This window comes from Coptis chinensis, chromosome 2 (genome assembly GCF_015680905.1).
Source record: "Coptis chinensis isolate HL-2020 chromosome 2, ASM1568090v1, whole genome shotgun sequence".
Taxonomy (NCBI): domain Eukaryota; kingdom Viridiplantae; phylum Streptophyta; class Magnoliopsida; order Ranunculales; family Ranunculaceae; genus Coptis; species Coptis chinensis.
The window spans coordinates 87,554,638-87,626,726 of NC_141457.1; the positions used below are offsets into that span (position 1 = coordinate 87,554,638).

Sequence of the window (72,089 nt, forward strand, 5' to 3'; positions counted from 1 at the left end):
CAGCTACGTTAGTGGTACTTAAGTTGGGGACAATGCTAATACAAATTTGATCAATTTGGTGCGTAGGTCCAGTGATTTGCAGTGTGCAAAGCTTAACACAAATGAATATAGATAAAATTTAGAGTTCAATATAATTGAATCGAGTGACGAAGTGGACTGGTTGGTGGATACTTATTAGCAAGTCAAATAGACTGAGAGATAGAAGGAGCGCACGAGAATTTGCCACTTCGCCAGAACTAGTACCATAAGGCATAAACCACTCCAAAATAAATAAATAAATAAATAAAAAATCATCAAATCCACCAATATTAAGCCATATTTACTACAACACCCTTTCAATTCTCCATTACTACCCCGTATATGGAGTTCTGGACGTATAAAATCTAAGGATACAGTTTGTAATTTGAACAAAATAAGATAAATCTTATGTGTGGACTTGAATGCTAAGCTAGTGCTGCACCATAACCATATATTAAGCAATTAAGCCGCATTGAACCAAACTTACTACTAAGTTCGGCAAAATGAATTGCCCAAGAATTCAACCCACTCTCCTTTTCTTCTTCTTTGCTTCAATCACAAGCCTTTGTTTGTGTCTTTCAAGTGATCAGTTCTCCATACTGAATCAAGACCCGGACGATTACTTGTCAGACGACCGAGTTGTTGAGCTGTTCCAGCAATGGAGAGTGAAACATGAAAAGGTTTATAAACACGAAGAAGAAGTTCAGAAAAGGTTCGAAAGCTTTCGAACAAATTTAAGGTTTGTAGTCGAAAGAAGTTTAAAAGCACGATCATCTTCGTCGAAAACTAGTCATGTGGTTGGATTGAACAAGTTTGCTGACTTGAGTAATGAAGAATTTAAACAGGCATATTTGTCCAAAATGAAGAAACCATTTAACAAAAATAAGGTTAATGAATTGAGGGAGAAAGCGACGAACAAAGTGTCTACATGTGAAGTGCCATCTACGTTCGATTGGAGGAAGAAAGGAGTTGTAACTCCAGTTAAAGATCAAGGTCAATGTGGTGAGTATCGATCTCACTATCTCTTTTTTCGTTATCAATAATTAGTAGCTTCAGATATTACACGTACCAAGCACTTCGTTATCATACTACAAAAACTGTAGCCTGTGGGTCACTTTATTACATGAGGTCTTTGTGGGGACATATACAGCAACTTACACTTTTGAACCGAATTTGTGAACACTGATGTGGCAAGCAGAGAGACCTTGATTTTCAGTACTTCTTTGACCAATACACACACACCCCCTGCCTGATGAGTGTCAGTGTGTTAACAAATTCGGTTCAAAATATTCGGTTGCTATAGAATTTTGGTTTATTATATCTTGAGACTAATTTATTCGATCATTACAATTGGTCATCAGTCATGAGTTATCAAATGATTACAAAATGAACATGAATACATATATAAAGCAATAATAGCTATCAATGCAATATTAAATATCATCAATGAATAGAGCACCAAAAGTGGATCCAATTCATGGAGCACCAAAATGAGAAGAGAATTTTATATATTTCCTCTTCACTCTCTAAACAATGGGAGAATCCGATGCTTATTCTCCATTCTCCATCTTCTCCGTTCGTCATCGATCATTCGATCATAAAATCCAAACAATGAACTACGTTCGACTTGATTTTAGGTCGTCAGTGAACTGGATACGTGTTGGAGTTATCCCTCACATGAGGAGAGAAACCGAGCCGAACCGCAAACTCGAAACTCGAAGAGACAAGAAAGCTCGGCCAGATGAGAAGCCGCCCGTGAGTTCCAAGAATATAGAGGCGCCAACGCTTCGGCTTCCAGTCTTGGTAGCGACTTCGCCAGAGGGAGCCAGCGCCACGGCCAGCATAATTTTCGTAGGCCTTGCTACAAGATTCGCGAAATTTGGTTTTGGAGATAAAACCAAAAAATCAAGGTTTTGGAAAACCTAACAAAAACAGAACCAAAACAAGTCAGAAGGATTGGAATCCGCACTAAAACAAAGAGAGATAACCTTTACGGAGATACAACCCCAGAAAGAGATAAGAGTGATCTAAGAAGGTGAGAGACCGAAAAGGAGAGATTGTAATCTTCCTTCCCACTTTATTAAGAACTGGCTCTTGTGGAAGTAGGCATCATTAAACAAAAGAGAGATAACCTTTACAGAGATACAACCCTGTAAAGAGATAAGAGTGATCTAGTAAGGTGTGAGACCGAAAAGGAGAGATTGTAATCTTCCTTCCCACTTTATTAAGAACCGCTCTTGTGGAAGTAGGCATCATTGGCGAACCACCGGTAAATCTTTGTGTTGTGGTTTGCTTTTATCGCTTTACACTATTATCCGCTGTTAATAGTTGTTTAGCGAGTTAAGGCATGTTAAGATAAGTAGTTTGTGATATTTAGAATTTATCCGAGTTGAAGTGTGTTCATACAAGTTATCCGTGGTAGTGGGAGAACCGATTGGTATTGGTACAATCCCCAACAAGTGGTATCGAGCCTCGGTTAGAATAGCCTTTAGGTGTTATCCAAATCTTGGTCGGGCGTGTTTGATGAAATTCACGAGAGAAGATTTGAGGTTAAATAACTTGTAGAGATGGACCATTCCGTGAACACTTTCATTTGATGAGTCCGAATAGGAAGAACTACACCATCCGAAAGCCAAGATGGAAGACTTGCTATAATCGCAAAGACTTGGCACTTCCCATCGAGAATGAGGAGTAAAACCGTAAAAGATCGATGAGGCCGAAAGTGGAAAAAGCTTGACGTAAAAAGCGATTGGATACATTTGATGCCGGATTGACGACGGTGTCTTTCACCATGTGGCCCAGACTACGACGCCGATCTATGGAAGAAACTTCGAAGACCTTTATGAGAGGAAGTCCGTGGAAACAAAGTGCTAGTCGTTAAGAAGTTTGCGAACCACGAAGTACCAAGAAGGTTCTTCAATGTCCGAAAGCATCTTAATGAAGTACGTAATATCATCAATCGATGCATTTGATGAAGATCAATTTGGGAGACGAAGTTGAGGCTTTGTTTCTATTAGGCTCTAACCCGAAAGTTGGGGAGACACTAGCGGTTTCTACATGGAGCGACCAAGGATGGAATTGTTACCATGGAGATGGCTACCACGCCTTTGTTGAATGAGGAGACTAGAAGGAGTGCAAGCAGCGTTCTTCTCACTCGCAGGTCCTTTTCACGCAGAAAACGGGGAGAGGTCGGGCGAAAAACCATCTCGCTCTGTGAGGTGATGTAAAATCTAGGGGGTGAAGCTAGAACTCCTAAGCGCAGAGGCAATGTTACTATTGTGCCACCAAAGGCCACTTCGGATATGAGTCTGAGAACAATCGAAGAGGGATGAGAAGAATAACCGTACACATGAAGACATGGTGCGCAGGAACGAAACACAAAAGGAGATACTACAAAGACTAGTCGACGGCGACCTAGTGGGAATTGGTCGATCAGGTGTGTCTTTGTTTAGTACCTCATGTCGATACGAGTGGGTGATAGATACAGAGCATCCTATCACGTCACATCGCCATGTGGGATTCTTCACTACCTACGGTTGTGGTGAATATGGTGAAGTAAGGATGGGTAACAATGGAGTCTCAAGATTATAGGCATTGAGATGTTCATGTACAAACCAATGTGGGCTACACCTTGACACTCAAGGATGTAAGACATGTCCCCGACATACGGTTAAGCTAATTTCGGCCGGGAAATTAGATGACGATGGCTTTGTAAACTCGTTTGGTAACGGGGTATGGAAACCGAAAGCGAGGTTCCATCAGAGCGGCCCGAGGAAAGAAAAACTTGCTCTTTTACAAACCACGCTAGTTTGTGTAAAGCGTAATTTAACGCGCGTAAGAAGAAGCTTCATCCGAACCGTGGCACGCGAGACCGTGGTCACACGGGCATAAAAGGGATGGAAGTTCTTGCTAAGCAAAAGGCCATGCCGGACATTAAAGGTACACATTTAAATACATGTACTCATCGTTTGGTAGAAAGCAACACGGGGTGTCTTTCCAAAGATTCCCGCCTCCTGAGAAGGACACCGCCCTTGAGCTAGTGCAATACCGCACTTACGTGGTCCTATGAGAGTGAAGTCCCACCGGGAGCCGTGACTTTTGACATTCATTGATGATCGTCCAAGAAAGATATGGGCCTATAGTCCGAAGACCAAGGATGAAGTACTTGGCGTGTTTGAGAAATTCCACGGATGGTGGAAAGAGAGATCGGTAGTTGTTGAAGTGTATTCGCCGGATAATGGGGGAAAGTACATTGGGCCATTTGAAGAGTATTGCCGAGTCATGGGATTCGGCCATGAGCGCACCGCTCCCAAGACACCGCAACGAATGGAATAGCGGAGAGAATGAACCGCACCATTGTAGAGAGGATAAGATGCATGCTATCTCACTCTAAGCTACCTAGAAGCTACCGGGTAGAAGCAATGCGCATGTACCGCATGTGATCAACCCGTCACCAGAAAGAAAGCCTCGAATAGTGATTATCCGCAGAGTATGGTCGCAGAGATGTTGATTATGGATACTTGAGGTATTTGGGTGCGGGGCATTTGTGCATATTCCGAAGGATGAGAGATCCAAGCTTGATGACAAAAGCCAAGCGGTGCATTTTTCCGGGTTATGGAGATGAAAAGTTTGGTTACAAACTCTATGATCCGATTAACAAGAAAGTAATCCGAAGTCGAGATGTTGTGTTCTTAGAACCAAACCATAGCAGACTTTGAGGAGGCGAAAGCTACGTGCTTTCACCAATGATCTTGTTGATTCGTAACCGTAAGTTCCTACCGCGGAACGTCGTAAGGCATCGAGAATGCAGAGAACCATGAGTTTGAAGCTCATGATGAGAATCCTATTGCTCATGATGGGATAGAACCTATTGGTATAGAAGATGCAGATGAGATGCATGAACCACCACCGAAGCAGCGGTAAGTGCATCCTCCCCGGGCACCGCCAGATGGGCGCGGAGGTCCGACAGAGAGAGACTAGCTTCAACCAGTATCCACCACATACGCACGCTTTACTATCGGATGGTGGAGAACCTATGTACTATCAAGAGGCACTTGAAGGTACGCATAAAGAAAAGTGGTTGAAGGCCACGATGACGAGATGGATTCTTTGCATAAGAATCACACTTACGAAGTTAGTTGAGAAACCCACGGGGAGAAAAGTTCTCAAGAATAAGTGGATATACAAAGTCAAGCATGAGGAGAACAATCCTCACCCAAGGCACAAAGCTCGCTTTGTTGTGAAGGGATTCGGCCAAAGGAAAGGGATTGACTTTGATGAGATTTTCTCCTGTAGTGAAGATGACTTCTATCCCAGGGTGGTATTGGGTATGACCGCAAGTATGAACCTAGAGGTTGAAAGCAGCTAGATGTTAAGACAGCTTTTCTTCATGGAGACCTTGAAGAAGATGTCTACATGGACCCGGCCGGGGTTTGAGGTCAAAGGCAAGGAGCACCTAGTATGCAAGCCGATAAAGAGCTTGTATGGGTTGAAGCAAGCACCGAGACGGTTACATAAAGTTTGACTCCTTTATGGGAAGCAAGGATACAAGAAGTCCGCTCCGATCATTGTCGGCGTTTGTTCGAGATTTCCGGATAGGGATTTTCATAGTCTTATTCTTTGTATGTGGATGATATGTTGATAGTTGGCCCAAACATCAACAAGATATCCAAGCCGAAGAAAGACTTGAGTAAGTCCTTTGAGATGAAGGATTTGGGTCAAGCAAAGCGATACTTGGATCGCGGATCACCGTGTGACGAAAGAGTGGAAGTTGTGGCTTTCAAGAAAGCTACATCGGTAAGGTGTTGAAGAGATTCAACATGGATCAAGCGCCCGGTCGGTTAATCCGCTTGGTGGCGATTCCGCATGACCAAAGAGATATGTCTTAAGGGTGAGCATGAGCGAGTCGATGGAAAAGATTCCTTATGCATCCGCAGCAAATTTGATGTATGCGCCATGGTGTGTACTAGACCGATATTTGCTTTTCGCCGTTGGGGTTGTAAGCGATTTTCAAAACCGGTAAAGAACATTGGGAAGGGTTAAGTGGATATTGAGAGATATCTCAAAGGCACTTCCAAATCATGTTTGTGCTTTGGTGGAAGTAAGCCCTTACTTGAAGCGCTACACCGATGCGGACATGGCGGTGATGTTGACTTCGATGAAGTCCACCAGGTTATCCGGGTTACTTTGCGGGGGAGCGGTTTCTTGGCAATCTAAGTTGCAAAAGTGTGTTGCCCTCTCTACCCTTCTGAAAGTATATTGCGTTTCCAATCGAAAGGTTGCAAAAGAGTTGCTATGGATGAAGAGGTTCTTCGACGAACTAGGGCTAAGCGTAAAAAAAGGTTTGTAGTTCTACGTGATACCGTCGAGCGCATCCACTTGAGCAAGAATCCGAAGTTTTCATTCTAGATCCAAGCACATACATATGCGTTATCATCGGATTAGAGAGTACTCGAGACAAGCATTTGTGTATCGAGAAGATCCATACCGACAAGAACGGGTCGGATATGATGACCAAAGTCTTACCGAAAAAGGTAAGTTTGATGTTTGTTGTGCTATTCTTGGAATGGCGGACACCCTCCCCGCTGATTTGGCAATTGCATGGAGGTATCCCCCTCACCGCTCGGAGGAGGAGATTGTTGAGTTATCCCTCACATGAGGAGAGAAACCGAGAGTCGACGAGAAACGGGCAAACTCGACAAATAAGATAAGTCGAAGGCCCATGGCCAGATGAGAAGCCCAGAAGTTCCAGTTCCAATACATAGAGGCGACCAGCTTCAAAGTGAAGCGCCTCGCTTTCAGTGTCTTGGTAGCGACTTCGCTCGGGAAGGCGCCAGCATAATTAATTTTTCGTGGGCCTTGCTACAAGATTCGCGAAATTTGGTTTTGGAGATAAAACCAAAAATCAAGGTTTTGGAAAACCTAACAAAAACAGAACCAAAACAAGTCAGAAGGATTGGAATCCGACTAAAACAAAAAGAGAGATAACCTTTACGAGATACAACCCTCAGAAAGAGATAAAGAGTGATCTAGTAAGGTGAGAGACTGAAAAGGAGAGATTGTAATCTTCCTTCCCACTTTATTAAGAACTGGCTCTTGTGGAAGTAGGCATCATTGGCCGAACCACGGTAAATCTTTGTGTTATGGTTTGCTTTTACTGCTTTACACTATTATCTGTTGTTAATAGTTGTTTAGCGAGTTGGGCATGTTAGTATAAGTAGTTTGTGATATTTAGAATTTATCTGGAGTTGAAGTGTGTTCATACAAGTTATCTGTGTAGTGGGAGAACCGATTGGTATTGGTACAATCCCCAACAATACGTAGGCAGTTCGATCTTTTGAACTCAGTCGCAACATCGTTAAAGGAGAATCCGATGCTTCTTCTCTACTCTCTATCTTCTCCGTTCGCCATCGATCATTCGATCATAGAATCCAAACAATGAACTACGTTTGACTTGATTCCAGGTTGTCAGCGAACTAGATACGTAGGCAGTTCGATCCTTTGAACTTAGTCGGAACATCATTCTCCCTAAAAGTCCTACACACGTAAGGTTCGCCCAAAAAGAACCTTTACATTGGCGTCGTGTGTGGGGACAATTTCTTGGAAATTCATCTACTCTACTCTCAATCTTTCTAAAGATTTCAATTTCAAAGCTCATGAAACGTGTAATTGAAGTGGAAATCTACCGGAGCTCATAAAATTGCAACGCCAATCAATCGAAATAGGCAATTGGAGTAATATAATCTGTCAAATTGATGAATGGCGACCAAATCGCTGCTAACCAATAAAATAAGTACTCTTTTCAAAACTCCTCTCCAGTTAATTTTGGAATCATTTGTTTGTTTTTTTTGCCAACGAAGTGGCATCAATCTTAACTGGCGTTCATATTCCATTAGCTTCTGGTTTTGTGCACATGAATTTTTCATTGAATTTCATGAGAGGCATTAGCGAGTTTATGGCCGACGGCCGACCTTCTTAATTATAATAATTGCTCAACTTCAAAATGCTTAGGTTGGATTTCACGCACATGACCAGTGGCCTAAGCAAGGCACTAGTTACTAGAAAGTTGCCATTACAACTATTTTTCAACATTACGGCCATAGATTTGGACACTTTCATTTCTTGAATCCAGGAAGCAAAATATATATGTAGAGAATCCACTGTTACTGAATCTACGGATTTTTCTTCTGAGGAATAATTACAAGCAGTTTCTCGTTTGAGAGTACACTTGGCTGTACACGAATCTAAACATATGAGTTTTTTTGTATACATCGCAAAGCTGCACATTCTAACAGGTGGAGGAGTTACCAAAATAGACGATTAATGTCTGAACTTTTAGATGCATGTCTTGGTACATAAGCAATTGACTAAAGGAATTGTGGCTGGGAGCTTGTAAGCTTGCTGCTATTATATATCAATTATCATGCAGGCCCAATACACTTTGAAGCAGCATATCACTAAGGGTCGCTAAGATGGGAGAACGTACTGATCAATCTGGTGCAAACTCTGAAATTCGTTATAGGCGGATCCCTATAAACAGCTCGCTAATGTAGTTTCCAGGCGACACAATGGTTTATTGCTTTCTCAAAATTGAGAACGCACTTGGTGTTGACTCTTAGATCTATTGATATGTTGAACATTTAGATTAACGGCAGCAGTGGAATTTCCACCAATGTCTTATGAAGGAAGGTGCAACCTAGATAAGAAAAAGATCGGCCCCCAAATTTACAAGAGTTCGATTATCGACCTTGAATATACCACTAACGTCTACGACTACAGCTCAATCTATTGCAGGTCGATTACACGCCGAATTGGGCTCGCAACAACCATCTTCACACATGCAACCCGGCCTATTGAGCTCAATACTCATTTTATATATGAAATTATCATTTATTTTGTTCTAATTCCTTTTGGATATTAGTTCAATCTAGTGCAGGTCAATAAAGCTCCAAACTGGAGGCGCTACCATCTCTGGGTTGGGACTTATTTTTACCACCTAAACATGTTCAATTATATTAGAGAGAGAGAGATTGATTGGAGAGAATATTTACTTGATTAATTTCTAAGAAGATTACAAGATGTTTATATAGAGATCAATACGAGAATCTAAAATAGGAACTAAACTAAAACAGTCGGTGGGTTTCTAAACAATACGCGGTGGGGGTCGCTTCGGTTAAGCTATGACGAACCACAAGTTGCGGTTGCTTTTCATCGGCCACAGCGCTGGTCGCTACTTTGTGTTTTTGGCAGAGCTGCAGTCGCTCTCCACTATGACTTGAAGAACGACTTCTAATACTCCCTTTCAAGTTGGAGAGTGAATATCAAGAACTCCCAACTTGCGAATTAATCTCAGAAATGTGTCATTGCCGAGAGGTTTAGTGAAGGCGTTAGCCACCTGATCTGAGGATGGAACGAACGTAGGAGATAGTGGCCTGTATCTTATCGCGTAAGAAATGACAGTCCAATTCAATGTGCTTCGTTCGTTCATGAAAAATTGGATTTTGAGAGAGATGAAGGGTTGCTTGATTGTCACAGAACATGTTCATCAGAGAAGAATGAGAGATGCCTAAGTCAGAGAGAAGATACTTCAACTATTGAAGTTCACATGCCAGAGTAGCCATGGAACGATATCCGGCTTCAGCAGAAGAATGGGATACAATGCTCTGTTTCTTTGTTTTCCAGGATATAGGGCTAGAACCAAGAAAAGTGCAATAACCACTAGTAGAATCCGACGGATGCGGCAACCCCCCCAATTAAGTCCGCGTAAACCGAGATGTGTAAAGAACTATTAGCGGATAAGAGAATCCCTTTATTGATCGAACCTTTAAGATATCGGAGTATACGATGAGCAACATCTAGATGTGGAGTCCGTGGGGACTGTATGAAACGGCTGAGATAATTAACAGAATAAGTGATATCTGGACGTGTAACTGTGAGATATAAGAGACGCCCAATCAAGCGGCGATAGACAGTAGGATCCTGAAGTAATGTGCCATTATCGGTATGGAGGTTGATGTTTTGTTCCATAGGGAACTTAGAAATACGATCACTAGTGGTACCACAATCAGACAGAATGTCCAAAAGACATTTGCACTGTGTAAGAAATAATCCTTCTTTGGAACGAGCAACCTCGATACCCAAGAAATATTTTAGACGTCCCAAGTCCTTGATATAGAACTTTGCTTCTAAAAATTTCTTTAAGTTCTGAATGAGAGATGGATTGTTGCTTGTGATCAGAATGTCATCCACATATACAAGGACAAATGTAGAATCAGAACCACAAATATTAGTGAATAGAGAATAGTTAGACTTAGAATGAGTGAAGCCGGCAGTGATAAGAGTGGTAGATAGTTTGGCAAACCATTGCCGAGAAGCCTGCTTGAGTCCATATAAGGACTTATTGAGGCGACATATCCCGTTTCTCCCCGTTTGGCTTAATCCGTGAGGTAAGGTCATATAAACAATTTCATCCAAATCTCCTTGGAGAAAGGCATTATGGACATCCAGCTGATGAAGAGTCCAATGTCTGATAACAGCAATGGAGAGAAGTAATCGAACAGTTACTAGTTTTGCAACGGGTGCAAAAGTGTCATGATAGTTTTGGCTTTCAATCTGATTGTAACCCTTGGCAACAAGACGAGCTTTGTAACGTTCAATAGAACCATCTGAATGATATTTAATCTTAAAAACCCATTTACAACCAATAGGCTTATAATGAAAAGATGACGGAACAAGAGTACAAGTGTTATTTTGTTCCAAAGCTGCAATTTTAGCAGCCATAGCAGCTCTCAATTCTGGAATTTTGATAGCTTGAGAAAAGGATGTAGGAACAACTGAAGAAGACATTTTAGACAAAAAAGCTTTATGATAAGGAGAAAAGTTAGTGTCAGAAACATAAAAGGCCATAGGGTATGGAGTGGAAGACCGTATTACCTTAGAGTCCGATTGGAGGAGGTTGGCCGAACAAGGGACTGTAGTTGCCTTGGTGAGAGTAGGACAATGATAATCTTGGATGAGGAGTGGTGGGGGTTGTCGATTCGGTAGATCGAAGTTGAGGGGAGGATTGAGGTGGGATGGCCGAGGATCTTCCAAAAGGGGGGGACGAAGGCGGAGGAGTGGGAATATTGTCAGGAAGAAGAGAGCGTGGGTCGCGCTTGATTTGGGCTGGAGCAGGTCGCGCTCCATCCATTGGAATTATATGAGATGATTGAATGTCGAAGGTTTCATTATTTGGGATGGGTAAGGGAGAAACAGGCAGATGTGATGGGGAGATAAATGTTGATAGGGGAATACAGTCTCATGGAAAATCACGTCACGGGAAGTATACATTTTCTTGGAAGATAAATCATAAATGCGATAGCCTTTTTGAGTATAAGGATAACCAAAGAATATGCCAGGTTTCCCGCGGTGATCAAACTTATTTTTAATGGAAGTGTTGTAAGCAAAACATAAACAACCAAAAACACGAAGATGGGCAAGAGTGGGAGGTGTTGTAAATAGAAGCTCATGAGGTGATTTGTCTTTTAACAAGGTGCTAGGAATTTTGTTAATGAGATAGCCTGCGGTGAGAATGCATTCACCCCAGAATGATAATGGGAGGTGAGCTTGAAAACGTAATGCTCGTGCAACGTTGAGTAAGTGACGATGTTTTCTTTCAACAACAGCGTTTTGTTGGGGAGTAGCAAGACAACTACGTTGGTGGATTACCCCATGTTTTGAAAAGAATTGTTGCATGTTATGGGATATAAATTCAGAGCCATTGTCGGATCGAAGGACTTGGATTTCATGAAAATGGTCATCAATGTTGCTATGACTAGATATGAGTGAATGTATTGTAGAATGAAATTGAGTATGAACCATGGCAAAAAAAGATTGTAAATGCATTGTAGTTTCAGATTTGACAGTCATAAGATAAATCCATGTAGCACAACTAAAATCATCGACAATAGTTAAGAAAAAATGAGCATTGTAATATGATGGTAAATGAAAAGGACCCCAAATGTCACAATGAATTATTTGAAAAGGTCTAATAGTTTTTATTGAACTATGAGAAAAAGATAAACGAGTTTGCTTAGCTTGCGGACATACAGTGTAAGTAGCATTATTTGAACTAGAAATGAAAGGAAACTGCTTAGCTAAAATCTGCAAATGTGTGGAAGATAAATGTCCTAGGCGATAATGCCATAAATTATTTGTGGTGGAGTTGTGGGATGAGCAAACGGAAGCTAGTTGGAGATGGTAGAGTCCTCCATTAAGCCGTCCCAATCCAATCTTCTTCTTCGTTAACTGGTTCTGAAAAAGGCAAGAATTATTAGTGAACGTGACAGAGATAGGGTGAGACTTGACTAGTTCACTAATGGAAAGCAAATTAAAATGAAAGGTGGGAACAAACAGAACGTTGTCAAGACGCAAAAGGGGAGAGAGAATGACACTACCAACATGAGTAATTAAATGGTCTGTTCCATCCGGAAGTTTAAGAGTGGAATGTGTTAAACAAGTATGATAATGAGAAAACAGATGTAATGAAGAACAGACATGATTGGTAGCACCAGAGTCAATGATCCATATGGATTTAGAAAAACACGAGAGATATACCCGCCGTTTGCTTGTGAAGCGGTACTACCCCGAATCGCATAAACCGAGAAGTTGGTTGTATTGTTCTATGGAGAAAACAGAGAATTGAGTCCAGAGTAACCGAATTAGCCCGAAAGGGCTTGGGTGGATAACCGTGCAGTTTGTAGCATGTACCAATGTGATGTCTAACTCGGTTACAATGGTTGTAGAATGGACGAGCGTGTGCTCGCTCTAGTAGCCCCAGATCCGGTGGGCTGCTGCTCGTTCGAGGTCGTGGGCGAAACCACCAAGCCGCGGGAGGAGGTTTAGGCGTGCGATTTCAAGAAGAAGCCTAGTTGGTCTTCTGAAAATGAGTACTCAGGGCAGTAGCATCTGGAGTAGAAGGAAGAGAGAGTGCATGAATCTCTTGTTGCTTCTCCTCTTGTTGGATTAAAGAATAAATCTTGGACATACGAGGAAAGGGATCCATCAAGAGAATTTGACTGCGGATGGATTGAAAACGGGCATCTAGGCCTTGCATGAATTTCATAGAACGGCCGTCTTCAACCTCTTTGGCAAAAATAGATGCATGACCACAAGTACAAGCAGACATAGTAGATAAAGAACTTAATTTATCCTAGAAAGATTTAAGTAAAGTGAAATAAACAGATACCGGATGATTGTCTTACTTGAGAAGAGTGACAGAATCCTTCAGTTGAAAAACCTTGGGTGCATTCGTTTGTGAAAAACGATCACCTTGATCTTTCTAAATTTCGGATGCAGAGTCGACATAGAGGATGCTGCCATGGATATCTGGAGTAACAGAATTGAGAATCCATGAAGCAACAAGGTCATCACATCGCGATCACTTGGATTTTTCTTTGGGAGTGCTGGGAGGAGTTACAGAGCCATCGACAAAACCAAACTTATTCTTTACTCGAAGGGCTCTAGAGATAGACCGTAACCAAGTTGGATAATTGTCCCCTGATAACAGAGGAGATACGAGGATAGCCGTGGGACTATCTGAGTGGTAGACATAGAAATGATCATCAGAATCTGGAGTAGAGTCATTATTGGGAGTGGAGGCGTCGGCCATTGAGAATTGAGAGGAGGTGAAAGCTGATAGAGTTTAGGATTAGGGTTTGGATCAATATTAAGCTGATACCATGATAAATTAGAGAGAGAGAGAGATTGATTAGAGAGAATATTTACTTGATTAATTTTTAAGAAGATTACAAGATGTTTATATAGAGATCAATACAAGAATCTAAAATAGGAACTAAACTAAAACAGTCAGTGGGTTTCTAAACAATACGCTGGTCGGCCTTCGGGTTATGACAGAGCGCATGTCGCTACAGTATTCATCGGCCCACAAAGCCGGTCACGCTTCTACTTGTGCTTTGGCGCAGGCAGTCGCTCTCCACTATGACTTGAAGAACGATTTCTAATAAATTATGTTATTATGCATCTCGAGAATTACTACGTACTGTTAGTTCATACTAACTCTTTGGTGCTAGCTCGCATTTTTTACAGGTTAATCAAGCTTCAAAATTGGGGCTAACTACAGTCACGCCAATTCAAGGCCAACTGTCAACCATACTAGCTATCAACCAATCAACTTGATGTCCTGCTAAGGATCAAGTTTGGTTCAACTATAGTCACGCCAATTCAAGGCTAGCTATCAATTGTGATCTCCAAATCACACACTCCATCGAGCTTAAACGCTACATAGCACCACCACTTCTCACTAGTTGGGGACCTATACTTCTGGGACTGATTCAGTATAGAACGCTTTCTAAGAGCACCAGGCTCCCATGGGCCACATCGCTCACTTGAGCAAAATGCTCACTCGAGCTTGAATGCTACATAGCGCTAACATTTCTCACTAGTTGGGAACCTATACGTCAAGGGCCAGCCCAGTGCAGAATGCTCAATAAAGCAATACGCTCACTCGAGCTCAAATGCTCCCTAGAGCAGAACCCTCACATGAGCACTTATGGTCCCTTGACCTATGCTCACTAGAGCAGAACGCTTACATGAGCACTCCTGGTCCCTTGACCTACGCTTACTCGAGTAGAACGCTTACTTAAGCACTAAGGGTCCCTCGACCTACGCTCACTTGAGTAGAATGCTTACTTAAGCACTAAGGGTCCCTCGACCTATGCTTACTCGAGTAGAACGCTTACTTAAGCACTAAGGGCCCTTGACCTATGCTCACTAGAGCAGAACGCTCACATGAGCACTCCTGGTCCCTTGACCTACGCTCACTCGAGCTCAAATGCTACATAGCGTCACCACTTCTCACTAGTTGAAACCCACAACTTCTAGGATCAACTCAGTGTAGAACGCTTCCATAAGCACTAAAAGGTCCCTTGACCTACTGGAGAAGAACGCTTACATAAGTGCTAAAGGGTCCTAGACCTATGCTCACACGAGCTCCAACATGCTCACTGTTCCACTTGGACACATGTCAAATTATTTCTCTCGACAGATCGTTCTTAAGAAAGCACGACCTAACAAGAGAGGGCTCTGTGGGGGACATATATTGTCATCAATAAATTCCCAACACGTGTCATTGCCATTTATTATATCTTGAGACTAACTTATTGGATCATTACAATTGGTCATCCCAAGAGTCATGAGTTACCAAATGGTTACAAAATGAACATGAATACATGCATAGAGTAATAATAGCTATCAATGCATTATTAAATATCATCAATGAATAGAGCACCAAAAGTAGATCTCATTCAAGTCATGGAGCACCAAAGGGGGAGGAAATTCTATATATTTTCTCTCCACTCTCTAAACAATGGGAGAATCCGATGCTTATTCTCCACTCTCCATCTTCTTCGTTCGCCATCGATTATTCGATCATAGAATCCAAACAATGAACTACGTTTGACTTGATTTCAGGTCATCAACGAATTGGATACGTAGGCAGTTCGATCCTTCGAACTCAGTCGTAACATCATTAAAAGAGAATCTGATGCTTTTTCTCCACTCTCCATCTTCTCCATTCGCCATCGATCATTTGATCATAGAATCCAAATAATGAACTACGTTCGACTTGATTCCAGGTCGTCAGCGAACTGGATACGTAGGTAGTTCAATCCTTCGAACTTAGTCGCAACATCATTCTCCCCAAAATTCCTACACATGTAAGGTTCACCCAAAAAGAACCTTTATAGTCTCTTATTATTACATATAATAATTTATTTGGGAATTGTGACCAACATGTGCATCTAGATATTTTAGGTGTACAATTTGGTCTTCTTACATACGGAATTGTTCGAGTACTTCAGTTAAACTGGCTTTAGTATGAGCCAATGGTTCTCGCGACCAACTGAATTTGAATATATATAACACATTAACCACAGGTGACCATTGGTCCCATAAGCTTGGAAATTTGATTAGAAAAGACAATCAAGTCATTCTGTTTATTTTGATAATTTATGAAGTTTAACTTGAACTTGACACGGATCACTATATATATATATATATATATATATATATATATATATATATATATATATATATATATATATATGAGGTAGTATTTGTTCGATTGAACTTGGTTATGTCGAGCTGTCTACGTATCGAGTTCTTTAGTGAACTCGAATAAAGTCGGACATAGTTCAAGCTTTTGATTGGTTGATTGGAGGGGAGATGAAGATATATGATCGAGAGGATGGAGAGTTGGCCTCCCCTGAGAATGGAGAAGACGTCTTCTTTTATAGGCGTAGATCCCCCTTTTGCGCTGTCTTGATGATTTCTTTTACTCTTTCCGTTATGAAGTAATGATCTCTCTTTAATGATGCTGTTGACTAGCTTGCAGCGGTTACGTTTCCTAGGTTGTTTTAATGACCTGACCTTAGGTCGTATGCATGATCTACTTGTACTTTGGACATGTGGTCTACCACGAGTGTTTGAGAGTGGAGGGTAGTGACACAACCCCCTTTCTTTATATCATTGTTTGTAGAATAGTGGTATAAAGAAAGATAATAAAGGAGACCGCATGTTTTACTTGGTTGAAAATTGAGATTGTTGCGAATTGAATTTTCTGTGTTTGTAGGCTGGATGTCGTTTGTTGCTTAGAACTTTGTTGTGAGTTGATGTGGTAGGTCCTACGTCGTAGTGCACAAATTGTAGCTCGTAGTGAGTATATCGTAAATCGTATGTCGTAGTGCGTAGATCGTAGTTCGTAGATTGGATTTGACTGATAATTAACCTTTGAGTGATAATTACAGTTGAATCAAGCTTAACCCTATCAGAGGCCTTTTAGGGGCGTTATTATGGTTGATAGCTAGCCTTTTAGGGGCATCACTATGGTTATTAGTCTTGAATTGATTGTATATTGCTAGGCCCAATTTTGGAGCTTTGAGTGACCAGGTCGGAGATGGTTGTAGCTAGCCTCCAATTCGTAGTAGAAGCAGCCCTTTGTGGGTATTAATGTTGTTTAACCCCAGTGTTAGAGCTTGATTGCACATGTTTTGATGACAATAACTTGTCCTAGTTCGAAGATGGCTATGGCTAGCCCCCCCAACTTGATTGGCTTGCAATAAACTGCAAGAGAGTGAACTTCCATTTTGCAATTCAAGCGACTCACTGGTTTGTAGTATATGCAAACTGTCGAGGAGGGAACTGTGTGCTTTGAATTGTTATATCTGATTCGAGAACACTTAGATGCTTCTCGGTTTGGAATTGTTGATTTCTTGATTCGACAAAGTATTGCTTTCCCTTGATTTGTTATTTCAATTGATGATGGATATTCTAGCAACCTTTTGCGTGTGGTATAACTCCATGGCGAGCGAGCTTTTTAGATTGATTGATATCATCGACGCAAGCTTTTTAGAGGATGAGCTGATCTGAGGCTGACCTAATCTGAGGGCGAACTAACTTGAGGATGAGCTGATCTGAGGATGACCTGCTGTGAACTAAGGATGACCTGAGTTGAAGATGACCTGATCAGAGGATGAGCTGATATGAGGATGACCTGACTTGAAGATGAGCTGATATGAGGATGACCTGATCTGAGGGCGACCTGATCTGAGGATGACCTGATCTGAGGACGACCTGACTTGATGATGCGCTGATTTGATGGACGACTTGGCTTAGGACGACCTGACTGAGTGATGCAGGAGGATTTGAGTCAGATGATGTTGAGTTATCAGATTGCACATTGATGGTACTAAAGTATTATGAGTTGGCGGATCAGCGCAAAGATGACAAGTAATCGTGATCTTTAGCTAATTAGAGTAAGTTTGGATGTGTTTTGGTATTTTGGCAATAACTTTGGCTACAGTTGTCAGAATCACTCGTGTGACCCCAATTCAGAAAGATCTCGGCGGCACTCACGCTGTCACTATTGAGCTCCACTCCATGGTGGCCATTTTCAAGGTCAAAATTCACTATTTTCTCTTGCAAATTCATTTTTTTTTCTATTTTTGTCCGACCTGAGCTGATGATGTGCTGATCTGATGGACGACCTGGCTGAGGACGACCTAGCGGAGGACGACCTGGCTGAGGACGACATGACTGATGACGACTTGGCTGATGGACGACCTGGTGGAGGTCTTTGCATGTGATCTGGCTGAGGTTTTGATATAGCCCTATGATGAGTTGTGCTAGTGTGCGCTTCTCCTTATTAATATAGGTCCATAGATTAGCATGCTCTAAAATTTATGTTTGAAATTGGTTAAACCAACACCTTAGTTGACCTGATAAGGAGTGATTTGTAAGCTGGATTCTTGGATCTGTATTGTCACCGATTCGCCGTAAAGGAACGTGTGACATGGTGGTAGTTGCAGCCCTCGAGTCGGTACTGGATCGACTGCAAGTGATTTGTAAGTAAGAAGTATATCTTGCAACATAGAAGTGTGCATAGATTATCCGAATTGATCCAAAGATTAAAGATTAGTATAAATGAAGGATAGTTGAATGTAGACTTATCTCTTAGAACGCTGGCTTTTCGCTTGCCGCTATTGATAATCCACACCAACGTCATGGAAACTTCAATAATGTGCTTGCCGTAAAAGAATCTTGGAGAGTTTTCATTTGATCGGCTAAAGCTTTGAGTTGTCCTTCTATGGTGGTTTTACCAAGTTTCGTAGGCTTGAGAAAATGGTTTGAATGTTTTTTCTCAAGAAGACAAACCGGGGACAGCGCCAATGAAGATGTAGTATTTGTTCGACTGAACTCGGTTATGTTGAGCTGCCTAAGTATCGAGTTCTTTAGTGAACTCGAATAAAGTCGGACGTAGTTCAAGCTTTTGATTGGTTGATTGGAGGGGAGATGGAGATAGATGATCGAGAAGATGGAGAATTGGCCTCCCCTGAGAATGGAGAAGACACCTCTTTTTATAGGCATAGATCCCCCTTTTGCGCTGTCTTGATGATTGCTTTTACTCCTTCCGTTACAAAGTAATGATCTCTCTTTAATGATGCTGTTGACTAGCTTGCAGCGGTTACGTTTCCTATGTTGTTTGGACGGCCTGACCTTAGGTCGTATGCACGACCTGCTTATAGTATGGACACGTGGTTTGCCACGAGTGTTTGAGAGTGGAGGGTACTGCTATATATAGTAGATTATATGGTAAACAACATTTTCCTATGAAACACACCAAATTATGTGAAAGTGTAAGTCCTCTCATGTAACTATTTTTCTAGTTCTCGACTTATTTAGCTGTGTTCGAAATTCATGTTTTTGTATAGATACATGAAATTGCGAAGTTATATAGATTTATGAAGATATGTGTAGATTTAATTTGATTTGCTAGAGAATAGAGTATGCTAGAGTTTAATATATAGAATAGAGTAAACTAGAGTTTAATAAAAGGGTTAACTAGTATTGCTCTATTACCCCCACTAGATGACCCAATTAGGATTTTATCCACACTAGATGGGAAATTAGGGTCTCCCTCCTAAACACACGGTCAACTTGGATTGACCGTTAACTTTCAAATCAAATAACTGAAAATGACACAAATGCTCTCATTATTTTCAAGAAAATATAGGTGGAGGCAATTGTGTTATTTTTAGTTATTTAAACTAAAAATTAACCATCAAACCAAGTTGACATGAGTTCATGACCCATTTTGGATGTATGGAAACTCAAATTACCAGATAATAATATCAGCCATTCAGGCGTGCATTGAGATTGTATAAATCGTTGTGAGGCCTCAAAATTTAAATCCACACCCCACACACAAAACCACTTATGGATCTCTGAAAACACCAAATATGTACCATCTCAAGTTCAAGTTCAAGTTCAATTCCGTATACGTGTTTCGGTCCCAATCGCAACCTTCCCAAGGGAATCCACTGTTAATTTTACTCCAACCAAAATGTCCTATTATGGGAAATGTGGAGTTAAAGAAGTTTTTAAGTTTTCGGGACCCTTAACTTTACATCAAACTTTGAAGGATTACATATTTATAGACCCCAAAAAGTTAAATTTAAAGGGAGAAAAATAAAAGAATTAGCCTATGTTATACCAATCAATTCCACGTACTGCAATATTTTATCGTACTAGGTCCTATAAAAAGTAATATCATGGTCTACTCTGTCCTAACATCTTTCAATTGATCATGATAGGGAGCTGTTGGGCTTTTTCTGCAACTGGTGCCATGGAAGGGATAAATGCTATTGTCACAGGAGGCTTGGGTAGCCTTTCAGAACAAGAACTTGTAGACTGTGATCCAACCAATGAAGGGTGCAATGGTGGTTATATGGATTCCGCATTTGCATGGGTTACTAGTAATGGAGGAATTGACACAGAATCTGACTATCCTTACACAGGAGTGGATGGAGCTTGCAGCATAGTCAAGGTTATCTTTCCATACTACTTCTATCATATTGAACCTATTTAGTGTCCATTTTCCAAAATTCTGAAGAAACATTCTTAAAATTTGTAGATGCATGCAAGATGTCCTCAAAACTCTCATAGTCCGACCTTGTTGTATTTCGTAAATCTTAGTCGCCCATTCCACCAATGCCCCATTTTTTTTCTTAAATAGTTTTTTTTTTAAAGGCTGGCTTAACTCTTTGTTGCGACATTATTTCTCTCTGTTCTGAATATAGGAGAAAAATAAAGTTGTAACTATTGATGGCTATAAAGAAATAGCTCCAGAAGAAAGTGCGCTACTCTGTGCCGTCATTGAACAACCTATTAGCGTTGGTATTGATGGCTCATCCTGGGATTTCCAACTATACACTGGGGTATGTCTAGTCCTTTGATTGTTGATTCCTCATGTTAACCAATTAAACTTAGTTCATTCACTTTCAAGAGTATTAAACATCTTATCTAAGCTATTTAATTATGCATTGAATAGGGAATCTTTCAAGGAGAATGTTCAAGCGATCCTAACGATATCGACCATGCAGTTTTAGTTGTTGGTTATGATTCTGAAAGGGATGAACAATACTGGATAGCAAAGAATTCATGGGGGACTAGTTGGGGAATGAATGGATACATTTACATAAGGAGAAACACTTCTCTAGAATATGGTGTTTGTGCTATAAATTCCATGGCTTCTTATCCAACCAAAAAATCTGGTCCGCCGTCTCCTCCATCTCCTCCACCACCACCATCACCACCTCCTCCTCCGAGCCCTTCTCCAAGTCAATGTGGAGACTTCAGTTACTGTTCAGCTGACACAACTTGTTGTTGCCTTGTTGACTTCTACGGAGCTTGCCATGTCTATGGTTGCTGTGGCTATGAGAATGCTGTATGTTGTACTGGAACCAGCTATTGTTGTCCTTCAAATTACCCCATTTGTGATGTTGAGGCAGGGCTCTGCCTTAAGGTTTGGACTTCTAACCTTTATTTAGTTTGTTTAAAACGTTAATTATCAAATATAATGAGATGGAAAACAAGTGAAATAAAATTGAGGATTTTATTATATTATATAAGCCTCACCCAAAATCTAACCTCTTTCCTTCTTGTAGTCCTATGGAGACGCGTTTGGTATAGTAGCAAAGAAGCGAGAGATGGCTAAACACAAGTTCCCCTGGACTAAGTTTGAAAGAACAGAAAATCAATTCCAACCTCTTCAATGGAAGAGAAACCACCTTGCGACACTACGCTGATGAAGTGGAGTTTGGAACAGATACAGATTTAACGTCAATTTGAATGTCTGTTCTCATCCTGATTGTATTATTAATTCTTCTTCAAACGTTTATATCATTGAAACATTGAAGTTTATATCATTGAAACATTGAAGTAATAAGTTGGGCGCAATGATAATGCTCAAAAGACGGTATGTTAACACGACACTGATAATAGAGCACACTAGCTTAGAAAGCCCGTCCCTGATGCTTGAAAACTTTGTTTTTAGCTGCAACGTAACGTCAAAATTGAAGTGGTAAACTAATTGCCAAGGAAATGGCGAATGTGCACTGAAAAAGAATGTAACTAATGTGTCACATGATAAGGTGGAGTTTTTACAAGGGGTATTTTTGTACTAACCCCTATTTGTACGGTTGCCTCACAAACCGTAACAAATATCACAAAAGACCCCCTATTTCATCTTGAAAATGCTAACAGGACCGTTGTTTTTTTGAAATATCAAATTTACCCCCAAATTACATAGTCCTCAAGATTTCATTCATATTCCTTTATTACCAATGACTTTCTTTATAACCAAAGTCAGTTTTTTCACATTGTGTTCTTCTGAAATCCTCTCATGGACGGTGGTTTTAATAAGGTAAATCCAATTAAACTTAATTCATTTCTCATTCTTCCTCCAATATTCATCTTATCTTCTTGGTTCATCTGAACTGAAAAAATGTGTATAATCAAGGGGTTTTTTGTACTAACCCCCTATTGTATGGCCGCGTTTGTGAAAACCCCTCCAAAGTAACAATCATCACAAAAGACCTTCCATTCCATCTCGAAAATACTAATAGACTGCGTTTGCTTTTTTGAAATACCAAATTTACCCCTAAATTAAATAGTCGTTAAGATTTCATTCATATTCCTTTATTACCAACGACTTTCTTCATAACCAAAGTCAGTTTTCTCACACTTGTGTTCTGAAATCTTCTCATGGGCGGTGGTTTTAATAAGGTAATTCCAATTCAACTTAATTCATCTCTCATTCTTCCTCCAATATTCATCTTATCTTTTTAGTTCATCTGAAGTGAAAAAATGTGTATATAATCAAAGTTTTTCAATAAATTTGGTATTTCAAAAAAACAAACGGTCTGTTAATAGTTTCGACACGGAATAGGGGGGGGGGGGAAGGGGGTCTTTTGTGACGATTGTTACTTTGGGAGGTTTTTTACAAACGTGACTATACAATGTGGAGTTAGTACAAAAAACCCCTTTGTTTTTTTGAAATACCAAATTTACCCCCAAATTTATTTGTGAAAAAACCCTCAAATTTATTGAAAAACTTTGATTATAGGGGTTTTTTGTACTAACCCCCCATTGTATGGCTGCGCTTGTGAAACCCCAAAGTAACAATCATCACAAAAAACCCCCCATTATGTGTCAAAACTATTAACAACCAGTTAATTTGTTTTTGTGGTTTTTTGTACTAACCCCCCATTTGTAAGGTCGCGTTTGTGAAAAACCCCCAAAAGTAACAATCATCACAAAAGACCCCCCATTCATCTCGGAAATGCTAACAAACCGTTTGTTTTTTTGAAATACCAAATTTACCCCCAAATTAAGTAGTCGTCAAGATTTCATTCATATTCCTTTATTACCAACGACTTTCTTTATAACCAAAGTCAGTTTTCTCACATTTGTGTTATGAAATCCTCTTATGGGCGGTGGTTTTAAAAAGGTAATTCCAATTCAACTTAATTCATCTCTCATTCTTCCTCCAATATTCATCTTATCTTCTTAGTTCATCTGAACTGAAAAAATGTGTGTATAATCAAAGTTTTTCAATAAATTTGGGAGTTTTTCACAAATAAATTTGGGGGTAAATTTGGTATTTCAAAAAATCAAACGGTATGTTAATAGTTTCGACACGTAATTAGAGGGAGCTTGGGGGGGGGGGGTCTTTTGTGGTGATTGTTACTTTGGGGGTTTTTTTCACAAATGCGACCATACAATGGGGGGTTAGTACAAAAAACTCCCTTTATTTGTGGCTATGCATTTGTTCTAATTGCTTGTTGCTTTTTATTTGTCTCTATGCATTTGCATCGGTAGCAAGGAAGATGTGTAGGGAAACTATGTGATAGCAAATAAAAAGCAATTAGAACAAATGCATAGCCGCATATCTCCAAATTGTAAGACTACATGATACATTTCAATTGTTTGAAACAGAACCATTAAAACAAAAAAAGTAAATTGATAAATGATAAAAACATATATAGAAGGAATCCATTACAACGTTACTATACGTAAACCAAAAGAATTAAATACTTGGCAATAATATTCAGGAAAATATAATGAAAAAAAAACAAATTAAACAATAGAGCCAGAATAAGATAATGGAAGCAACAATAGATTTAGATAAAATTTTCCAAAATTTCACCGTTTCTTTTTGCATTTTTACAGTTATAATGAGATGATTGACCCCAACAGGCACCTCATTAGATCCACAACACCCTGCTTCTTTTGTGGCCTTGGTTCTAGAAATAAGCAGATTAAGTTACTCATGCAGGCCATCTTCCTTTTTCTGGTGGGGGAGTTGCCCTCCCTTTTTCCTGTCAACTACAGCCCATGTCAACCTGTGGCAGCTATTAAGTAATATATGTAGTAATTATCAATCTATTATAATAAAACAAAATGGATAGATAAAGGGTGGTCGGGATTTCGTGGGAATCTGAAAGTTAGATTTGTGTGGGGATTTGAGTAGATCTTTGAGCTTTAAATATCCATTTGAATTTGATACTCAAATAAACGAATTTTGAAGTTACACAACAACTTTGCTGGAAAGAGTTGTTCAAGGGGACACAACTAAAGTGCCGGGCAAGGATCCTAAACGGTATAGCAACTTGCTTACTTTTTTTTATCACATCAAAACTACAATGTGATTCTAATTTTTATGACTGAAAAGTTGTATAGTTGGTTTACACTTGATTTCTATTATTCACTGTTTTCAACGTCTATTAATTACAAACGTGTAATTTCTCACTGACTAAGTTTTAAACTTATAGCACTCTCAAATCATTTTTGTAGTGTTTGTATATATTGTTGGTTTTGCTTGGGGCTTTGATTTGGTATTTCTTAACGAGGTTGTTTACCATTTGAATTAGCACATTCACGTTAAAATAATTGTATATACAAATTTCGAATAAGACATTCCTGCCGAAATAATTGTTATAGCCGCAGTTGAAAACAAGGCCTTAGAGTTCCAACATAAATCTCAGGGGGTTAAATTTTGTTTTGTGCTAACCACGTTTTTTTACAATGGCAGTTCAGAATTATTGCGTTGGTACTATTTTGCAGTAGAGCTACTAAGGGAAGTTCCAAGATACCATCCCAAACGATTGTTTTTGTGTAGTGGCACTGTAAAAGAAAATGTGTACAAATTTGCACATAGGCCACCCATTTTAAAATACTTAGATAGATGTATAACACAAGACAACAAAATAAGCATTTCATAACCAGCCGTGCCGTTGGCCCACGGGTAACATCTAGTATGAGAATAAAATTCATGATGATCTTTACTGTTTAGGATACTAACCTTATATATATAATAGGATTTTGTTTAGGATACTGTTTAGGATACGATCTTTACCATTTGCTACCAATAAAAAAAAAATCTTATAAACCAAGCAAGATATATATCCTATTTTGACATGTAATAACTACGGAACCCTAAAACAATAACATTAAAAAAAAAAAATAGAAATAATGTTGATATGATGTGAAAGAAAAATTATATCCCTCGGCTAGCAAAGAAATTGGTCACAGAAAAATTAAAAATCTAAATATTAACATCCAATAAACACAACCTAGTTACTAAAAAAAAAAAAAAAATAAAATCTAAAAAACATTACCATACAATCAGTTAATAAAACAATATATTTTTGAATATAATGAATAAAATTTGGTTTTGGTTATTCAAATTTCAACCTAGCATAAATTAAACAATATACTTTTAAATAATGAAGAAAACATACCTTAAATCGAAAATGGGAATTTGAAATTGGTGCGAAATTTGAATGGGGGCTTGAATTTGGTTTCGGTTGAATTGTTGGAAGCGATTTTGATTTTGATTTTGGTTGTTTGATTTCGGAGAAAATTTGGGAAGAAGAATAGGAGCGAAAACCCTTCGTAAGTGTTTTGTTCCTATTTCGCTAGTTTGTTTCTATTTCGAAATTTCAGTTAGATTTTGAAATTTAATGTTTGGATGGATTTGGATGATCTAACGGTTGTGGTTTGGCTGTTCGATGGCTGTTTCGGTTTTTTGGGTGTTCACCTTGCCAAACCGATATATATATACCATACTAGCTTGTAGGCCCGTGCATACGTCTTCATCGGCTCTTTTGAAAACATTTAGATTTTTTTTAGAAAATTGGGACTACTGTTTTAATTGCTAACTCGTTTTAATTTTCTAATAAATTATTTTAAATGAAATTTTAATTAAATTTTAAAACCCGCTTTTTTCAATTGGGAGAGAGATCTTGTTTTAATAGGAGAATAATTCTGTTTTAATTAGATATGCTAGATTTTCTTTTTTAAAGCATATCTAATTTGGGGGTTAGTACAAAAACTCCCTTTATTTGTGGCTATGCATTTGTTCTAATTGCTTGTTGCTTTTTATTTGTCTCTATGCATTTGCATCGGTAGCAAGGAAGATGTGTAGGGAAACTATGTGATAGCAAATAAAAAGCAATTAGAACAAATGCATAGCCGCATATCTCCAAATTGTAAGACTACATGATACATTTCAATTGTTTGAAACAGAACCATTAAAACAAAAAAAGTAAATTGATAAATGATAAAAACATATATAGAAGGAATCCATTACAACGTTACTATAAGTAAACCAAAAGAATTAAATACTTGGCAATAATATTCAGGAAAATATAATGAAAAAAAAACAAACAATTAAACAATAGAGCCGAATAAGATAATGGAAGCAACAATAGATTTAGATAAAATTTTCCAGCCTCAGCCTGTTCTTTTGCATTTTTACAGTTATAATGAGATGATTGACCCCAACAGGCACCTCATTAGATCCACAACACCCTGCTTCTTTTGTGGCCTTGGTTCTAGAAATAAGCAGATTAAGTTACTCATGCAGCCATCTTCCTTTTTCTCTCAGCGGGGAGTTGCCCTCCCTTTTTCCTCAACTACAGCCCATGTCAACCTGTGGGCAGCTATTAAGTAATATATGTAGTAATTATCAATCTATTATAATAAAACAAAATGGATAGATAAAGGGTGGTCGGGATTTCGTGGGAATCTGAGTTAGATTTGTGTGGGGATTTGAGTAGATCTTTGAGCTTTAAATATCCATTTGAATTTGATACTCAAATAAACGAATTTTGAAGTTACACAACAACTTTGCTGGAAAGAGTTGTTCAAGGGGACACAACTAAAGTGCCGGGCAAGGATCCTAAACGGTATAGCAACTTGCTTACTTTTTTATCACATCAAAAACTACAATGTGATTCTAATTTTTATGACTGAAAAGTTGTATAGTTGGTTTACACTTGATTTCTATTATTCACTGTTTTCAACGTCTATTAATTACAAACGTGTAATTTCTCACTGACTAAGTTTTAAACTTATAGCACTCTCAAATCATTTTTGTAGTGTTTGTATATATTGTTGGTTTTGCTTGGGGCTTTGATTTGGTATTTCTTAACGAGGTTGTTTACCATTTGAATTAGCACATTCACGCTAAAATAATTGTATATACAAAATCGAATAAGACATTCTGCCGAAAATAATTGTTATAGCCGCAGTTGAAAACAAGGCCTTAGAGTTCCAACATAAATCTCGGGGTTAAATTTTGTTTTGTGCTAACCACGCTTTTTTACAATGGCAGTTCGAATTATTATGTTGGTACTATTTTGCAAGAGAGCTACTAAGGGAAGTTCCAAGATACCATCCCAAACGATTGTTTTGTGTAGTGGCACTGTAAAAGAAAATGTGTACAAATTTGCACATAGGCCACCCATTTTAAAATACTTAGATAGATGTATAACACAAGACAACAAAATAAGCATTTCATAACCAGCCGTGCCGTTGGCCCACGGGTAACATCTAGTATGAGAATAAAATTCATGATGATCTTTACTGTTTAGGATACTAACCTTATATATATAATAGGATTTTGTTTAGGATACTGTTTAGGATACGATCTTTACCATTTGCTACCAATAAAAAAAAAATCTTATAAACCAAGCAAGATATATATCCTATTTTGACATGTAATAACTACGGAACCCTAAAACAATAACATTAAAAAAAAAAAATAGAAATAATGTTGATATGATGTGAAAGAAAAATTATACTGCCCCTGGCTAGCAGTAAATTGGCTGCAGAAAAATTAAAATCTAAATATTAACATCCAATAAACACAACCTAGTTACTAAAAAAAAAATTAAAATCTAAAAAACATTACCATACAATCAGTTAATAAAACAATATATTTTTGAATATAATGAATAAAATTTGGTTTTGGTTATTCAAATTTCAACCTAGCATAAATTAAACAATATACTTTTAAATAATGAAGAAAACATACCTTAAATCGAAAATGGGAATTTGAAATTGGTGCGAAATTTGAATGGGGGCTTGAATTTGGTTTCGGTTGAATTGTTGGAAGCGATTTTGATTTTGATTTTGGTTGTTTGATTTCGGAGAAAATTTGGGAAGAAGAATAGGAGCCAAAACCCTTCGTAAGTGTTTTGTTCCTATTTATTTAGTTTGTTTCTATTTCAAATTTCAGTTAGATTTTGAAATTTAATGTTTGGATGGATTTGGATGATCTAACGGTTGTGGTTTGGTCTGTTCGATGGCTGTTTCGGGTTTTGGGTGTTCACCTTGCCAAACCGATATATATATATACCATACTAGCTTGTAGGCCCGTGCATACGCATCGCTCTTTTGAAAACATTTAGATTTTTTTTTTTTAAAATTGGGACTACTGTTTTAATTGCTAACTCGCTTTTAATTTTCTAATAAATTATTTTAAATGAAATTTTAATTAAATTTTAAAAACCCGTTTTTTCAATTGGGAGAGAGATCTTGTTTTAATAGGAGAATAATTCCTGTTTTAATTAGATATGCTAGATTTTCTCTTTTCTAGCATATCTAATTTGGGGGTTAGTACAAAACTCCCTTTATTTGTGGCTATGCATTTGTTCTAATTGCTTGTTGCTTTTTATTTGTCTCTATGCATTTGCATCGGTAGCAAGGAAGATGTGTAGGGAAACTATGTGATAGCAAATAAAAAGCAATTAGAACAAATGCATAGCCGCATATCTCCAAATTGTAAGACTACATGATACATTTCAATTGTTTGAAACAGAACCATTAAAACAAAAAAAGTAAATTGATAAATGATAAAAACATATATAGAAGGAATCCATTACAACGTTACTATACGTAAACCAAAAGAATTAAATACTTGGCAATAATATTCAGGAAAATATAATGAAAAAAAAACAAATTAAACAATAGAGCCAGAATAAGATAATGGAAGCAACAATAGATTTAGATAAAATTTTCCAGCCTCAGCCTGTTCTTTGCATTTTTACAGTTATAATGAGATGATTGACCCCAACAGGCACCTCATTAGATCCACAACACCCTGCTTCTTTTGTGGCCTTGGTTCTAGAAATAAGCAGATTAAGTTACTCATGCAGGCCATCTTCCTTTTTCTGGTGGGGGAGTTGCCCTCCCTTTTTCCTGTCAACTACAGCCCATGTCAACCTGTGGCAGCTATTAAGTAATATATGTAGTAATTATCAATCTATTATAATAAAACAAAATGGATAGATAAAGGGTGGTCGGGATTTCGTGGGAATCTGAGTTAGATTTGTGTGGGGATTTGAGTAGATCTTTGAGCTTTAAATATCCATTTGAATTTGATACTCAAATAAACGAATTTTGAAGTTACACAACAACTTTGCTGGAAAGAGTTGTTCAAGGGGACACAACTAAAGTGCCGGGCAAGGATCCTAAACGGTATAGCAACTTGCTTACTTTTTTATCACATCAAAAACTACAATGTGATTCTAATTTTTATGACTGAAAAGTTGTATAGTTGGTTTACACTTGATTTCTATTATTCACTGTTTTCAACGTCTATTAATTACAAACGTGTAATTTCTCACTGACTAAGTTTTAAACTTATAGCACTCTCAAATCATTTTTGTAGTGTTTGTATATATTGTTGGTTTTGCTTGGGGCTTTGATTTGGTATTTCTTAACGAGGTTGTTTACCATTTGAATTAGCACATTCACGTTAAAATAATTGTATATACAGCTCGAATAAGACATTCCTGCCGAAATAATTGTTATAGCCGCAGTTGAAAACAAGGCCTTAGAGTTCCAACATAAATCTCAGGGGGTTAAATTTTGTTTTGTGCTAACCACGTTTTTTTACAATGGCAGTTCAGAATTATTGCGTTGGTACTATTTTGCAGTAGAGCTACTAAGGGAAGTTCCAAGATACCATCCCAAACGATTGTTTTTGTGTAGTGGCACTCAGAAAAAGAAAAATGTGTACAAATTTGCACATAGGCCACCCATTTTAAAATACTTAGATAGATGTATAACACAAGACAACAAAATAAGCATTTCATAACCAGCCGTCTTAGTTGGCCCACGGGTAACATCTAGTATGAGAATAAAATTCATGATGATCTTTACTGTTTAGGATACTAACCTTATATATATAATAGGATTTTGTTTAGGATAATTGTTTAGGATAATGATCTTTACCATTTGCTACCAATAAAAAAAAATCTTATAAACCAAGCAAGATATATATCCTATTTTGACATGTAATAACTACGGAACCCTAAAACAATAACATTAAAAAAAAAAAAAAAAAAATAGAAATAATGTTGATATGATGTGAAAGAAAAATTTATATCCGCTAGCAATAGAAATTGGCTGCAGAAAAATTAAAATCTAAATATTAACATCCAATAAACACAACCTAGTTACTAAAAAAAAAAATAAAATCTAAAAAACATTACCATACAATCAGTTAATAAAACAATATATTTTTGAATATAATGAATAAAATTTGGTTTTGGTTATTCAAATTTCAACCTAGCATAAATTAAACAATATACTTTTAAATAATGAAGAAAACATACCTTAAATCGAAAATGGGAATTTGAAATTGGTGCGAAATTTGAATGGGGGCTTGAATTTGGTTTCGGTTGAATTGTTGGAAGCGATTTTGATTTTGATTTTGGTTGTTTGATTTCGGAGAAAATTTGGGAAGAAGAATAGGAGCGAAAACCCTTCGTAAGTGTTTTGTTCCTATTTCGCTAGTTTGTTTCTATTTCGAAATTTCAGTTAGATTTTGAAATTTAATGTTTGGATGGATTTGGATGATCTAACGGTTGTGGTTTGGCTGTTCGATGGCTGTTTCGGTTTTGGGTGTTCACCTTGCCAAACCGATATATATATACCATACTAGCTTGTAGGCCCGTGCATACGTACCGGCTCTTTTGAAAACATTTAGATTTTTTTTAGAAAATTGGGACTACTGTTTTAATTGCTAACTCGTTTTAATTTTCTAATAAATTATTTTAAATGAAATTTTAATTAAATTTTAAAAACCCGTTTTTTCAATTGGGAGAGAGATCTTGTTTTAATAGGAGAATAATTCCTGTTTTAATTAGATATGCTAGATTTTCTCTTTTCTAGCATATCTAATTTGGGGGTTAGTACAAAAAACTCCCTTTATTTGTGGCTATGCATTTGTTCTAATTGCTTGTTGCTTTTTATTTGTCTCTATGCATTTGCATCGGTAGCAAGGAAGATGTGTAGGGAAACTATGTGATAGCAAATAAAAAGCAATTAGAACAAATGCATAGCCGCATATCTCCAAATTGTAAGACTACATGATACATTTCAATTGTTTGAAACAGAACCATTAAAACAAAAAAAGTAAATTGATAAATGATAAAAACATATATAGAAGGAATCCATTACAACGTTACTATACGTAAACCAAAAGAATTAAATACTTGGCAATAATATTCAGGAAAATATAATGAAAAAAAAACAAATTAAACAATAGAGCCAGAATAAGATAATGGAAGCAACAATAGATTTAGATAAAATTTTCCAGCCTCAGCCTGTTCTTTGCATTTTTACAGTTATAATGAGATGATTGACCCCAACAGCACCTCATTAGATCCACAACACCCCCTGCTTCTTTTGTGGCCTTGGTTCTAGAAATAAGCAGATTAAGTTACTCATGCAGGCCATCTTCCTTTTTCTCGTGGGGAGTTGCCCTCCCTTTTTCCCCCACAACTACAGCCCATGTCAACCTGTGGCAGCTATTAAGTAATATATGTAGTAATTATCAATCTATTATAATAAAACAAAATGGATAGATAAAGGGTGGTCGGGATTTCGGTGGGAATCGAAGTTAGATTTGTGTGGGGATTTGAGTAGATCTTTGAGCTTTAAATATCCATTTGAATTTGATACTCAAATAAACGAATTTTGAAGTTACACAACAACTTTGCTGGAAAGAGTTGTTCAAGGGGACACAACTAAAGTGCCGGGCAAGGATCCTAAACGGTATAGCAACTTGCTTACTTTTTTTTATCACATCAAAAACTACAATGTGATTCTAATTTTTATGACTGAAAAGTTGTATAGTTGGTTTACACTTGATTTCTATTATTCACTGTTTTCAACGTCTATTAATTACAAACGTGTAATTTCTCACTGACTAAGTTTTAAACTTATAGCACTCTCAAATCATTTTTGTAGTGTTTGTATATATTGTTGGTTTTGCTTGGGGCTTTGATTTGGTATTTCTTAACGAGGTTGTTTACCATTTGAATTAGCACATTCACGTTAAAATAATTGTATATACAGCTCGAATAAGACATTCCTGCCGAAATAATTGTTATAGCCGCAGTTGAAAACAAGGCCTTAGAGTTCCAACATAAATCTCAGGGGGTTAAATTTTGTTTTGTGCTAACCACGTTTTTTTACAATGGCAGTTCAGAATTATTGCGTTGGTACTATTTTGCAGTAGAGCTACTAAGGGAAGTTCCAAGATACCATCCCAAACGATTGTTTTTGTGTAGTGGCACTGTAAAAGAAAATGTGTACAAATTTGCACATAGGCCACCCATTTTAAAATACTTAGATAGATGTATAACACAAGACAACAAAATAAGCATTTCATAACCAGCCGTGCGTTGGCCCACCACGGGTAACATCTAGTATGAGAATAAAATTCATGATGATCTTTACTGTTTAGGATACTAACCTTATATATATAATAGGATTTTGTTTAGGATACTGTTTAGGATACGATCTTTACCATTTGCTACCAATAAAAAAAAAATCTTATAAACCAAGCAAGATATATATCCTATTTTGACATGTAATAACTACGGAACCCTAAAACAATAACATTAAAAAAAAAAAATAGAAATAATGTTGATATGATGTGAAAGAAAAATTATACTGCCCCTGGCTAGCAGTAAATTGGCTGCAGAAAAATTAAAATCTAAATATTAACATCCAATAAACACAACCTAGTTACTAAAAAAAAAATTAAAATCTAAAAAACATTACCATACAATCAGTTAATAAAACAATATATTTTTGAATATAATGAATAAAATTTGGTTTTGGTTATTCAAATTTCAACCTAGCATAAATTAAACAATATACTTTTAAATAATGAAGAAAACATACCTTAAATCGAAAATGGGAATTTGAAATTGGTGCGAAATTTGAATGGGGGCTTGAATTTGGTTTCGGTTGAATTGTTGGAAGCGATTTTGATTTTGATTTTGGTTGTTTGATTTCGGAGAAAATTTGGGAAGAAGAATAGGAGCGAAAACCCTTCGTAAGTGTTTTGTTCCTATTTAAGCTAGTTTGTTTCTATTTCGAAATTTCAGTTAGATTTTGAAATTTAATGTTTGGATGGATTTGGATGATCTAACGGTTGTGGTTTGGCTGTTCGATGGCTGTTTCGGTTTTGGGTGTTCACCTTGCCAAACCGATATATATATACCATACTAGCTTGTAGGCCCGTGCATACGTACCGGCTCTTTTGAAAACATTTAGATTTTTTTTAGAAAATTGGGACTACTGTTTTAATTGCTAACTCGTTTTAATTTTCTAATAAATTATTTTAAATGAAATTTTAATTAAATTTTAAAAACCCGTTTTTTCAATTGGGAGAGAGATCTTGTTTTAATAGGAGAATAATTCCTGTTTTAATTAGATATGCTAGATTTTCTCTTTTCAATAAGGGAGGAATTCCCATTTTAATAAGATAATTATTCTCGCTTTAATTAGAAGTGTTAGAATTTGTTTTAATAGGAGAGGAATTCCCGTTATAATATGAGATGAATTCCCGTTGTAAAAAAAAGATTCTCGTTTTTCAAATAGGAGAGAAATTCCCGTTTTAATAGGAGATGACGTGGAATTTTAATAAAGCTCGAAAAATACCCCTTGTGGGAGCTTTAATATTAAGACTAGAAAGTAGGCTCGTGCATATGCACCGGCTATTTTGAAAACATGTTCAACAATCATAACTATATACATATAGAAATTTTCTAACAAATCGTGATTCCCGTTTTAGTCGCCAACCTATTGTAATTTCATAACAAATCGTTTTAATTAAAATTTAAAAACCTGTTTTAATTTTCTAACAAATTGTTTTAATTAAGTTTTATAAACCCATTTTTTAACCCTATTTTAATAGTTGACTTAATTTAGAAATATGATTTCCGTTTTAATAAGAGAATGATTTTCGTTTTAATTAGATATGCTATATTTTTCCTTTTCAATAGGGAAGGAATTCCCGTTTTAATAGGAAAAAGATTCCCGTTTTAATTAGAAGTGTTAGAATTTCTTTTTTCTAATAGAGGAGGAGTTTCTGTTTTAATAGAAAATTGATTTCCGTTTTAATTAGAAGTGTCTAATAAATAAGAAAAGAATTCCCGTTTTAATAAGAAATGATGATGTGAAATTTTAATAGAGCTTGAAAAATACTCTTTGTGGGAGCTTTAATATTAAGATATAGATATATATACCATTTGCTGCCAATAAAAAAAATAAAAAATGCATGGCGCTGGTAGTGTGAGGCAGGTAAGATGTATTGGGTGGGAGAGGCATGTAAGATGTGATAGACACTTTATCCAAAAAAAAGAAGATATGATAGACCCAAATTAATGTGATAAAAAAAGAGTTAAAAATGACACAAAATATATGTATATGATGACATCCAAAACAAACCTTGCTCGATTTTGGTTCACATTATTGGAATCCTTAAAGATGTTATTCATTTAAAAAGGGCTCAATATTAAAAATGTACCGTTACACAACCAATGAATGGCTTGAAGCAAATAGCTCAGAAGGTTTAAAAAGTATTATATTGGCACACATTCTATTAGTGTAAATTCATATAATTCAGAAACCAACATTAGTCATTTGCAAATTGAAAGCAAATAATAGTACAATCTGTACAATGAGTGTAAAAATATAGAACACAAAATAAAGCTTAGAGAAATGATTTACGTTGCGGTTGCTTCATATATTTGCAATTTTCACCTCTAATACCTTCATCGTCGTGGGTGAAGCAGAACTCTGTGCAGTGTGATTGTACATGCACATTTCTTGTCAAATCAGTTCAAACAAGTGAAACCATATCCTAACTATTCCTGTAATTTCATCTACAAATTAAATAAGGTCACACAAACACTCCCAAAACAAATGATTACACTGAAGTCGGAAGTTCTTCAAAGATATCTTGGAAAATTCAAAGCAAAGAATATAAGTTGGTCCGATCCCCTAGCTTGGAGAATAAGGTTGATGTGGTTGGTACTAAATATAAGTAAGGTAGCATTATGGAGATGTCAAAGTGTGTATTCACGAAGGAGAAAATCCTTAATTTCTTACAGTGGCGTATCAAACATGAGTCATCACCTTCAAGGGAGTCTAAAAACAGTATCACTCACCAAGGATTGCAGTAAGGTCAGAGCGGGAAACCTACATTTAAGATTTTATATAGAGATATCCAATCATTCATCCTTAATTCGTGATTGAGTCAGCAAAAATCAATACGTGGTAAAGTGTTTTATTCCAATTCTTGATATCTCCGAAATAGTAGTCCCGTGTGTTCATTCAACAGTGGGAAAAAAATCAGGATCCAAAATAGTAAAATGTCCTCAAACTTCCAGTTCCTAATATGCAAAACGCAGAACCCAAGCAATATTATCAATCATGTAGCATTAACAACTAAAGAGAGTAAAAATTAATTTCTTATGCCTGATTTAATGTATATATATACTTTATGAGAGTTATTGACTTATAGCTTGATTTAAGGATGAGATCACAACACATAAAGTTCAACACAAAAAGGGAAATCTATAGATTATTGAGGCAAGTTTAATGTTGTGATGGCATGGTGCTCTAAGAAAGAACATTAAGTAATGATAATTTTTTATGCAAATTTGAAAACAACTTCATGCATAGACATATATTAGAGTCTCATTCGCATATAAAAAAATTCATAGTCTTACTTAAATGATTTTTTTGGATGGGATATCTGCTAGAACTTTGTAGTGCAACAGAGATAAAAATCACTTTGAATGATAACTTTGTAGTGCATGTAAGATATGAGTCGCAATATTTTTACATTGATATGACTATTCACAATTAGAACGTTGTTGTTTCACTACATATTAACTACACTCAATTCAAGTTAAATGCAAAATGCAAAATTCATGTTAATCGTGTACTGTGGTGGAGCAATTCAACGGAGGAAAAACAAGAGAAAATAGAAATTTAAATTGGAAGAATGTTGTTTGTACTAAATATGATAAAAAAGAACAAAAAACAAAAGATCCAAATAAGCAATTTACTTACAAATATCATCCCTCAAATTTCAGTAAGATTGATATGGATTTCAAAGGAAGAAATAGAAAAGGCTAACTTGTATATTCTAAGTTAAATTATAGAAATATTTAAACGGTTAGGCTAGAGTGACACTCTTATTATGCCACTCTTATTTCACACTTCTCCTGAACCGTCCGATCTCTCTTCAAAATCTGATGATCTAATTCACTAAAAAATCATGAAATTTCAAAATTTTGATCGAAAAAACGAAAAAACACGAAATTTGTTTTCTTCTTTATCTCGGTCTTCTTCTTCTCCAAAACCCAAACCTTTCAAACAATTTCATTTTCACTTTGGTAATTGAATATATTTATTGGGCATGACCGAAGAGTTGGGCTTGGTTTAAAAAGAGGAGTGAGAAATTAAATTTAGGGTTTTGGGTGTCTGAAAATGAGTGGTAAGAGTGAAGAAGAGCTCCTCGCGCGCTCAGCTCAAACAGCAGAAGATCGATGTAATAAGTCTCCCCCAAAACTCAATATTGACCTAATAAACATAAATAGACTAATAATCACCTTTCCTGACATTGCAGCCTGATGAGCCTGTCGTTGAAGATGACGATGACAAGGATGATGATGAGGGTCAAGGCAAGTTATCCTTTTCTAGAAATTATTTTTAGAGACCATTCCTTGTGTTGCTTTATATCATCTGTGTAGATTATTTTCCTACGATGTCATAAATAGTTCACAATTTGTGGAAGAGCCATTACATTGATACATAATAGTTGGAGGCTGTTCGTTTAAGTGTCCTTATGACCATACACAATAGAAAGCTTTTAAGGGGTTGTAGGATTTAGGAGGTTTTGATTGTGAAATTGATAAACGCACACCACAGTTTGTAATGATGATAAAAATCCAGTTTGTTCTTATAACCGTATAGTAATATTAATTGTGATGATGATTAGAATCGTCAAATTGTGATCATCGAAACTGTTAAATCTGTTGAGTGTTCATCACGAATTGAAAATGCATCAGATGGATGAGGCCAGAATCTTCATTTCTTGTATGCATAAATGTTGGATAGACTGTGTTTTGAAATGGATTCTCAGTTAAATTCCTTTCATAACAGTAGCATTCTCCACCGACTCATGGATTATGGAATAAATTTAAATCGTGAAAATAGAAGATGTATTTTTCATCGTTTATCTAAATTTACCAAATTGTTTGAAGACGTTATGGTTTGTGATGAGGTGATAAAACTTTCTTTGAAACTTTACAACGCACTATATGCAGGACATGGAGATGGCAGTGGTAGATCAAAGCAGAGCAGAAGTGAGAAAAAGAGTCGCGCAAGGCAATGTTGAAACTTGGAATGAAAGCCATCCCTGGTGTGAGCCACGTCACAGTCAAGAAGAGCAAGAATGTTGGTCACATGCCTTTAGCTTAAGCTTTTGAAAAATGTTATCAGTGAGAGTGAATTTTGGATTTTATTTTTTATTAATGCTTTCCTAAATGATTTTTCACTGCTGTCTCAGATCTTGTTTGTGATCTCAAAACCAGACGTATTTAAGAGCCCGGGTAGAGCCAAAAGACATAGAATTAGTGATGACGCAGGCTGGTGTGTCAAGATCAAAGGCGAAGTGAAGAAAACCAAGGCTGGCGATGGTGATATTGTTTCGCCATCATGGAGCTAACGAACTAAGAGAGCCTTTTTGGAGCATATTCTCCGCGGTTGAGACAAGTATAAGGTTTTATATTTGTTTTCGGAGAATTTGTTTGGTTTGAGGAATCGTTTTATCTATCGTGTTGTATTATTAGCAAATTTTCTGAGTGCAAACGTTTGCTAACGATTATGGGTTGTTTTCTAAATTGCATATTTGTGTTGGCATGTGTCAAAGTTCTGCGACTCCTGCACCCATCTGTTAGGTATCGTTGTGGTGCTGTAGCCTGTAGGCCCTCTAGTTAATTGTCTAAAAACATTGTATTTGTCACGGGAGTTTCAGTTTCCTTGCGTTTCAGTTCGCTGAGGCGGAGGCCTATTTTCATGTATGTGTTCTAAAAGATTTCTGAATAGATCTATAAATCCTAGACTTCTAGTTTGTGGTATCGTGAAAATGCTTTCTCATATGAAATATGTGACAATTTGTTTCTGTATTCCTGCTTCGGATGATGTTGACAAAATGGATACTTTGTATTACAAGATGTGTAAATTTCTCAGCAACTGTTTTCTTACATATGTATAAAATGCCTCCTACACTATAAATTAGAGAGCGCAAATGTGTGCAAAATCCTAAATAGGACCGTTCTTGGTTGATAATGTGTTATCATCACTTTCGAACTTTGAAACTAATCATTCTCAATGCCTCCATGAATTTGAAGGGAAAAGCCTTTCCGTGTTAACGTGTTATCATCACTTTCTTCCTGCAAACAGCTAGGGCCCCAAAATCTAATCTTTACAACCAAGCAATGGTGAGGGAACATCATTTTGGATCTGGCTGTGAAAGAGCACAACTGACACTTGATTCATAACCATCACAGAAGGTAGAATAAGTACCACATGAGATTGAAAACAGATAAGTTGCAGGAAAAATAAAGGGTATACAATTGTAGAAAATCAATGCCAGAAGGACCCTTTGAGACTTGTGCTCTTTCAAAACTGATAAGTGGCAGGGAAAAAATGAACTACGTAAAAAATGAAAACAATAGCAGAAGGTGAAAGCCCCTAGAGACCTGGTCAGTACATGCGTAAATGACTCTTAAATCTTGAAGATGCATGCATTGCGGCAAAGAAAAAATGCCATATTAGAATTAATTTGAACTTGCTTTGGCCGATCCTCACCATTTGATTTCTTTGCCTTGTAGTCTTTGCCCGACAAGCAAGTTCATGAATTCGGCCATAGTTTCTTTTTCTCATGGCGTCTTTCTTAAATATAGCATCGGACAAGAGCACTTCTGATGCACCTTCATGGATGTATGCACCTATTGAGTCTGCATCATGCAAACCAAATAATTCAAACACAAGGAGCTTAGACCAGATTTAGTATATTAGATAATCCATCACCAACTTCCGACATGAACTGTCATGTAGAAAGAAGCCTAATTTTGCAATGCTTCATTCAGAAAGAAAGAAATGGAAAGAATTAAATGATAAGATCTAGAAATGTGAAAACCTAAAAGCTCAAACAACTAACCTAGCATTATGCCTTGGGAAGCAACCATCGGAATATGGGAAAATGATTTCTTAAGTGCCGTTATATATTGTACACCACCTAATACTGAAACAGGATAAACCTATATATAACATAAAGGGTTAGAATCCCATTAACTATGCATGTATGGGCATGGAAATGTTTCTTCCAAAATAAAAAATAAAAGTAAGAAAGTGCTCCAACCAGGATGTGAAACTTTATTTAAATAGTGTAATCATAATAGTCAGAGTAGAAATTCAGCAGGAATAAGAAGGGAAAAGATAATAAAATCTACATATACGTCAGAATGAAAATTGCAATGGTGTGTTCAAATTGGTGCCGAAGGGCAAAAGTTTATCAGTGTGAGCGAGCTTACCTTCACAACTTGTGCACCAGCGTTATGTGCATTCAATACCTGTTAATCATGGAAAGAACAAACACAATTCAACTTAAAGATTTTTTTTGGGGGTGGGGTGGGGTGGGGTGTAAGATTTCCTTTCCAAGAAAAAAGGTTACAAAACAAACAAGGCAAGTAGAAGTTCTTACTTCTGTTGGTGTCATTACTCCAGGGATATAGAGAACTTCACCTATATCATCCAGAATATCCTGATCTCACAGAGCTTAATTAGAGAAAAATTTGACTTAAGAAGAAAAGTTAGACAACTTAAACCAAGTTCCATAAAATGTTTACAGATTAACATACTTTGACCATAGCAGGACTCATTAGGAACCTTGCCCCTGCCTTAATGGCACTTTTAGCATCCATATCGTTCAAAACTGTTCCAACCTGCAGCATCCGTTGTTACTTCAATCAGAACATGTAAATGAGCCAAATATAATAATATATACTATTTTTGTTTTTGAAAATAATTACTCCTAGGACAGACGAAGGATATTCTTTGAACCGACCAGAATGTAACACCTGCATAGAGGAGAGGTAAAAGAACATGACCACTCAAGCTGATGGCAAATGATAACCGGACAGTTAATGAAATCAAGTGTTTAAAAGTACCTCAAACACATCCGGGGTGGTCATTGTTATCTCCAGCTACACATTGAAAAGGATAATAAACATAAAAATCAGATACTGGCAACACCATGGAGGATTCAATTACCAAAGTGAAAATGAACTTGTTTGAAGGGTTTGGGTTTTGGAGAAGAATAAGACCGAGATGAAGAAGAAAACAAATTTCGCTTTTTTCATTTTTTCAATTTTGAAATATTACGATATTTTGAAATTTCGTGATTTTTGAGTGAATTAGATCATCAGATCTTGAGGAGAGATCAAACGGTTCAGGAGAAGTGTGAGATAAGAGTGGCACAATAAGAGTGTCACTCTAGCCTAACCAATATTTAAATGTTTAATTATTAGAGTGAGAAAGATGAAGCACTTACATGTTAAGAATGCCACATAAAATACCGTACTCTCTGTAAGGAATTTCTTCGAACAAATTGAAGACTACTTAGCTTCTACAACACCTTTGCCCGTGATGTTGTATTTTGTGGTGAGTGTGGTTTTATGAGTTTGAAGTTCATCCTAAATCTTAAGATGGAGGGAATGATTGATGAGTGAAAACAAAAACTTTTTAACTTTTCTTATATATTCATCTTTTTCTTCTATTTCTAATGAGTATGGAAAGACTAGTGTTTAAAGAGAGGAAAACATTGAAAACATGAAGTTTGTAGGATTAAAACATGAATGAATAAAGAGGAAAGGGGATGACTTTATCACCAAGTTACACTCATTGATGACTTCAATTAGTGCAACTAGTGTTCTTGATATTGAATGACAAGAAATGTAGAGACAAGTGATTGGAATGAAAAGATTGAAAACAAGGATTTGAAATGAAATGAAAACAAGAAAATAAGATAGATTAAAATAAGGAAATAACAATACAAGAGAATAAAATGCAATAATGTAAATCTATCTAAGAAAACATGATAAAATTGATCTCAATTTTTGGGTTGTCAAACCAAAAATTGGATAATGCTTTCTCTCCATACTTTTTGCATTTATACTCCTACTTTTACAATGACTGATTTGCCCTCTCCCTCTACAATCAAGACACCTCACTCTTTTATTTTTTTACTTTTTCTTTTTCCTTTATGCTTTTGCTTTTTCTCTTTCTTCTTGAGCAAGTTAGGTTTTGAGCAAGTATTCTTTTATGACAAGGCCATCCATCTCCATTCTTCTGAGTTAAGGACATGACTTTTAGTCTTTTGGGTTTGAGTCCTTGACCTTTGACTTTGACTTTGGCTTTTTCATAGCAGCTTGAGTCTTCATAAGAAGCATTAATAAAGCTTCTTTTGGCGCTAAAATACATCTTTTATGATAAGTGGTCTGAAATGGCATGTAACCTACAAAAAACAGTAAAAGCTATGAGTTGTCTGTTTATTATGCGTAAGAAGGGCTGTAATGCAGTAATGTAAAGATAATAAAATGCACATTTGGGAGCTAATCAACCACCTCCAAATAGCATTTTTCTTGTCCTTAAGCAAAGATGAGAGAGAAAACTAAGATCACAAATGTGTGATTTATTATCCAAATCTCATTTCACGGAGTGCGATTGCATTGACCATATGCAACAAGGCTTTAAACCACTAAGAATTTCCTAATGGATGAGCTTAAGCCTCGTGAGAGTTTTCTAGAGAAGGTACTCACAAACTTTCTCTATCTAGTACAAAGGGTCTTGTTTCCTTATTTATTCTCAGAAGTCTATACACCTCATTAGCGGGGAATAAGGGCAAGTTCCTTTGAACTTAGAATAACATATGTATAGTAATTAAATCATCTAAAGATAAATGCGCAAACATGAGCAATGAAATACAAAAGCAGTCATTTATGAAACTTTTGGAGAACGTCCTTAAGGTGGGTTCTCACAGGGATGTGTTAAAACACAAACTCTCTGATAGATTCACTCAAGTTTTGTTCTTTCAAATGCAGCGGATATTTATATTCCTCACATACACGAACGACGTCTAAAGAAAATCGGAGTCGATTGATCACACTTGCCACTAACTATCACACCATCCTATTCCTAATCGAGCTAGAGGTGTTTTATTAGGAGTTACGGGGCTAGGGTGATGGTTTAGAAAGAAAAAGAAAGGGAAAACAAAATTTGATAAGTTGAGAAATTGGGTCTTTGTGATACTTGTAACTAGAGAAGAACCCCGTTTTGTTCTTTGCTTCCGAATTGTGAGTCCTTCTTTAGCCCTTTGGCTTTGTCACTCCATATGATTTTGAATTTTTGGGAGTTCTAACTTTGTTTTTTTGTTTCTTTTGATATCAAGTCCTTTTGATTTTGAACTTTTGGGAGATTCGATTTTTGACTCCATTGATTTTTTTCTTTTTGGTGTTTTGGTTTTTTTGATAGGTCTTTCTTTTCGAAGCATCTAACTGTTTAGTTTTTGTACAAGGTCTTCTCTTCTCTTTTTCTGATACTCATCCAATTCTCAACTCGTCAACTGGGTAAGCTTTTTATTGTGTATTGTAATGGGTGAAGGATTGATGGCGAATAATAAAAAGGATTTTAGAAATTTGTGAAGGCTCAAAGGGTTAACTAGAGGAAAAACTATCTTTTGTCCATATCGATCCAAAAAGGGCCTAAATTCTCTCCTAGGATATGGCGTGGTGATCAAGCAAGTAGTCGTGCGGTTTTTCTATCCAGACATCCTTTGTGTCATCACTCAATAATCATTCAGATGAGGCTTTTAGCTAGATTCTCACAGAATATGGAACTTAATTGTTCTAACCTTGGTTTAAAAAACTCAATGCTATATACAATCAAATGCTTATGCATGTCATTCATGAAAAGATACATAAACTATTGTACATATATTAGTCTAATTTCGAAGAACAAATTCTTACTCTATTGCTATAATGAGACTTCTAGACTATTTATTCATCATAGAAAAAAGAAACAAGACTTTTAATACTAAACAAAAAAAATCTTTTTGGTCTTTTTTGAATTATTTTTTTAAGAAAGGAAGAAATATACTACTATATCTAGTAAAAGAAATGTCTAGTTTTTGCAAAATATTACTATACCACCCTCAAACAGAAATATGCTTTGTCCTCAAAATATGAAGAGATAAGGAAAGAGATTACCATAGAATGAAACATGAGCAACAACGGCAGTACACCTGTATTATGTTCTTCTTGATGAAAATATACCACCCCCAAATAAGTTTGGAGTGTGGGTTGTTGGATATAGAACGAGAAATACATGGGTTATCTAACTAGTAGGTTACGTAATTATTCTACTATAAAATTTTTGGGTTTTTGTATTTTTGAAAACATAAGTAGTGCAAAAAAATTAGAAATAATGACATGATGTAGTTGTATTACCTTCTACTCATATACCAAATTCCACATAAGAAACAATTAAAGTAAGCAGATAAAATTAAAATTATACTAAACGTTATACACGTAAGTGCTGAACAAAACAAAACAAAACAAAACAAAATAAAAATAAAACATAAACATCCAATTCTACGAACTACACTAGGGAACTGCCTAGTAAGAATCCGTGCGTGATATCTAACGTCGAGGCTGTCTCGAGCTACCCTCTCTTGGCTCTCGGTGGACTCTCTGAGATCTGTACTCAGGAATAATCGCATCTCGTAACTCGTTAAGAGTTCAAGTGACACAATCCTGAAAAACATCTTGGTCCTCTCTAGAAGCACTGCTCTTCTTGCATGATGAGGACATGCTGGTGCAGGCGTCGTTGACCCTCGTACATGAATGCAATCACATCCAGTGGGAGTGTGAATTAAGAAATCGCTCCAGGAGTGAAGTAGTCGACCATAGGTGGTGGCGGGAGATCCTTTGCGGTACATTCTTCTATTGGCAGCCAGTCGAGTGCCACACAATGATGGTATGCAGGTGTGATTGTGGCAGTTCGAACTGTCACGTAGTATGTAGGTTCTGCTGCTCCCCAAGCAAGCATACTGTTGGCAATAAGGACGGGCAGGGGAGTAGTACTTCGTCTAGACTGTGTGAGCTGATCCCAAAGAAATGTAACAATACAGAATCCGTTGTTTCGGGTCTGTAAGATCCAAAGAATGTGGAGAATCGACTTACCATATCAGAAGGCTTTGTCGTTCCCACCAAATTGTGGGTTATATCCACATCGCTAATGCCAGCTGGTTCTTCTTTAAGGAGCTATGATTTGCGCATGTAGAACAGATGGTATACTGCCCCTCGACAACTATAGCGATCATTAGATCAAACACCGAACCATGGATCTCTTGACTTTCAGGAATTGCGTGCCTTGCAGGAATACCCACTGCTTTTCCAACCATTGCTCTGTTGAGCTCAAACAACCCTTCTCCAACCATCACCATCGTGCTAGCCTGGTTATCACGAGCTGAGCCGCGATAAAAAGTTTGAACGAGAAAGGGAGAGTATCGGGCTATAGAGTCTAGCATGAGAGGTTTCCAACCTCTCCTTAAGATCTGTGCCTTATAGAACACATCATAAACGCCCGCATCAAAGAGAGAGAAAAAGTTCATCTCAGATACAATCGTTCGATCGACAACCATGAGTGGAAGTTTTGTTAAATTGAAGGTTGGGTTGAGAAGGGGTGAAGATTTGCTGCAAGGTGACGGAAAGAAATTGAAATTGGTGAAAATCAAGCGGCGGGCGCGGGTTTGGTATGCGCAGTCGCGCCTGGTTCGGGTTTTTGTGGGCTGGATTTTGGGGAGAAAGAAGAAGTAGGTCGGGCGGTCACGTGGTTAGCTTTTATACCCGCATAAGACCGTTGGATGTTGGGTTTTTATGGTTTTGAGTCCCAAGCCCAAATGAATATCCAAAATACCCAAGATGTCATTTCTTCTCTCGTAACTCGTAAAATGCGAATCCCCGTTTCGTTCCGGTCAGAATTGGACAAACGAGCCATATAAACGACCAACATAAAAACTCTTATCCAACGATATATCACATGCTTCTATCCGAGGTCATATGACACAAGAGATGATAGAGGACGCCTTGAGATGCGTAGATGACATAAGTTTAAACACGATGGAACTCAAAAGAAATAGAGTGTGTCATACTCGAAAAGCAAGCGTGTACGAATGACGTGATTATACAAAAAGAATGTTACGAGGGAAAAGGAAGGAAGATCTTTATTTTGTATTTACAAACTGAAAGGTAAAGACTAATAAATTATTATTTTTTTCTTTTTTTGGCATGAATTTTTGAAAACTGTAAAAAAAAGTGGGTCGTTTTAAGTCAGATTCCCAAGACTTGTTGAAGTTTTTGAAAACTTTGAGTTAATCCTAACCAGATGATTGGATTACTCTATTAAGCTACGTACGGTGGGCAAGTGTATGACACATGAAAATCTTGAAAACTAAATTTTCACTATAAAGTTGAAGACCGAGGCAAATTGGTGTTTGATAGTTCGAGCACCAGCCTTCTCTCGCTCATAGCGCGTCTTTTATGTGCGTATAAACTCTTACCAAAACCAGGAATGATTTTTGGTATATGTGTCTATATCTTCAGTTGTAGTTCTCTAGAAAGTGCTTGTACACGATCATTGAAACTAATCCATCCAGTCTTGCTAGGTAGAGGGTTTTTGTTCTGAACAGAAGACATTTTTGGAAATCGGGAAGTTGAGAAGGGAAAAAGATTTTAAGATTTTAAAAGAAGGGATTTTTTTTGAAACTTTGTACAAAGTTGAGTCTTTTAACGTCAGATTCTCGAGACAAATATAGGGAGGTGGAGGCAAATGAAAGAATTAAACAGAGAATAGTATCAGAATAGTATCACTTTAGATTACACTATTTGTTTAATTCATGTTTGGCGACGCCTCGTTTTTTTTTAGTTGGTTTTCCCAAGCAAAAAATATCTTTAACCATATAGAGGTTTTGACAAGAAGATAAAACTATACGTGAATCTGGTATCATTTTGGTTACTTCGGGGCATATAATTTTCATTTTTATATCCTCTAGTTTTGAAAACTATGGGTAGATGTTTTAAGATACTCGTACTCAAAAGCCGTGATTCTTAACTCTAATTTTAAAAACAAATCATAACAGGTAATCTTAGGAAACTTTTGTGTCGGCTCTGGGGCAAACTCAATCTAGACAGATGATAAGCACCCAAAACTGTAATATTAAACCCCGAGAGACATAGCATTTTGGTCGATTATGTGTTTAATAATCATGTAATAATTATATTTTCGTACTTTTGTAGGATTCCGCAATTAAAATAAATATAGTGATAAAACATGCATCGAAGTACAGGAATACGGGAATATTTGAAGTTTCCCACTCAACCCCGTGAAGCCCAACAAAGCCTGACTAGAGCCGAAGTTTCCAAAAGAACAAAACCAGTGCAGAGCGGGTCCACATATAAAGAAGCAGCAAACTTCCGAAGCTCAAATCGGATAAATCTAGATGCCGACGTTGGCTAGTGAAGCTACCAAGTACAGGAATACGGGAATATTTGGAGTTTCCCACTCAATCCCCGTGAAGCCCAACAAAGCCTGACTAGAGCCGAAGTTTCCAAAAGAACAAAACCAGTGCAGAGCGGGTCCACATATAAAGAAGCAGCAAACTTCTAAAGCTCAAATCGGATAAATCTAGATGCCGACGTTGGCTAGTGAAGCTGCCATAGCGACCCGGGCGACGAACTCAGCGCAAGAACAAAAAGTCGTAAAAACGCCAAAATCGGTGCAGCCACTGGACACACTAGGTGGATCCACTCTGCGGGCCCAGAAGGCATGATGAGTCAGCATAGGCAGGTGGCAAAGGATGGTTTCAATTTGATACCACCTGGCAAGAGAGAAGACACGTACCAATTCAAATCAGGTGGTTTGAATTGAAATGAGCTAAAAACAAAACCTTAAATCAGCAAAAAGACAAAAATTAAAACAGTTAAAACAAAGTTTTGTTTCAAACCATTCAATTAGCATAAAACCAAAATCTAAAACATTCACGGATAGCACTCTCAGTATCGCCCCCTATATATATGAGGGGTCGCCTTCATTATTACCCGCTCAAAGATATTAATGCTTTAGCTTCTTTAGTTAGATTTTCTTCTTCATTACTTACATTACGCCATTTCCATTTCAGCGGCTTAAAATCTTGTAAGTTATTTTACCCTTATAATGGCGGTCATTTCTTTTCTAGTTTAATTTCTGTCCACGCATTTATTTACCTAATGTATACAACAAGTTTTATTATTCCTTCTATGACCATGAGCTAATCCCCTCGGGGAGGGTTATCTTTGCTTCGATGTGTGAAAATCGGATTGACTTCGTTAATATTCTAGAATCACTACTTAGGAATTAGGCATAGAATTGACATCCGGTCCCAAAATGATCGAGATCGCATAAAAGTTGGATTTCGATGCTCGGGACCAGATCTCGCCAGCGCTACCCAAAATGTCTCGCCGCGACTCTGCGGTGTCGACAACTCTCCAATTCGTCCGGTGATGTGAAATCGAGCCGGGGAGCTGAAATAATATAGCGAGAGATGAGGTATTATTGAAACTCCTTATGCTAGTGAAATCGCGACCTAGAGATGTGGGCATGCACTAGGGATCAATACTTTCGGCGTCATCTCCGAAAGCGAGGCGAACTAGAGATGTAGTGATTTGGTAATAAAACTGTTGAAAAATGATTCTTGCATGAGCATGATTAACTCTCTCCCTGTTTCTCCACCTTTGTTTACCTACATAAAAATCACCGTAGTAATTTACATTAATTGCATTACCGTAAAATTTATTAAACCAATTAAAAAAACCTAAAAATCCTACTCACCAAAAGTTGTAATTCCAGTTGTGAACCTATCCGAGCCCTAAGGTTTGGACGATCCCTTACTCGACCTATCCTACCAATCCCACGTGAGTAAGGTAACTTGACTGAAACGTACGAATATACAGACGTTGGACTTTGGACTTTGGACTTGGGTCTTTGGACTTCGGACTTTGGACTGTGGACCTTGGACTTAAGAAAATAAGTAATTGAAAACCAATAAACGTGTATAAAGAGCGTTTTATCAAATGGCGCCGCTGCACGCCGAAGGACTCCGGACTTAACGTAATAACTGGAATACATTCATAAAAACCCCCTCCCCTACCTCGTCATCTTTTTAATTTTCATTTCTGTTACAATACTAACGAGTTACGGAACAGTTTACCTTAACTTTTTCTACTAACAAATATCTGTGAACCAAGTTTGTTTATTTTCATTAGCACAGTCTAAGTACTCTGTAGGAATTTGAAGTACTGAACAGACAAAAGAGTCTCGGACAAGATCTGAATTAGTAGCACGCGAGACTAACACGGAGTATCAACACTCCGGTTTTCAGTCTGAACTTTCCTTTTCGATTACTCTTTTGGGCTCTTTGGTCCTGTTTTTCTAGTAAGCATAAGCTCGGGGAGTAGTCGATCGCTATCTGAGGAATCGCGGGGCCTTGGGTTTCAAACTCTTAAACTCCTCAAACTTTGTCGAGGATATTATTTGCTATAACCTGTTTTACCTCGTATATTTGTATGTTGGCATGAGGACTCCGTGCATGTAAAGGTGGTTCGTCATTACATATTCACGTAACACAATTAATATGATTCGAATATATTTTGATATGTGCGTAGCGTCAAACCACCTGCTTAGAATATTTTTGTATGTGTATGTTACATCAATTCATGTACACGGTATTCAATTGCATGAGTTCGTTCTCGACATTCCCTTAGCTCACGTATAACTTACATATAGTTGCACGTATAGGTAATATAGATTTGCATGAGTAGACTTTCTGCGTAAACTAGTATATGTTAGTTAGTTTCTATTTTGGCATCTATCGTTTTAATTGCATATTTCGTAATCACATCTCCATAATACATTAATTACGTAAAATATATATATATAAAATCATAGTAATTAAAAATTTCATCTAAATCATCTTAATAACACCCCGCATAATACACCATCATAAATCATCATCCTATTCCATCAGTGCCTAGGAAACTTGAAAAAAATTGAGGTTGCCTAATTAAGGAACGTGCTGGCACGAACAACCTCCCTCAATTCTCTCAGGTGACCTGGCTGCTGGAATATTCACACGTTATCCTAGCTTCCCTGCCCGAGTTAGCAACAGCTTAGGAAGACGTGCTTCAACTCCCTCCTTCCTAAATTCTAAAACCTCCAGTCATTATTCGTTCCTTATGAGCCTTAAATTAAAATTTATATTTGTATGAGACTACGGTCTGGTAAACATAAGGAATTAGAACTTATATATCATCGTCGAAAATACAAGAAACAACTGTTTATGTTATCTCCTAGACATAGTCCCTCCTCGTAAAATCAACCTCGTCAAACATCTCCGTTGCCATTATCTCCTTTAATTATGGTGAGGAAAATCTCACAATCGAAACCCCTTTTGGATTTCTATCTTTGCTTTTACGGGAAGGACACGCTTCACTGCATTAAACTTCGATCGATTGTAGGTGATTTTCGTATTCCGCCAAACATTTTCGGTTTGTTACCTGTTTACCATGGGTTAGACCATGAAAAACCGTTACAATCATCTTCGTCGGATGCAACAAGTAGTCACCACTTTCCGCCATCCGGCCGGTTACCAACGAACAAGTCTTGCTTAGGTTGTTTCCCTTCACCTTAGGCGATAAAGCTTCGGTTTGGCTCGCCCGGACAAAGCGCCGCCAATCCATTGACACATGGGCTAAACTTGTTCAAGCATTCATGATAAAGTTTTATACTCGAGGAAGAAAACTACGAAATGCTTCAAAAGATTCAATTCTTTCGCCAACACCCCCAGGAATTCTTTTTGAGCGTGGAGCGATTCTTGATCTACTTCTCGAATGTCCCCATCATCAACTGGACACCGCCAGATAGTCCGTTCATTCTTTAATGGTCTCTCCTCGACCATCAAAAGGAAACATTAGATATCATGAGCGGCGGTTGTTTCATGGACAAGGGAGCTACTGAAGCATACACTTTTCTTGAGAAACAGGCCTCACGAAGCACCCATTGGGGAAACTCTGATTATTCTAGATCTTCTAAAGATACTCCTACCAAAGTTACGTCTATGTTTGAGGTCAAACCTGATCCGGAATTAAAAACTCTAATCGAGTCCCTAAACAAAAAGGTCGATGCTCTTTCGGTACAAGTAAATGAACAAAAACCCAAACAGGTCATGGCTGCCAACGCTTCCCCATGCCCTCTTTGTTTAAGTCCTGAGCACGCCGATTCTTATTGTCCTTTGGTATACGAGTGTCCTCCCCAACCTTCTGAAGAGGCTTGTGCTTTCAACATCCCTAATGCACCTTGGCGACAACATCCGAATTTAGCTTGGGCACCCCCTGTCCAACAACAAGCTCCTTCAGGTGGCAACAACGTTCTTGTACGACCACCTGCGAACTACAATTCCTATCGTCAAGGAAATCCTCCACAATTCCAGCAAGGGAAAAGTAATTTTCCCAACAACGCAAATATAGGGTACCAAAACAACCGCAACCTTGTTCCCGCTAATCAAGGATATGGCTACCAAAATCAACCCATGAATAATAACAGTGAAAAAGTTCCTGCTACTCCATTGGTACAATCCACAGCTGATAAAACGGCTGAAACCTTCCTGACATACATGAATCAACAGAATCAAATCCTAGCTTCTATCCAACAGTCTCTTGTTTGTTGTTAGCTTCGGGGATAAAAGTCAAAAGGGCGTGTTCCCTGGCCAAGCAGTTCCAAACCCTAAGCCTACAAACACTGCCTTTGAACTCAACAATGCACCAGGACCTAGTGATCCAAGCCAGGGTGAGGTAAATGCCATTACCACTCTTCGTTCTGGCCGAACCATCGACAATAATATACGTATGCCAGACGAGGAATCGACGGAAATCACGACTGACATCCTTCCAACTCCTACCTCGCAACCTATAACGGACGAAGTTGTACCTTTAAAATCTACACCTACGTCCCTAGGGAAAGACGCCACTAATCCTTATACGCGATTCCGTCCAAAAGCTCCGTTCCCTGCTCGTTTGGTAAAGAACAAACATGATGAACATTTTGATGAGATCCGTGAAACCTTCAAAAATTTGACCATAAACTTACCTTTCCTAGATGCGCTAAAGCATTTGCCCAAGCATGCCAAGTTTTTGAAAGACATGTGTACCACCAAACGCGGCGTCATTTATGTACCTCAACAAAGCGTTCCTCATCGGCGGTTTCCCTCGATTACCACTACCAATGGTGTGGTAAAGTACAAGGACCCAGGTCGACCAACTGTACCATGCACGTTGGGCGACAAGTATACCGCTACTGCACTTTTAAACCTAGGTGCCAGTGTTAACCTACTTCCCTACTACTTATTTAAGCAGTTAGGTTTTCATGAATTAAAACCTACCAATATGACTCTGCAACTCGCGGATCGCTCCATCAAGTACCCAAAAGGCATAGTAGAGAACGTTATAGTAAAGGTCCAAGATTTTTACTACCCAGTGGATTTTGTCATTCTAGATACTGAAGTAGCCTGTGACTCCATCCCTATCATCTTGGGACGTCCTTTTCTTGCAATTGCTAACGCTCTCATAAATTGTCGGGATGGTTCAATGACATTGTCTTTCGGGAACCTTTCTGTCGAACTCAACGTGTTCAAATTAATGAAACAATTTCCTGATCCTATAATGGAGGGCGAGATTAGCTTGGTTGATAGTCTGGAACATGATTATTTCACAAACTCTTTTCCCCCAGACGAGATACACCAATTTCTTTCTTTTGATAATCCGGAGTTTGACGATGACTCGTACATAAGGGATGTCCATGCATTATTAGAGTCAGTACCACTATTTGACCCTAATGCTTTGGTGCAAACTGATTCAGAAGAATCGGATTCGCTCTTTTCCATTGAAGAGATGATCCCTCATGAATCCTTGATCCCCAATCCTCCAACTCCGGATTTAAAATCTCTACCCTCTGATTTGAAGTACGTGCATCTCGATCTCGATGGTAGTCACCCTATAATAATTTCTGCTCACTTGACTACAGACGAAGAGGCACGTTTGATTCATGTCATTCGTGAACACCGCTCCGCTATCGGATGGTCCTTAGATGATATCAAGGGAATAGACCCTAGCATATGCACACATCGTATACATCTTGATGATGGCACAAAGACATCGCGAGAACCACAACGCCGCCTTAATCCCGCCATGAAGGAAGTAGTGAGAGAGGAAGTTTTACGTTTACTTGATGCGGGTATCATATACCCTATCTCGGATAGTGGTAGGTTAGTCCCGGCCCCACGTTGTTCCCAAAAATTCCGGCATTCAAGTTGTGCAAAATGAAAATGGTGAGTGCATCTCCACTTTCGCATTCCTTTGAAATGGAGAATTTGCATTGACTATTGCAAACTTAATGCGAAACCCGTAAAGATCACTTCCCTCTCCCATTCATTGACCCGGATGCTAGAACGTTTAGCGGTCATGCTTACTCTTGTTTTCTTGATGGCTATTCGGATACTTCCAAATTGTCATCGATCCCGCCCGATCAAGAAAAGACAACTTTCACGTGTCCCTTTGGAACCTTTGCATCTGAGGCGAATGCCTTTTGGTCTTTGTAATGCCCCAGCACTTTCTAACTTATTTGCATGCTTCACATTTTTAGTGATATGGTGGAACGTTATATGGAAGTCTTCATGGACGACTTTTCCATTTACGGAAATTCCTTTAACGACTGTTTATCCAACATTTCTAAAGTATTAACGCGTTGCGAAGAGAAAAATCTGGTACTCAATTGGGAGAAGTGTCATTTCATGGTTACCAAAAGACTTGTTCTAGGTCATATTTTTCAAAAGATGGGATAGAGGTCGATAAAGCTAAAATTGTTAAAATTTCTTCGCTACCTTTCCCACGTACAGTTCGTGATATCCGTGCCTTTTTAGGCCACGCTGGGTTTTACAGGAGATTCATTCAGGATTTTTCTAAAGTTGCTCGACCTTTAACCAATCTCCTGCTTAAGGATGCAGTATTCGACTTCAATTTCAATTGCAAACAAGCTTTTGATACTCTAAAAACAGCTCTGACTACCGCTCCTATCATTCAACCCCCTGATTGGTCTCAACCATTCGAACTGATGTGTGACGCTAGCGACTTTGCTATTGGTGCCGTGCTAGGCCAACGACGTGACGACAAACCCATTGTCATTTACTATGCTAGTAAAACTCTTAACGACGCTCAACGTAATTATACCACAACTGAGAAAGAGTTCCTAGCTGTTGTCTATGCTTTGGATAAGTTTTGCCCCTACCTAGTTGGAACATCGACCATCGTTATATCTTGACCATGCAAAGCAATTCGGTACTTACTGCAAAAGGGCGAAAAACAACGATTGTTCCGCTGGATCCTTCTCTTACAAGAATTCACCCTGGAAATCAAAAACAAGAAAGGAACCGAAAATGTCGTAGCCGACCATTTATCAAGGATGGTTGGTGACATCGATAGTGATTCTGAAGCTATCGGTGATTCCTTCCCGGACGAATACTTGTACTCTATTTTCTCATCTCCAAAGTACATGGATATCATTAACTACCTAGTTACTGAGGAAGTCCCCTCCTTTTGGTCATGTCCTGATCATAAAAAGTTCTTATCCACTGTAAAATATTATTTCTGGGATGAACCCTACCTCTTTAAGTATTGTTCCGACCAACTCATTCATCGCTGCATTTCCGACTGGGAACACACCGACGTATTATCCTTTTGCCATGAACAATCTTGCGGAGGTCATTTCAGTGGGAAGAAAACTGCGGCCAAAGTGTTACAATGTGGTTTTTACTGGCCTACCCTTTTTCGCGATGCACACGAACATTGCATAGCTTGCATTCGTTGTCAGCACCTAGGTCGAATTACCAAATGAAATATGATGCCCCTAAATCCTATCTTGATTGTGGAAATTTTTGATGTTTGGGGCATTGATTTTATGGGACCCTTCCCTATTTCTCAAGGTTTTCTATACATTTTAGTCGCTGTAGACTATGTATCCAAATGGACTGAGGCACTCGCAAGTCGCTCAAATGACCATAAGACTGTCGTGAGATTTGTAAAAGAAAATATTTTCTCTCGTTTTGGTGTTCCCAAAGCTATCATCAGTGATGGGGGTACACATTTTTGTAACAAATTTTTTGGGTTTTTAATGAAGAAATATGGAGTTACTCACAAGGTTGCTACTACATACCACCCACAAACGAGTGGCCAAGTGGAAGTCTCCAACAGAGAGATAAAGTCTATTCTGGAGAAAACAGTCAACCCCTCAAGGAAGGACTGGTCTCTCCGCTTATCGGATGCCTTGTGGGCATACCGAACAGCATTTAAGACACCTATAGGGATGTCTCCTTACCGCATTGTTTTTGGAAAACCTTGTCATCTGCCAGTTGAACTTGAGCATCGTGCCTTTTGGGCCATCAAAAGCCTCAATTACAATATCATCGAGGTAGGCGAGAAGCGAAAACTATAATTAAATGAGCTGGAGGAGATTCGGAGTGATGCTTATAATCTCTCGAAATCCTACAAATTAAAGCTAATATGAAAAGAGTGCACGACAAGCACATTTTGTGTAAGGATTTCAAAATTGGCCAAAAAGTTTTAATGTACAACTCCAGATTACACATCTTTCCTGGTAAATTGAAAACACGATGGTCTGGTCCTTTCATTGTGTCAGTTGTGAAACATTATGGGGCAATCTCTTTGCTTAATCCAAAAGATAACAGTGAATTTCAAGTCAATGGACAACGCCTAAAACATTACCACGAATTACGCTCACCAGCTGTTGAACAGACTCTTCTTCAGAATCCAGTCTACACTGACTAGATGTTTCATTTGGCGTACTCAATCTTGTTTCTATAAAGGGTACGCCATTTTGGTAGTCGGGCCATCTTCTATCTTATGATCTCCAAAGTTCTTTGAAGTGTGTGGTTGCAAAGCCGAACCTTAGTCCACGAAAACTCTTTTTCAGAACGAGTATAAATGTCTTCTCACGAACACGAGCAAAAACGTACCTTTTCGTAAACGATGGGTACCTAAAATTTCACCTCCTTCCTTCTCTTCCCTTTTCTACTCTCTACCTCGCGAACTTCAGCTAATCATTTGGTGTAAGTCTCACTCATCACGAATAGGGAATGGTCATAGTTCTTTTGCTCGTAAACGACGTGCGCGAAGGATGGGCTGGTGTATGCATTGCCAAACACCTTTCTGTCTAGGCTCTGACTTCCTATCCGATACTAGCCAGTTTAAGGTATACTTTTGTCTAACACCAGCTGCGTAGGATAATCTTCGTCTCCTCGCCGTTTCTCCCACAGGTTGGGATTCGTCTTGAGAATCTGACGTTAAAAGACTCAACTCGTCTTGAGGATCTGACGTTAAAAGACTCACCTTGTAAATATGTTTATATTGTTGCCTTTTCCCTTTGCATTAAGTTTTGCACATGGGATTCGTGTCAAACCTCAGATGTTGCATACTTGGAACACAAACGGGCAATGGATTCCACCAGACCAACCCTAGAATTGGTTACTTTGAGTCCCTTGGGGCGGTTTGAGGATAGCCGTATGTAATAAGGGCAAATTTTATTAGGCCAGAGTGAGCGGCGCCACGTCCAGGGATGGTACCGCCCCGCCCCTAACCCCATAATACATAGAGGTGAAGCCACACCGACGACTGGATTGGGTTAAGCTCTAGAGCCGACATGATAGTTGTCTATGATTTAAGATGGTGATTCCCCTGGACATCCAGTGTTTTTCACGTATATCTCCCTTGTATGTAAATAAAACCTTTGTTTATAAATAAAACACTCTCTGTCTTTAAAAAAAAAAAAAAAAATTGTGACTTTCAAGAATGACTCATATAATTGGATAGAATTTTTTGTGCCGATCGTTTCGGTATCTCATTCGTCCAATTCGGAGTCCAAACGAGTCGTGGGTAAACATTTATATTTTTTAGGTTTAAATCGGGCTTTAGGCTTGATTTGGGCTTCGAGAAAATTTTTGGCCCAACCAAAATATCGATTTCTCGGTCCATTTAAACCCAAAAACACCCGATAACACGCGTCACATTTCCATCACTCTTCTTCCTAAAAAACCGGATCTTGCCCCCTCTCGATTAAGTCTCGCATGAGACAGGCCCACACTAAAACCAGGTCTCGCGCGAGACCCTCACATCTCCGACCAAGTTTTCCTTCCGTCAGAACATCCCATTTCTTCCCCTCATCAGTAATCAATAGCCATCCTCGCTCTAAGACCAGCAATGGCCGGAAACAGACGGATTTGTGTGGAAAGAAATTTTGGAAATTTGTTTGAAAACGGGATGTTTGCTCCGTTCTTTGATCACGAAATTCACTCTAGAGGATGGGAGAGTTTGTTATATGCCAATGGAGGGCTTTATTCCAAGGATTTGGTGATGAAATTCTACGACAATGGGAGCTTTAATGGCGACCATTTTTGGGTCACCGTCGAGGGTGTGCGCCACGAAGTCACACCTGTGTTGCTCTCCGGGATCATGGGCATTCCTCTGGTCGACCACGTACTGACTCAGCAGCAGTCCGTGTACCCACAGACTTACGACCTAATGCTCGACACTCTAATCGAGGGAGAGTACAACATCAACGGGAAATGTGCGTATCAGCGCTTGGTGCGACGGAACCAGCTAGCAGTGACTCAATGGCTGGGATTGAACGTCATTGGCACCTCGAAGCCTTCGGACATCAACAAGACCTTCCTCCACCTTCTCTGGATCCTCCAGGAGCGAAAAGGTAACTTCTGCATCGGTACCTTTCTTTTTGATATTATCACACATGCCACTCTTAGGTCAGCCCCTCTTGCCGTTCTAGTAACGCAAGTTATGATTAATCTGGGTTTTTTGTCCGCCACCCCACTACTCCCTATACCACAATATGAGAATATGCTTGTCTTCAAGAAATGCATACAGGACCCTTGGGAACCCACAGCACCTAGGGCTGCCGAGCACGCTAGCGTAGGATCCTCTCACCCACCATACTTTGATGAGACTGCCATGAGTAAGATCACCCAACCCATAGAGGCCCTACGTGCTGTGAACAGTGGTCTGAGAGACATGTACACTCGCCAGGTATCGATGAGACGTACCTTGGGCGAGTTAAGGACAGATATGACCACTCGCCACGAGTCGATGACAGACAGCATGGGCGAATTCCAGCAGGAAATGAGAGCCTCCATGACTGCATTTCAGGACAATATGCTTACTCGCCAGAACCAGTTTCAGCGAATGTTCATGGCGAGCCAGCATCAGTTTCAGGCTCAGGTGATGGATACTCTTGGTGATATCCAGGAGCAGTTAGCCTCCACGGGAGCTCGTACTGCACGACGTCGCAGGACTCCTGGTTCTTCTTCTGCAGCCCCCGAGGATTCTGCTACAGCACCTGAGGATCATCAGTAGCTAGATTTATTTTTTTTTCCGGTCTTGTATAATATTTATATCAGATATTTTATTTACGTGTTTGCATTTTCCAGCTTAATAGTAGATGATTCCTAAATATTTCTATCTTGATATATTAGCTATATCAAATATTATAGTATATAGGTAGGAACATATATTGGTAATAATAAATTATATACATATATAAATATATATTTTACATGTCATACTTAAACAACAAATTTTAACGTAACTAACGTTTTATAAAACGTTCAGAAACCGATAATGAAAACGCATAAAAAAAAAAAAACGGTCATGAACCACATCTAAAAAACGGTCAGAAAATGGTCATGACCACATCTAGAAAACGGTCAGAAAACGGTCAGAAAACGACAATTTTCTCTCTATAAATAAGTTCAACTCTTCCTCCATATTCACTCATTTCATATTCTTCCCTCTACACTTCTTATTCTAAAAACCGTTTTTAGATCACTCCAAGCTCAAGATTCATGGATGCACTAGAAAAGTTTGAACAGCAGCAGATTGAATATGCTACTCAAGTCTTCATGCTCGGTTGTTTTATTATAGTCATGTTGTTCATGTGGCATATAGTTCTATCAAACATTTAGGTTTGTATTTAAGTCATCGTATCATTATGTTGTGTTTTCATACCGTTGTACGTTCTTACATCTTATTGTAATCGTATATCTACAGTTTCCTTGTCCTTCTACTTACGTTTTTCTAAAAAAAAAAAAAAAAAAAAAAAAGGCACTCCTTGTCACATGCCCCATTCTTCTCATCCACACTACATCCACTTTTGCGCATATCTTAGAAGATACACGTGGTCTAACTACCCTGTGACACCTCGAAACGTATCTTTTACATTTTCGGATGGGTGCCTATTTATAACAAAGATAGACACCTCAAAAATTTAACTTCCCTTTTTCCAAAATAATCTTTTTTCACCACTCCATCTTTAATGGCCCTCACTCGAAGTTTCGTGCCCGAGCAAAATTTTATGAAAAATTTCCAAAATGGTCTTTTTCATCCCTTTTTTGACACTGAAATATTACGTCGAGGATGGTACCATCTTTTACACCATAAGCAAGCATTTTATTCCAGAGAATTAGTCTTGTTATTTTATAAAAGCGGTTATTTCCAAAACGGACAATTCTTTGTCCGTGCTAACGGATACGAACATGAATTGACTATGGAAATCATCTCTGAGGTACTTCAAATTCCTATTACAAACCAAGGAGTACACCTTCAGGATTCACCTTTCGATAATATCCGGCATCTAATGTTTGCAACTATCCTTCACGGCGAATACAACCGGAAAAACTGTATTGTTTATCAGCGATTTTTACAAAAGAATCAATTATCTGTGATCCAATGGGTAGCTCATAATGTCCTAGGCACGTCTAAGACTTCCGAAATAACCAAACCCCTCCTCCATTTACTCTGGGTTTTGCAGAGTAACTACAATGATTTTTGCATTATTAAATTTCTCTGGAATGCGATCGCACGTGCCAGGAAAAAGGCAGCTCCTTTACCAACCATTGTGACACTTATCATGATACATTGGGGTTTTTCTAGTACTTCTCCTCATACACCTCTTGAACAGCTAACATTCTTACCATTCACTTTCGGTATGTAGGAACGGATTCTCGAACCCCGACGTTGCAAAGAACCATGTCGGTGCGACAGACCAAACGAAGATTGTTCCACCGACAACATCTGTCTTGAAAATGCATTATGCAACGTATTTAATCCAATGGAAGGGCTTAAGCTTAATTCAACAAGGACTGATGACATTATTCAAACGTCGTAACATTATTATCACCACCTTCTTGAATTTCGGGACCTGCGGACAATAAACGAAGAGGAACAAGCACAATTCTTGCCTGACCACAACCGGTTCTTGGCAAATCACACTCTCATAATGGAGAACCACGCCCGAGATTTACCGCATTTAGCAAAATGTTGCAACAGTTAACGGATTGACGACATAGAAAATCTTATAAACGGATCCTTCCCACAAAAGGATCCTCGCCGTTACTTGGGCCAATGAAACCATTTAAATTTTGCAATTCTATATTATTTGTCATTTTCCTTTTAGTTTTTAATTTTCGTATGGTAATTTGTTTTTACTTAATTATTCTCATCATACTCTAATATTTGTTTATCCTTGTCTAAACAGGTCACAATTTTTTCACACAATGGAAGCTCCAAAGATGATTATAGAACAATCTTTCCACTCGTTGCTGAATTCTCCGGCATATGGACATCTTTTCAGAGACTACATCACTCGAGTTGGTTGGAACTCTCTTATTCTACACCCGGAGTAGACATACTCCGCAGGTTTGGCAACTTATTTTTATGATAACATAGAAGATCTACCAGCTGTCCAGGGTTTCCCTTTGAATGGTTTTATACTACGTATTGGTAACACCCGACATGCTTTTTATGAGCCAACAGTGGCTATGGCTCTAGACATTCCTCCTCTTCAGCTAGATCTCCCCATTCAATACATGACAGAGAATGACCTTAATGACTATTCTAGGGAAGATTTTGCTGCCCGGTATGGCGATGGCCTTGCCCACGTCAAAGAACGTGCCGAAGCTGGCCGATGGCCGGAATTCACTATTCCACTAGCCAGTATGACCATGAATGTTGGAACTGCTATGTTATTTATTCTTTTGAACATCATGGGGGATTGACATTTTTCCACTGCATCAAAGTCAGCATGTAAGACATTCCATGCATTGGCCTAGCAACATACCACCTTCGACATTACAGAACTAGTAATTGAGAATCTTAAGAAGGCCCGGTCTTTTCGGCAACACTATATCACCCTGCCAGTTACAGCATGCATGATAGTGAGGACGTACTTCCCTGAGTTTGCGGCCACCTTTCAGGACTGGGTAAAGGTCGACTCTATGTGTCCAACAAACAAGATAATTCGTTCTTTGCGATTTCGAACATGGACACGCCCTGCAAGGTATCTTAAGAAAGTTCGTTCTTTCCCTAATGATGATAAAATGATAGCTCATCTAGACAATGCAAAGAAGAGGAAGTGGAGTGAAGTCTGGAAAGCTATGATAGATTGGCGGGATGCAAAGGAATGACATTTCTACAGGGACGAGGCAAGGAGGGACTATCCCCCAGTTCAAGGTTGGGGCAATGTGAGTTGATGCATGTACATATTTGTTTTACGTTTTGATGTGAAATAAATAAATAACCTAACAAAGGTGCTACTCTAACGATTGTGCTTCTACTTTTATGATGTATAATATATAGTGTGTTACAATAAATTTACGTGGAAGATGTCGACTTTATTTTTGCTCAAAGCCTCTCGGTATACTCTTTCTTCCTCTTAACACTTTGAGGACACAGTGTCCGACTGTTTGGGGGTGGTGAGAACTTTTTGCAAAAATTAGGCATGCATAGTTGTATATAGTTTACTTAATATCTTAATAAACGTATTTAGTGACAAATTCTCGTTTCCCTTTCTATGATGATAAATATTTAGAAATCTCCACCTAGCATTAGAATCAGGACTTGTTCTTAGAAACTTAATTTAATACGTATGCAATAGTTTTTACATCTTTTCATAAGCATTCATGCACTGACTATCATTAAATGTACACAGCAGTAAGTTTCTGGGACCCACGGTTAGACAACTTAGTTTCCATATCCTGTAAGAATCTAACCAAAAGCCTCAAAATGTATGATATATGAGTAATGACACAGAGGAGTAGTTCTTCCGAATAGAGAAGTTCACACGTCTACTTACTTGATCACTATCCAAATCCTAGGTGAGAATTTAGGCCTTCTTTGGATCGATATAGCCAAAAATTCACACCTGTAAATTTTTTTTTTACCGCTAGTCGCCCCACTGAACCTTTCATTAATACTTTCTACTTCACCAAAAAAAATCATTACCCATCTAGTAACCACAAATAAATAAGCCTACCTAGATGATGAGTATGAGAAATAGGATGAAGTGCAAAAAATGAAGAGAAAAACCTTGTCACAAATCAAAATCAGTTACCTGTTTCAGAAGAAAAGAAAAAGAACAAAATAGAAATATGTTTCCAAAAATCAAAAGAAATGTCAAGGTTAGAATTCCCCAAAAAAAAAAAAAAAAAAAAAAAAAAAAAATCAAAAGGGAATACAAAAGCTTGAAAAATCCAAGTATGGAAACCCATGTTAGAAGCAGGAAAGAAAATAAGGATTCTCTAGTATAAATATCTCGAAGACCTTATTCTCTCATACTTATCATTTTTGAACTTTCCATTCCATTTTCTTCTACACTACCACCTAAGCCCCATAATACATAATAAGGACCTCTAGCTCAATTAGGAATAGGATAGTGTGATAATAAGTAGTAGTTGTGACTTCTCGACCTCGGCTCCTCTAACTGTCATTGAGTATGTGAGGAAACGTGTGCCCACTGCACATTGGACATAGCAAAGCTTGAGTGGAAAAATAAGAGAGAAATTGTATTTCGACACATACCTGTGAGAACCTAATTAAGGACGCTATCCAAAGGATCCAGAAACGGCCCTGCTCGTACATTTTGATAACCCGTAAAACAACAATAGAATCCTAAATATTAATGCTACAAGAACACTAATACGTAATCCTACCGTTCTTACGTTTAAATCAATTCTTCTTACTCTCAAAACATAATCATGCAATACAACGAGTAAGGATTCGTTCCACTCTTAAACCCTCAAGACTTAAATTGAATTCAATTATTCAAACACAAGGAACAGTGAGAGTGATGTGTTTGGTGTTTAAACTAAAACTAATTATAAATTTAAGACAACTAAATCTAAAGATTCTAACTTTATGAAATTTAACAAACAATAATTAAAATCTAACATCAATAACTACGAAATGACTAACAACCAAGAAATGAAATTAGATCTAAGCAATAGATAAATGACAAAATCGAATTTGATCAATAATAAACTACTTGATTTATCTAATGAAGCAATAACAATATTTTAATACTTTAAATTAAAAACAGGGAAATGAAAACTAATAAAAATGGAGATTCAAAACTAGATCTAGATCTAAAAACTAATCTAGATCTATCTTTTTCTAACCCTAAACTCCATTACATTAGCTTCCTAACCTCACTCCATTAACAAAGAGTCAAGCTTTTGTTTTTATACTTCCAGATCCAAAAATCGTGCATGGGCTTGGAGCCATGTTTTGGGCCGGAAAATCGGGCCCAAAACCCAATTTCTTTAGTCCAAAAAGGCCTCTTCAGCTGCAGTTGGCTTCCACAGACTTTTCGTCCACTTTTGCTCCTCTGATTGGGTCAAGGCTTGGACCATTGGAAAGCTCTTTCCGAGCCGGTCGTTTTGACATAAGGTAGGCCTCAATCCGAGGTCTGAGTCCAAAGATATGGCATTCGAAGTTCTGACTTTTTTGCTCCTTTATCTCGCTAAAGTGGCACATTTCTGCACATAATGGACCTTGAAGCCTGAAATGCATAAAAACACGTAATCAGTATTAACTCTTACTTATTATTCACATAATTGGTCTAACAGTATGATTATTAAGGGGTTAAAACTACAGTTTTGGGCTCTTATCAAACCACCCCCAAACAGCATTTTGCTTGTCCTCAAGCAAAGATGAGAAATTAGAATAAGTGACCAAAAATGGAGTTCTAACTACTCTCGTTTCGCTGAGTGCGATTGCATTGACCATATGCAACAAGGCCTTAAACCACTAGGAATTCCCTAGTGGACGAGTTATAGCCTCGTGAGAGTTTTCCAGTGAAGGTACTCACAAACTTCATCTATACTACAACGACTAAGAAATAAAACTATTGTTTCCTTATTCATGCTCAACTATCTATACATCTCTCTAGCAATTACATAAGAATAACCCAGTCAGAACCCTAAGCTAATATATGCATAATAATCAATCATCTAAAATAAACATATAACAATGAGTAATACTATGAAATGTAATAGCAGGTCCGTTTCTGAAAACTCGGAATAGCGTCCTTAAGTAGGTCCTCACATAAATGTCAAGACAAAAACCACTCTGATTTTTCCACTCAAGTTTCGCTACTCCAGTGTGCAGTGGGCACACTTTACCTTACAATCTCAATGACAACAAGGAAGCCGGGGTCGATCAAACACATCTGCCACTTACTATCACACTAACCTATTCCTAATTGAGCTAGAGGTCTTTATTAGGTGTTGCGGGGATTAGGAGATGGTTTAAGAAGGAAGGAAATGGATATTCTAGAGGACAAGTCTGAGATAATAGAGTCTTCATATTATGTAACTAGAGAAAACCTTGTTATTTACTTTTGCTTCTACACTTTGTTTCCATCCTTAGCCATATTTTTTTTTCTTTTCTTTGGCCTTTGACTCCCTTTTATTCTATTTTTTTGGAGTTTTTATTTATTTCTATTTTTTTTTTTTTTTTTTTTTTCTTTTTTTTTTTTTTTTTTTTTCTCTTTGGATGGAAACTTCTTTTCTTTATTTTCTGAAGCAACTAACTAATTTTTTTTTTACACGTGTTTTCTCTTCTTCTTTCTTCCTCATTCTATTCTCGGACTTATTCTAAATTGGGTAGGTTGATTTTTTATTTTGTTTTGTTTTTGTAACAGGGGTAAAGGAATTGTGGTTTATGGAAGGCTAAAGAAAGGCTCGAGGGGGCTTACTAGCGGAAAATAATTCATAGGTTTGAATTTCTGGCTATATCGATCCAAAGAGGGCCTAAATTCTCGCTTAGGATATGGTTTAGTGATCAAGCAAGTGGACGTGTGATTTCTCTATCCGATTTTACTTCTCCCTTGTGTCATTTCTCAAATGTTTCGGCTCATATAAGGCTTTTTAGCTATATTCTCACAGATTTGTAGAATAAGTACTCTAGCCTAGATTTCAAAACTTACTGCTAACAATCATAGATACTCATGTAATAAATTTATAGATAGATGCAAAGATTATTACCTACATATTAACCTAAGTTTCTAACAATTATTATTCTCATGCAAAAGCCACGCGGAGACTTCTAGATTGTTAAGAGCATGGAGAAAGAAAACAATACCAATATTCCTAAGTGTATAACATACTTTTTATTTATATTTTTGAATTTTTGAAATTTTAACTAGAAAACAAGTGCACATTATACATATCTATATCCTAACAGATGCCTTAATTACACGTGTTTCTATGCCCCCCCCAAACAAGAAGCATGCTTTGTCCTCAAAGCATTTAAATAAAGAGGGTAGAAAAATACCATGGAAATGCGTGAAATTCGAACATCATCGCAAAACAAGGTTAGAACATACTAATATAGGAAATAAAAAAAAACGCAACTCTATAAGAGTTCCACCCATTATGGGGTTAACAGAATTAAATTGCTTGGGACATAAGCAGACACTAACTGAAACTAAAAACTTACCTCCACTCCAGCGTTTACTCGTCATCCTCCTCTTCTATAAAGAAGTGAGGTTCCTTCGCGTCCTGCCATGCCATGATAATTTGCCATGCTTCACGCCATTTATCATCTATGATTGCTAACCTATTAAACGCCACTTGGTTGGTCGGATGGGGTGTAAGGTGCAACCTGATGAGGTTGTATCCTCCACCCTTGCCAAGTCATTGCACGGAAAGATCGAATAATAGAATTGGTGGGTCTCACAATGTCGACCCCAACCCAGTCCGTGAAAGGGGCACAAAAAAACAGGGAAGAAACATAGTATAATACGGCAAACTAATATAGGCATAAGAAGATACTTATGCCTCATGCTATGGGCTCGTGCTAAACTAGACATTAAGGTCTTAGGAAGGTCATATAGCAGGCGTTCCTCAGCTAAAGCAAGGAAAACATCGCAAGTGGCATTATTCGCAGAAAAAAATGTCACTCCCCTAATATGTTTAGCATGATAAAGAACTTTACCGTATCACATTAAGGGACAAGTTACCAAGGGCTACATTATATGTCCCTTGGTCCTCTACACGGAAATTGTCGGACCCATAAGCCTCATGCAAAAAGTCATAAGTGTAGACATGAATATTATCTACCCAATAGCATCATGGGTTTTGTATTTCAGCCGGGCATGGCAAGTCCAAGAACAAATGCTTGCAAGAACCATAAGCAGTCCCAAACCTTCACGTGTGTGATCACCTCACAAACCAAGCACCATAAGTAGTGCTTTGAAACAAATCTTCGAAAGATTGTTCGGTATCAATGTAGGAGATGTCATCTCAAAATTACGCCTGGAATAGCTGTGAATGATCCGAAACTACCCGTGAAAACTGGAATTTTTCTGGTCCACGAAGTCAGCGCGCTGGCGCTGCCAGATAGGGCGCGAGTCGCTACTTCTAAAATTTTAGAATTCCAGTGTTTGAGCTGGTCGCGTCGCTTTTGCGCTGGCGCGCCTGAAATTTTAGAATTCCAGTGTTTGGCGGTCGCTGAGCTTGTGCGCTGGCGCTCCAAGGTCCGAGAGATGAGGGCGGTCGCTCTCAATAAATTTTCCAAAATGTGAAGGGCGCAGCGCGCTCGATGGCTGATGGCCTTGGCCTCTGAAGGGCTGAAACTGGAGTTTAGATGAAAAAGAAAGTAAAACTTGGAGTGGATGGTGCGGGATGATGGTGGAATGTATTGTGGTTTGTTAGTGTAGAAAGAAGGAAGTTTATATAGGTTTTGAATTGTTAAAACGAATCGGTAGGTTGCCAAAAAAAAAACTTTAAGGCAATTTCCGGAAACAATAAAATTTCCGAACCCGAAAACGGAAACAACTCATATTCTTGATTCTATAACAACCCTAATATCTTTCATACTGGATTTAGACTAGTAACTTCTAAACTCTCTTAGATTTCATCCTACCACCACATCTAATCATAGGTATGCCAATTACGACAATATTCTCAACCTTCACTCCAAAACAAACTCTAAAATGGAGGATCTTCTACAAATCATGATATAATAAATAATACCACCCCCAAACAATTCGGGAAGGTGGGATTAACACTAAAATCCATGCACAATTTGAAAAGAACCACATTATATTAAAATTGAAATTCAAACAACATTTAACTACCAAATTCAAAGTTAACTACGGAATTTAACAACGTAATATCCTATCTACTAAAAATAATAAAAAACAACATCAAAACAACAAACAAGAAGAAATCTAGCTACTCTTCAAGGGAGTGAGGTGGGGGTAAGAATAGGAATTTGAGTGATCAAGAATGGAAAAACCAAACACTTCATTTTCCCAAACAAATTTTTGAAAACAGTTTTGTAAAAAATTTGTTTTAAAACGTGGTCTTTTAAAGTCGATTCCTAGACTTAAAGTGATATATATGTATTTACATGCAGTTTCCCATATATCAATAATCTAAACAATTGTGGATCTTTCCATAAATAGTTAACATGGAATGCACCACCAAACAGAATCAAGCTCCAAAACTTTCTAATGACAACTTAGTTGAATAAGAAGGTGTCCAAGTGAATGATCGTGAGTAAATGAATGGTTTTGGAAAATACTTGGAATGTGGATAAGTGTTAGAAGAAAAGGGGTGGGAAGAATGAAAAAGTGTCGTGGCTTATCCTTGGGTGTTACTTCTTCACCAGTTGGTTTTAGATAGTTATGAAGCATAGGAGAAACGCCAAGGTCAAGTACAAACTCAATGGTTCTTTGAAAAGGTAGAGGGCGAGGAACATTCGTGATGGAAGGTGAATGAGTGACATGAGGATGTGAGGTGGGTGAATGGTGTTCAACTAGTGTTCTTAAGTCTATATCATCAGAGGCCTTAAGATATGCAAGACATTCCTCAATAGGTAGGTAAGAAGAATCACTGGGATAGAGGGCGAAAAATTCTTCTTCCGTCATGGCGTCAAGAGATGGATGGATGTCAATAGGAGAGAACTCGCGAGGCGGCAAAGAAGGGTTGCAAAAGAGTCGAAGGAAATCCTCCTTGATGTTATCTACGTCTAGGGAGTAGAAATTGTGATCCTTGTCTTCTTCCATAAGAGGGGTATCTACTAGTGTGGGGACTAAAGTGTCAGCCGCACTAATGTAAGGTACAACACTCTCAATGGACTTCACTTCCCTTTCTACAGGCAAACCTAGTTGTCCTTGTTTTTGTCTAAACATGTTAACTTCTACAGAAAGATTTCCAAAAGAAAGAGTCATTGAGCCATCCCGACAATTGATTTGGGCATTGGCGGTTGCCAAGAAAGGACATTCCTAAGATGATGGGAATGGAATCATGAGCAACTTCGTGTCAAGAATAACAAAGTCCGGCTGGATAGTAAAAATCCTGAACTTTAACGAGAATATTTTCAACTACACCCTTGGGATACTTAATAGAACGATCGGCTAACCGCAAAAGTCATTTTGGTTGGTTGAAGTTTTGTTAGACCTAGTTGTTTATATAAATAAAAAGGGAGTAAGTTAACACTTTCGCCCCGTGTCTAATAAAGCAGTTGTTATGAAGGTATCACCTAAGGTGCATTAGACAAGGGGATCGACCGGGGGTCCTTGTACTTAACAATTCCGTTATGTTCGGATAAAGAGGGATATTGTTCAGTTTAAGAATGCTTCGTGGGGTATGTTGGTTTTCCTCTTCTTGGTGCACAACTCTTTTAGAAACTTAAGCGTGTCTAGGTAGACTTTTTATAGCTTCTAGAAAAGGTAGGTTTATAGTCAAATTTTTAAACACTTCCCTAATCTCATCAAAATTCTCGTCCTTTTAAACACAACTAGTCTTTGGGGATATGGTGCTTTATCGCTATTTTTAGCGTAAGGGATAAAAGTTTTATTAGTCTTTGCTTTATCTCTAGCCGCTTTTCCAACTAGGTGTCCATATTGGAACCTCTACAGGTGTAGGGTCTTCACTTTCTATTATTGGATCTTGTAATATTTTCCCTTTTGGTTGTGGTTTAACCGGGTACTTCTACGGTTGTAGGGTCTTCGGTTTCTATTATAGTATGTGGTATGGTATCATTTTTAGTTTGTGGGTAATCTTTAGGCATAGTCACTTGGTTATCAACTACTCGCCTCGAACGAAGGGTAGTGACTGCACTCAGAGGTCCCCTTGGTTTATATTACCATTACCGTAATATCTTTTTTTATTTCAAAGGCGGTGTTTGTTGACTTAGGATTAGGCAATTGCTTGACTTGGAAACACGCCGGTTTGGTTATTATTTTGGTTAGAAGACATGTCAATAACCTTTTGGCACAAAGACTGCATCATTTGCATCGTTTGTTTCATCATATTAGAGTTTTGATCATGCTGATCTTTCATCAAGTTGGAGTTTTGTTGCATAATTTGATTTTGTTTCTCCAACAAGGTCACTACTACTTTGTCTGTAGATGGTTGTATTGGAATTAAAACTTGTTGAGTGTTCATGTCTTGATGTTGATAATTCTGGGTTATGGGTACTAAACCTCTATTCTGGTCACCTAAGTTCTCTTGTCCTTGATGTTGAGTTAACTGGTTGAAGTGTGGTGGTTGTGGTGGTGGTTGTGCATAGACAAGAGGACAATAGAAGTCGGAATGCTCAAGACTACAAATGCATTACAACGAAAGTAGAGTTAATGTTCATGACTGGAGTGGGTTGTTGTTGAACAGAGATAGCATCTACCTTCTTAGTGAGGGCATCGATAAGAGTTTTAAGCTCGGGATCATGTTTAACCTCAAGAGAAGAAGGAGAGGAGCGGGAGGAATCGTTACCTCCCCAATTGTTGTTCTTCTTAGATTGATCTTCTAAGAATTTATAAGCCTCCAAGGCTCCTTTACTAAGAAAACTACCCCCAGTCATGATATCTAGAACCTTCTTATGATAATGTGAAAGCCCCTTGAAGAAAGCACGAACAAAGCGTGTCTTTCGCAAGATTATGATGCGGGGCATTCAATGAGAAGATCGATGAAACGATTCCGTGCCTCCGAAAAAGGATTCATGAGGATTATGGTGAAGAAATGAATTTTGTGAAGCATTTCATCCGCTTTCAGTGGTGGGTAAAATTGTTCCATGAACAATTGAACAAGTTGAGCCCATGAGTCCACGAGTTTGGCGTTTGGGCAGTTAACCAAGACGCCGCCTTGTCGGGCTAGGGTGAAAGGAAACACCCTAAGTTTAACTTGATCCGACTTACGCTAGGATGATGGAATGTAGTGAGAACTTGGTCTATCCTACGATATGCTGGTAAGGTTTCTCGTGGTCTAAACCATGAAAACCGGGTAACAAGTTAAATATATTAGGGGATTCGAAAATCCCCACTAGGTTTTGCAAGAACGATGCGACTTACTTAGGCCATCGCTTAGGGCTTTATAAAAATCGAGAGAGAGAGTCTCTTGTTCTTTAGCCATTGATGCAAGTGTAGTGTGTGAAATTCTAGATAGGCGTGTTGTATTTATTTCTATGAAAAACAAGCCTGATTATACTAGAATTAAAACTCCTCTGACAGAAGAGGCGAGGAGTGGAAGGAGTACCTGAATGCCTCCTTGCTACGCGTTTGAATAGCGTCTTGTATACGCGATTTAAGTGTATTTAACAAGTTAGAAACACTTAATAACTTTAAGGAATAAAAATATGCATTTACCTATGAAAATTGGGCTGTTCGGATGAATTTTCCTTGTTGGGCGCGGGTAGGGCGCGGGTTGGGCGCGGGCGCGCTCAAGGTAAGTTGAAATTACAGTGAATAAGGGCGGGTCGCGCTCAACATGGGCGCGGGCGCGCTACAGGGTTTTCAAGTTTTAGGCCTTTTATCGTACTCCAAAAAATCTGAAATTTTTACAGTAATTTGCTAAGACGTCTATCAAGTAGCCTGTAAAATTTCAGATCGATCGGAGCAGTGAAAGTCCCTCTACAGCCCTCCAAAGTTTACGAAACCGTTTTCGGACACAATACAAACAACCGAATGGTTAACCCATCAAAACAAATCCAAAAATTTCCAAATTTTTACTGGAGACTCCTGAGAGATTCTAGTTGTTCCTGTAAAAAGTTTAGAGCAATTGGAGTTCTACAACCTCTCCTTATTGGATGGTGTTCCAGATATTAAGTGTTTGCAACACTGCAGAAACACACTGGAAACACTCTACTATTTAGGAGGTCAAAACAAATCAAAAACTCATCAAATTTTTACTACAAACTCCTGGATTAGGATAGATACTCCTGTAAAAATTATAGAATTTTTAGAACGCCTTAAGTAACCTTATTCGTCTGTTTTTCAAGAACATACGGTGTGAAAACTGAAATGCAGCACTATAAAGATCGTATTTTTTCACAAGGTAAACCAACTTTGAAAAATCTGAAAATATTCTAGTAAATCAACAACACATTAAATATTATGTATGAATATTTTCAGAATTTTCGAAAATTTAGAAATACCTTCACCGCAGTGTTTTTCTCTGTGAATCCGCCGCCCCTATGCCTGAAACAGTGAACAGTTCCGAAAATTCAAGGAATAAGAATGAAAAATTAAAATGGTGGGTGGGTAGAGAATGGGGGATTGCCCCTTGGATTCAAGCAATTGAATTCTTGTCATGAACGAGATTAAGATGGCAGCGGCGCCATTTGATAACCCGTAAAACAACAATAGAATTCTAAATATTAATGTTAACAAGAACACTAATACGTAATCCTACCGTTCTTACGTTTAAATCAATTCTTCTTACTCTCAAAACATAATCATGCAATACAACGAGTAAGGATTCGTTCCACTCTTAAACCCTCAAGACTTGAATTGAATTCAATTATTCAAACACAAGGAACAGTGAGAGTGATGTGTTTGGTGTTTAAACTAAAACTAATTATAAATTTAAGACAACTAAATCTAAAGATTCTAACTTTATGAAATTTAACAAACAATAATTAAAATCTAACATCAATAACTACGAAATGACTAACAACCAAGAAATGAAATTAGATCTAAGCAATAGATAAATGACAAAATCG

General features: G+C 37.9%; 2 protein-coding genes and 1 pseudogene across 3 annotated transcripts; 2 read left to right on the top strand and 1 right to left on the bottom strand.

The window, feature by feature from the left end:
* Window positions 1–264: 264 nt before the first annotated feature.
* LOC147518633 (low-temperature-induced cysteine proteinase-like) lies at window positions 265–21,796 on the top strand. Its single transcript, XM_086590441.1, has 5 exons — window positions 265–1,020; window positions 20,166–20,398; window positions 20,652–20,789; window positions 20,903–21,376; window positions 21,519–21,796. Exons 1-5 carry the CDS (start codon window positions 522–524, stop codon window positions 21,657–21,659), a joined length of 1,485 nt encoding a protein of 494 aa, XP_086446567.1. The 5' UTR covers window positions 265–521; the 3' UTR covers window positions 21,660–21,796.
* A 15,057-nt stretch (window positions 21,797–36,853) lies between these two features.
* LOC147518634 (nascent polypeptide-associated complex subunit alpha-like protein 1) lies at window positions 36,854–38,253 on the top strand (annotated as a pseudogene). Its single transcript, XR_015214095.1, has 4 exons — window positions 36,854–37,066; window positions 37,145–37,199; window positions 37,845–37,974; window positions 38,087–38,253. The product of XR_015214095.1 is annotated as a nascent polypeptide-associated complex subunit alpha-like protein 1 (transcript).
* A 434-nt stretch (window positions 38,254–38,687) lies between these two features.
* On the bottom strand, window positions 38,688–40,775 carry LOC147518635 (uncharacterized). The gene is made up of 8 exons (XM_086593968.1): window positions 40,752–40,775; window positions 40,614–40,661; window positions 40,443–40,526; window positions 40,286–40,345; window positions 40,116–40,154; window positions 39,743–39,842; window positions 39,391–39,539; window positions 38,688–39,046 (listed from the first exon to the last, which is right to left on the bottom strand). The coding sequence occupies exons 1-8, from the start codon at window positions 40,773–40,775 to the stop codon at window positions 39,032–39,034; spliced, it is 519 nt and encodes a 172-aa protein (XP_086450094.1). The 3' UTR covers window positions 38,688–39,031.
* Between the last annotated feature and the right edge of the window lie 31,314 nt (window positions 40,776–72,089).

Bases quoted from the DNA above. Each gene is read 5' to 3' on its own strand.
- LOC147518635 (XM_086593968.1), bottom strand. From the start codon at position 40,775: ATGACCACCCCGGATGTGTTTGAG. The intron at 40,662-40,751 runs GTACTTTTAAAC...TCCTCTATGCAG, and splicing joins CCACCCCGGATGTGTTTGAG to GTGTTACATTCTGGTCGGTT. The intron at 40,527-40,613 runs GTAATTATTTTC...CGGATGCTGCAG, and splicing joins ATCCTTCGTCTGTCCTAGGA to GTTGGAACAGTTTTGAACGA.
- LOC147518633 (XM_086590441.1), top strand. From the start codon at position 522: ATGAATTGCCCAAGAATTCAACCCACTCTCCTTTTCTTCTTCTTTGCT. The intron at 1,021-20,165 runs GTGAGTATCGAT...TGATCATGATAG, and splicing joins TAAAGATCAAGGTCAATGTG to GGAGCTGTTGGGCTTTTTCT. The intron at 21,377-21,518 runs GTTTGGACTTCT...TCCTTCTTGTAG, and splicing joins AGGCAGGGCTCTGCCTTAAG to TCCTATGGAGACGCGTTTGG.